Source organism: Leucoraja erinacea, chromosome 19, assembly GCF_028641065.1.
Source record: "Leucoraja erinacea ecotype New England chromosome 19, Leri_hhj_1, whole genome shotgun sequence".
Lineage (NCBI taxonomy): Eukaryota > Metazoa > Chordata > Chondrichthyes > Rajiformes > Rajidae > Leucoraja > Leucoraja erinaceus.
Window position 1 is genome coordinate 28,778,199 of NC_073395.1, and position 70,794 is coordinate 28,848,992.

General features: G+C 43.0%; 2 protein-coding genes across 2 annotated transcripts in view; one reads left to right on the forward strand and one right to left on the reverse strand.

Annotated features, from left to right (window-relative positions):
• Nucleotides 1-11,055, reverse strand: part of LOC129706565 (zinc finger C3H1 domain-containing protein-like) — a 90,472-nt gene extending 79,417 nt beyond the window's left edge. Inside the window, exons 1-4 of the mRNA XM_055650927.1 lie at nt 9,864-11,055; nt 2,510-2,914; nt 2,361-2,425; nt 2,027-2,255 (exon numbers count right to left, since the gene is read on the reverse strand). Coding sequence (XP_055506902.1) covers nt 2,027-2,255; nt 2,361-2,425; nt 2,510-2,914; nt 9,864-10,386 — 1,222 coding nt within the window. The 5' untranslated portion in view covers nt 10,387-11,055. The remainder of the gene's footprint in view (nt 1-2,026; nt 2,256-2,360; nt 2,426-2,509; nt 2,915-9,863) is intronic.
• A 17,083-nt stretch (nt 11,056-28,138) lies between these two features.
• tmem19 (transmembrane protein 19) lies at nt 28,139-44,060 on the forward strand. Its single transcript, XM_055650740.1, has 7 exons — nt 28,139-28,288; nt 28,474-28,617; nt 29,083-29,196; nt 35,300-35,437; nt 38,618-38,872; nt 40,813-41,022; nt 41,602-44,060. Exons 2-7 carry the CDS (start codon nt 28,530-28,532, stop codon nt 41,772-41,774), a joined length of 978 nt encoding a protein of 325 aa, XP_055506715.1. The 5' UTR covers nt 28,139-28,288; nt 28,474-28,529; the 3' UTR covers nt 41,775-44,060.
• The last annotated feature ends 26,734 nt before the right edge of the window (nt 44,061-70,794 follow it).

Sequence of the window (70,794 nt, forward strand, 5' to 3'; positions counted from 1 at the left end):
ACTGCTTCAGTTTCCAATTAATCCTTTCAAAGAAAATGTAATCAGGATATCTTCTGTGGATTATTATTGCGTTTGTTTGCTGACACCGCCACTTGTCAAGCCTGCCCACATCCTTCTCCCAAACCATGCCCTTGTCATGTCCAACTTTTCCAATGCCCATCAATCGCATTGGAATTATTCTAACGATCCTATTCTTTACCCTATAGCACCCAGCATCTTGGATATAATTTATAATTTTTATTCAGCTCAAAGTTCTGCATAGCTTGATGCTAATATCACTAGCCCCATCTAAAACACACGCACCTCATTTTTTTCCAACTGTGGTTTCATATACATCAGTCTGCAGCCATGCCTTTAAACGTCCACATCCTGAAATGCACTTCACGACTGCGTTTCAGTTATTTCCTCCCTTCCGAGCGTTTTCAAATACAATCTATTTTACCCAATATTTTTACATCCCTCACCTATTATCTCAACTAGTGATCAACGAGTTTAAATTGTATAAATATCAAAATAAACTTTCTGCTATGATAACAACTTGTGCGCTCAACACTGACAATCCATTTTTTTCCATCTCAAACAGCAACTTTAGAGTTAATAAGACCATAAGATATAGGAGCTGAATTGGGCCATTCAGCTCATCGATTTTACTCCACCATTCAATCATGGCTAATCTATCTCTCCCTCCTAACCCCCATTTTCTCCTGCCTTCTCCCAATAACCTCTGACACTTGTACTAATCAAGATATCTATCTCTACCTTAAATATATCCACTGACATTGCCTCGACAGCCTTCCGTGGCAACGAATTCCACAGATTCACCACACTCTGACCAAAGAAATTCCTCATCTCTTTCCCAAAAGTCAATTAATTCTGAGGCTACCTTTAATCCTCGACTCTCCCACTAGTGGAAATATCCTTTCTACATCCACTCTATGTAAGCCAATCATGGTTGATCTATTTTTCACTCTCAACCCCATACTCCTGTCTTATTCCTGCAACTTTTGACACCCCCATTAATCAATAATCTATCAATCTCTGCTTTAAAAATACCCAATAACTTGGCCTCCACAGCAGTTTGGGCAATAAATTCCAGATTCATCACCCACTGGCGAATAAAATTCCTCATCTCTGTTCGGAACATCCTTTTATTCTGATGCTGTGCCCGCTGGTTCTAGACTCTCCCATTACTGGAAAAATCCTTTCCACGTCCACTCCATCTTGGCCTTTCATTATGCAGTAGGTTTCTCTTGACTTGGCTCAATGAGATCCCCCACTCATCCTTCTGAACTCCAGCGAGTACAGGCCCAGAGCTGTCAAACGCTCATTCACCCAATCATGCCCAGGATCATTCTCGTAAATCTCTGAATCTTGGAACCTCTCCCAAGCCAGCACATCCTTCCTCGGGTATGGGGCTATACTACCTGTGCTGGTAACTTGCCTCCAAAACCATGGACTATCTGGTTTAGCAACCTCACGTCTGGCATCTTATCAAAGGTTTTCAAAATATTGTAGTAAACAACATCTACTGACCATCTATCCTGATTGTTACCTCTTGTAAACTCCACCAGATTTGTCAGGAAAATCCACTCTCCCCTAACAAGGCCATGCAGACTTTGGCCTATTTCAGCATTTGCTTCCAAGTACCCTGAAACATAATCCTCAACAATGGACTCTAAATGTTACCAATCACAGAAGTCAGGCTAACTGGCCTATAATTTCCTTCCTTTTGCCTTGCTCCCTTCTTCCAGTGGAGTCACATTTGAGTTCTCAAGACCTCTGGACACATTGCTGACTTTAGTGATTCTTGAAAGATTACTACTAATGCCTTTACAATCTCCCACCTCTTTTAGAACCCTGGGATGCAGTCCATCTGGTCCAGGTGACTTATCCACCTTCAGACCTTTCAGCTTCCCAAGCTCCTTCTCCTCAGTAATAGCGACTGCATTCACTTCTGCTCCCGGACTCTCTTGAATTTCTGGCACATTGCTGGTGTCTTCCACGATTTTGAAAATTTGTATGCTACCTGTATTAAGAGTTTTCTTGACTGCATGTGTTTTTGGGCTGCTCCTAATCTTCTGCTGAGAGATTCTTGGTTTAGTAAGCTTCTCCTTGCTCTCCTTCATTACACATTGTTCCTTTTGTTGCCACTTTTTACTTGCAGACTGCAATGCAAGTAGCCGCAACTGAAGCTCTGACAGCTCTTCTTCCTCCTTCCCCTCCCGTTCCTCATCATCTTCCTCCATTTTGGCATCCTGTGGAAATTATACTCAGTTTCCTTAGAACATATTATATCTCGTCTGCAAAATTATTTAATAATAGTTACAATTATAATTATTTTAATATAAATATATTGTTACCTTAAAGGTAGATTCTATTGACAACGTATTATTTGAAGAATGACCTGAATCTTTACAATTAGCACCTGAAAGAAAATGTCAAAAAAACATTCTTCAATTATAATGCTTATCTTACAGAACTCATTTCAAAATATTGATATCCTATGTACCTTGTTTTCCTGTTACGGGCTCAAAAGGCTCCACGTTATTGTCTTTAATCATGTTGATTTGATCCATTTCAGCTGGAGTAGGTAGTTTATTTCTAATGGGTTTTATTTCAAATGATTGAAAAGCTTTCACCTGAGATTTCTCTGTGGAAGATTCCAAGTTCTCATTGTTCTTGTCAATACTGTTTGCATCAATACTGGCATCCCCAGATACAACTCCCGCTTCCTCTTCCAACAAGTTTTCCCCCTTATTATTTTGAGACATCTTCTCTTCTCTATTAAGGCATTCCAGTTCCAGCTGAATCTCCTTGTACTTCCTAAGCAGATCTTCAAATGTTTCTTCCATGTCTTCTTCATTTCTGTGGTAATAAACTGGTCGTCTTGACAGTGAACGGCCAAAAGGTTTTGCTGATTTAAACATTAAGGAAAGTTAACTTGTTCAGTGTACTCCCAGTTGACTCCATACTTGGGCCATGTTTAACCAGAATTCTACGTTGCACACAAAATGGTAAAATGCACGTACTGTAAAAGTGAAGCATATTTTCATCATCATCTAAACCTTCTAAAGAAGATCTAAAGGAGCGACTGAAAGCAAGCTGGGTGCCAGGGCTCTGGTCCTGTGAATGACAATGATTAAGATTCCTTGGTGTTATTTTTGCAGGGTGGAAAACATTTGCTTTGCTCAAATGTTTGGCTGCATAGGCAGAAAACTTAAATTAATGAATAAGTTTATTGACCAGTATATTCACATACAAGGAATTTGCCACCCACGTGATAACACGACACAATGACAGTTAGGAATGACACATAAAACATTAATAATAAAACATTATCGATTAAACATGTGAAAAGGCCCACTTTTTACTGTTTATATATTGAGATGGCAATTTTAAAACTGTTGGAAGAGTGAAATAAATTACAATGTGAAGCCTAATTGGACTAACCTTTACTTTGAGACTAGTTCTTGACTCCTCAGTTAAAAATGTTTTGGCATTGCCAACCTGGATTTTGTATGTTGCCATGAGGTCACTACTTGTTCCTCTGAATTCATAGAAACATAGAAAATAGGGGCAGGAGTAGGCCATTCGGCCCTTTGAACCAGCACTTCCATTCAATATGTTCATGGCTGATCATCCAGTATCAGTACCCCGTTCCTGCTTTCTCCCCATATCCCTTGATTCCATTAGCCCCAAGAGCTATATCCAACTCTCTCTTGAACACATCCAGTGAATTGGCCACCACTGCCTCTGTGGCAGAGAATTCCAGAGATTCAAAGCTCTCTGAGTGAAAACGTTTTTCCTCATCTCAGTCCTAAATGGCCTACCCCTTATTCTTAAACTGTGATCCCTGGTTCTGGATTCCCCCAACATCAGGAAAAATAATCCCTACATCTAGCCTGTCCACTCCTTTGAGAATTGTGTACGTTTCTATAAGAATCCCTATTATCCTTCTAATTTTCAGTGAATATAAGCCAGTCAATCCATTCTTTCATCACATGACAGTCCCGCCATCCTGGTAATTAACCTGGTGAACCTACGCTGCACTCCCTCAATAGCAAGAATGTCCTTCCTCAAATTAGGACACCAAAACTGCACACAATACTCCAGGTGTGGGCTCACCAGGGCCCTGTACAACTGCAGTAGGACCTCCTTGCTACGATACTCAAATCCTCTCGCTATGAAGGCCAACATGCCATTTTCAAAGAATAAAGGCTCAGCCTACTTGCATGACAACTAGAAAAGCTACAAGAATCAATGCTGGGCCCAAATGCTTATGTAAAAAAGCTCAACAATCAGTATCGATTGAAAGATAAACGGAGTGAACATTTCAGGTCAAAAACTCTCCATAAGAACTAGAAAAAAGTCAGTATCAGATTGAGAAACCATTTTGTTGCTTTCCTAGTTCTCATGAAGGACCATGCCAGAGCTGCTACCAGACTAGAGGGTTTCCAGCATTTACTGTTTTGATTTCAGATTCCCAGCATTTTTTAAACTTTTCATTCCCCGACTTTAGATCTATACAACTAACTTACATGAAGAGACGAAGTGTACTCCATTTAAGTTGCAAATCATAGACAGGTGGATTGACATATTGTGAGACATCCAGAGAACCTATAGAAGGACATTGGCAGGAAAGATAAGAAAACCTGAAATCATCCACATTGAGGCCAGCACCGCAACTAGAGTTCAATAGTGACGTGCAAAACTGCCTGAGGGAGTTCGCATATTTTCCACATAAATTTGTGGGTTGCTCTCACATCTCAGACATGTGGATGGAATCTGGGGAAGTGGATAGAATGAAGAGGTAATAAAATGGGATTTATGGTGGTCGTCTGTAGAGGCTTAGTCCACCCAATGGTTTGGTTCCATGCTGTGCGACACTAAGAAATAAACTTTTTTTTAAAACATGGAATCAGAATTATGAATGGTGCTGTACAAAAGGATTGGGAGTCCTAGTACATCAAAGACAATGCTAGCATGCAAAAATAGTAACTAATACGATGGTACATTGAATTGGCTCGTCTTGTAAGGGAATACAGAATAAAAGTAGGGATTTTCTTATTGCCTACACTTTCAGTCTCCATATTTAACCAAATACATTCTTGGATTCATTGACAATGAAGTAAATGCAGAGAAAGTTCACTGGTTTAATTTCTGGGAAGAAAGTTGATATGAAGAAAGGTTGGTCTTCACCTTTTTTTAATTTTAAGTCCCGTCAAAAAATGTTAGTAGGTCTTTTATGTGGTGGGTGGGGGTGGGAAAGGGGGAAACTTTATTTCTTAGTCCCCTACCTGGTCGGAGAGGCAGCATCCCTCCGAACTGCTTCTTCGCCTCTTCCTCGCGGCCTACCATTGAGAATGGAGCGGCGTTTCCTGTCGGGACCGACCGGGACTACAGCTGCGGCGGCGCAGCACTGGGACACCATCATGGAGCGGGCGATGCCTTACCGGGTCGCCGTGCAGTAAGCTCTGGAGCGCTGTGTCCGCCGACTCCCAACATCGCGGAGCTGTGGGCGTCGCTGGATTTGGAGCGCCGCGGAGCCTGGGATCGAGTTCGACAGGGTCAGAGCTCCAACCGGCGCGGCCCAAGGACTACGAGTGCCCCGGTCTCCGGTGAGGAGGCAGCCGCTCCAGACTTTCCAAGCCGCTGAGGAATGTTTCACCCGACGCCGGAGTTCCATCTTCACGGCAAGAGGGCCCTGAAAATTATCGGACTGGCTGCAAGGCCATAAATGGGCCCTGACCGGGAAATTACAGACCAGTTAGTCTAACATCGGTAGTGGGGAAACTGCTAGAGTCAGTTATTAAAGATGGGATAGCAGCACATTTGGAAAGTGGTGAAATCATTGGACAAAGTCAGCATGGATATACAAAAGGTAAATCATGTCTGACGAATCTGATAGAATTTTTCGAGGATGTAACTAGTAGCGTGGATAGGGGAGAACCAGTGGATGTGGATTCTGGACTTCCAGAAGGCTTTCGACAAGGTCCCACATAAGAGATTAGTATACAAACTTAAAGCACACGGCATTGGGGGTTCAGTATTGATGTGGATAGAGAACTGGCTGGCAAAAAGGAAGCAAAGAGTAGGAGTAAACGGGTCCTTTTCACAATGGCAGGCAGTGACTAGTGGGGTTCCGCAAGGCTCAGTGCTGGGACCCCAGCTATTTACAATATATATTCATGATCTGGATGAGGGAATTGAAGGCAATATCTCCAAGTTTGCGGATGGCACTAAGCTGGGGGGCAGTGTTAGCTGTGAGGAGGATGCTAGGAGACTGCAAGGTGACTTGGATAGGCTGGGTGAGTGGGCAAATGTTTGGCAGATGCAGTATAATGTGGATAAATGTGAGGTTATCCATTTTGGTGGCAAAAACAGGAAAGCGGACTTATCTAAATGGTGGCCGACTAGGAAAAGGGGAGATGCAGCGAGACCTGGGTGTCATGGTACACCAGTCATTGAAAGTAGGCATGCAGGTGCAGCAGGCAGTGAAGAAAGCGAATGGTATGTTAGCTTTCATAGCAAAAGGATTTGAGTATAGGATCAGGGAGGTTCTACTGCAGTTGTACAGGGTCTTGGTGAGACCACACCTGGAGTATTGCGTACAGTTTTGGTCTCCAAATCTGAGGAAGGACGTTATTGCCAAAGAGGGAGTGCAGAGAAGGTTCACCAGACTGATTCCTGGGATGTCAGGACTGTCTTATGAAGAAAGACTGGATAGACTTGGTTTATACTCTCTAGAATTTAGGAGATTGAGAGGGGATCTTATAGAAACTTACAAAATTCTTAAGGGGTTGGACAGGCTAGATGCAGGAAGATTGCTCCCGATGTTGGGGAAGTCCAGGACAAGGGGTCACAGCTTAAGGATAAGGGGGAAATCCTTTAAAACCGAGATGAGAAGAACTTTTTTTCACACAGAGTGTGGTGAATCTCTGGAACTCTCTGCCACAGAGGGTAGTCGAGGCCAGTTCATTGGCTATATTTAAGAGGGAGTAAGATGTGGCCCTTGTGGCTAAGGGGATCAGAGGGTATGGAGAGAAGGCAGGTACGGGATACTGAGTTGGATGATCAGCCATGATCATATTGAATGGCGGTGCAGGCTCGAAGGGCCGAATGGCCTACTCCTGCACCTAATTTCTATGTTTCTATGACCTCGGGTGTTTCACAGAGGAAGAGGACTTAACTTTCTGGTGCCTTTCCCCAAGGTGGAAATTTTTGATTCTGCTGTGGTGGGACGTTTGTGTTGAACTCTATAATGTGTTGTGTCCATTTTTATTTATTTTTAACCTTTTTCTATGGTTTGTATGGAAACTTATTATTTATTTTATGTAAAGCACTTTGGTGTCAATGCGAGTTGACTTAAAACGTGCTATATTAATAAAACGTACTTACTTACTAACTATAGTCTATGCAGTGTGGCAGAATGAAAGCTCATCAAATAGAAATAAAATTTGAGGAATGCAGTGGATGATTCTCCTAGTGAGAGTTCTAGAACCAAGGGGGGGGGGGAAACGACTATACAACCAAAAGTCTGAGTGTCTACTGAACTGTGAGTACCCTTTATGTGCTTTTATGTCGTCTGGAAACCAGTCCCTTCGGCCCACACACTAGCGACCCAGATTATCAATTAAGAGAGTTATAGAGCCAATGTTTCAAGTTGACCTGCTCAGTATCTTACTTTTAAGCAATTGTCCGTGAATTTTAAATTAGCCTCCTTCAATCTACGACACGGTGGATTTAATTACTTGGGATTGAATATTTAAGAATGATGCAAACAGAAAGAAACCATTTGGCTGGAAATATCATTAAAAAAAATGTCAAATATTCAACACAGTGGTATTTAAACGCCATTAAAAAATGGAGGAAATAGCTTGCACAGCATTTGGGGGGATTGCTGATGCTTCAGGTCAAAACGCTGCATCAGTACAGAGTGGAGAGGATAGATAAACAACATAAAGAGGAGAGGGGCAGTGGTGAGATTAGAGATTGAAAGATTGGAGAGTGGCAAAAGATGACAGTGTGGCAGTTCCTGGGGAGTAGGCCACTCCCTGGACATGGGCATCGTCGTGAGACGGTCTCCAGTGCGCGGCTGAAGCCGGCACACGTGGACATCAGCCAGCCGGCGCTACTTGCGCGGCCTAGCCCTCTGGGCCGCCCTTCGTTCCGGCCCTTTCCCCAAGCGCCCGCGCCGCCACATTCGCTTGGCAGTGTCTCCCCGGTTCCTGCGCCCACCGTGGTGCGCACACAGGCTTGTCGTCTCGTACGTCCCCATGTCCGTTTCGTGCCTCTTCAGTTTTCGGTCTCTCACTGAAGCGAAGAGTAGTGTGCCGTGCTCATTAAAGGGCCTGTCCCACTGTACGAGGTAAATCAAGAGTTCTCCCGAGTTTTCCCCTGATTCGAACTCTGAGAATGTCCATAGCGGGTCCGCAGGAGTTCGTGAATGTCCCGTGGCGGCTCATAAGAGTAACGGTAGGTACTCGGGAAATCCGGTAAACTCACGACATCTTTTCAACACCGTGAAAAATGTTCACGAGTAAAAAAACTTGTGATGAAAAAAAATTGTTACTTTTTACTCGCACGAGCTACTACGAGACATCCACGAACTCCTACGGACATTATCTGAGTTCGAATCAGGGCAGAACTCTTGAATTACCTCGTACAGTGGGACAGGCCCTTTAAGCCTCTACAGAATTTGCCTGGTTTCTCGCCTTCATTCCGGGCTCTCATGCACCCACTGCAACAGGCAGATTGAGCTAGGCGGAGCTGGAGTTGGAAGATAGGGCCAGGCAGATGATAAAGGCAGACAAAGAAAAGATGGCAGATAAGAGCTAAGAGTACTTACAATTGGAAAATTCAATGATCATAATATTGGGTTGTAGACTACCAAGATGGAATACAAGGTGGCATTCCAATAATTCATATTTGGTCTCTCCCTGATACTGGAGAAGATAGAGATAGACAAGTCGGCGTGGGAATAGAAAAATAAATATAAATAATATGCAACAGGGAGCTCTGAGCGGCCATTGCGGACAGAGTGCAGGTTCTCTACCAATCAGTCGCCTGGTCTACACTTGTCTTGCTGATGTAAAAGACAGTACTTTGAGAGCACCGAATAAATACCACAACAATACTACATGCAGATATTTCCGCTCTTGTCCATTGTAAAGTGTCTTTAAAAGAATTCAGGTTACAATCCAACACTGAATTATTCGTTGCGCCTGGAGCCGTAACATGAAGATATTTAGTGACAATTTTGAAACCAGATAGTGAGTCATGAAATAATATGACATAGATTATTTGACCAGTCAAAATGTTATGCAATGGCATGCAAATTAAATTCGTGGTTACAAGGTGTGGTGCCCTAAATATTATAGGGAATAATCTGTTAACTATGAATGGGAAAATTAGAGAGCCGAGATGCATGTTCAGCCAACTGGTTCCAATCTCAAGTCATTTGCCAATAATTCCCAATCCAGTTATTCTAAAACGTAATAATTGAAGTTGTAAATTTACCTTCAGTTTCCGGGAAATCATGGGTCTACATAATATTGAAAGTGAATTGGGTAATGCTGGGAAACTATGTAACATCATGACATGTTTTATCATTAAGAATGATAATAAATGATCATCAAAAATTAAAGATTACTATATCCATTGCTTATTCAAAGAAAGAATCGAGGGACTTACGTAACTATACATCCGATATTTTCCTTATCTAGTACAGCAGTTGAATGCTCCTGTTACCGCAATAGGTATTCCCCCCTCGTGATATTTAGCTGAATGAGTCACTTGCAATATGGGTAAGTGCAGCCAACCGCCCACATAGAGCAGGGTAAATGCGAGATAAGTAAGGATACGTTTCCTAGGCGGGGAATCCCTGCGGATATTGCCGCCGCCGAAGTTGGGCCCTGGACCCGGCCCAGGCCTCCCTCCTCTCTTGCAGCCCCGGGGCCCGGGGCATCCTCTGCCCCAGCGACCACGGTTCGAGCCTTCCCGAGAACGGAAGCGGCCGAAGGTGCCGTGACTTCTCTCCCAGAAGTTGGAGCGGGGCGAGTCGCCGAGCAGGGCGGGCGGCGGCAGCAGGGGCTGCTGCTTCTGTCCGAAGCCGCGGTACTGCTCTTTCAGCCGGTAAGCCAGGCCGTTGCTGGACGCCGGCGGCTGGCCGCTGTGGCGAGAGCCGGGAGGCCGGTGCGGCTTCGGGCCCAAGCCGCCGCCGCCGCCGCCGCTGCCGCTGCTTCCGGGCCTGGGCCGCTGTGGGGAGAAGGAGACGAGCCGCGATTCCTGGTACGGGCTGTCGTCGTCGTCGTTGTCATCGTCTATCTCGCCGTCCTCCAGTTCGCCCTCCTCCTTGGGCGACGGCTGCTCGCCCGCCAGCTCCATGGCGTCGCCTCTCGCAAGCGGTGAGGGCTGGGGATACTCGCTCGGGGCCTTGCTACGTCACACACGGCGGAAGCGGAACTGACGACAACGCGTAGCGGGTGTGGAGAGAGACCCTGCGCGCAACCGTCACTCGCTCGGGGATGCGCGTGCGCAGGAGAAGACCGAATGATCTTTGCACATGGGTGCATTGCAGCAAGGGGTTCGGCTGCTGAGCTAGCATTGGTCGGTGCACCCGCTCTGGGTTCTCCTTGCCTCTGCCAAAATAAATCCTGCAATGGACCTATGCAAAACTGGTTTATTTCAGCAACTTTACCACTAACTTCCACCCAGCCCTCAAATTCACTTTGACTGTCTCTGACACTTCCCTTTTTCTCAAACTCTCTCCATCACAGGGGCCAGAATGTACTACAAACCCATTGACACCAAATCCTGGTGACTTGTATACTGTATCAGTGTACTATTCCTATATGTACTTCATCTAAGATTGTGCTTATGTGTAGTAATACTTTTACGGAACTGTCTACAAAATCCAAATTTAACTATACCTCAGTACATTTGACAATAAAGTACAGTTGAACAACATCTGACCTCCTCTCCCCCTACCAACCCTCACGGTCCCTCAGATCCACATCAGCGGTCTCCTTTCCATCCACAAGTCCAACCTCCACAGTTTTGGGGACAGAGACTTCTCCAGGGCGGCTCCCAGGCTCTGGAACTCCCTCCCCCAACTGATCCGCAATTTCGTGTCCCTCACCATCTTCCAGTCCCGCCTCAAGACCCATCTCTTCACCTCTGCCTATCCTTAGCCCCACGTCCCCCTCCCTTTTCATCTGTGCATTAATTGCCTCATATTGTGTTTTGTATTGAATTCTGTCTTTACTTTGTGTACTAGTCATGTCTCTACTATTTATTTCATTCCCCTTACATGTTTTTCCTCTACCTGCTAAATTTTTGTAAGGTGTCCTTGAGACTCTTGAAAGGCGGCCATAAATAAAATGTATTATTATTATTATTATTATCTCGCATCCTGCCACTTACAAGGATGTCTTCCCTTACTCTCAAATCTGTATCTGCCACTTCCAAGATCTGCCACATCTGCTTTCCAGTTTAGGACAACTGAGGTGATCTCTTTCTTCAATAAATGTGGGCTTCCCCCTGTTGTTCTGCTCTCGTTCCTCCCAACAGAATGACCAAGGATGGAATTACCCTAGACCCCATCTTTCACCCCACTTTTGCATAATTCTCCGACTTGTGTTTAAGAAGGAACTGCAGATGCTGGAAAAGCGAAGGTAAACAAAAGTGCTGGAGAAACTCAGCGGGTGCAGCAGAATCTATGGAGCGAAGGAAATAGGCAACATTTCGGGCCACATTGACTGAAGAAGGGTTTCGGCCCGAAACGTTCCCTATTTCATTCGATCCAAATCTCTGACATTCCTTCATTTTCAAAGTGATCCCACCATCAGTCACATCTTCCTGTTCCCATTCCTTTCCATTTTCCATAGAAACCACTTCCAATGCAACTCCTTGGTTCACTCATCCCTTCTCATCCAACCCACCCCTATAAAGGTGCTGGAGTAACTCAGTACGTCTGACAGCATTTCTGGAGAAAATGGATAGGTGACGTTTCTGGCTGAGACACTTCTTCAGTCTGATTGGAGGGGGGGAGAAGAAGGAGGGAAGAGGCAGGACAAAGTGTAGCAGGTAATAGTGGACACGGGTGAGGTGGTGGAGAGACAGGATTGAAGAGTTGTGAGTTGTGAAACTGGAGGAAGGAAAGTAGCAGGAGGGGAGAGAGGAAGGGGAGAAATAGTTAGCATTCCAAGTGGGGCACAATCTGTCCCCTGTGATAGAGGCACATTTATGCTGTCCAACCCACTGATTTCCTCCAGTACTGTGTGATTATACAGAAAGGTTGGTATGAGAATGAGATGGGGAATTAAAACGGTTTGCAATCAAGAGCCAAAGCAGCACTTGGCGAGTGTTCATCAAAATGGTTGCCCAGTCTAGCTGATGTAAAGGGGGCCAAATCAGGAGCAACTAATGCAGTTGATGAGGTTGGAAGAGGTGCGTGTAGACATTTGTCTCACTTTGAAGGGCTCCTGGGTCCCTGGATGGAAGTGAGAGAGGAGGTGGAGAGACAGGTTTTACATCTCCTGGGATTGCTGGGGAAGGGGCTTGAGGAGTGGGCAAGTTGGGTCGTGATATTATTGGTGATATTTTCACCCAGGAAATGGAAGCACTCTTCTATCTCCACTCCAGTACCATTGTGGCAGACTGTGGTGTGCACGCCGCCCATTTCCAGAAATCAGTGACCAGCTCCTTCGTTTGGCTGACATTGAGGGAAAGGTTGCTGTCTTGACATCATGTTACAAGGCACCATACCTCCTTCCTGGATGTTTATATACTACATTGAGCATGCTTTATTTTGAGATTCCTATGATTCTTTGGGGCACCTATAATAAGTTGCTTTCTGAAGCGTACAATAGAACAGAGATCATTGTGTCTCAGAAGCAAGTGCTATCTCAGAGCACCTTTTGAGGTCTCCTGAGAGAATAGTCTTTAGATAATTTCAGCTCCAACCACATGCAAGAAGCTCAACATCATCTAAGGCACAGCCGCCTGAAGGATTGGCACCCTATCCAATACACTGAACATTTTGCTGAACACCTATGCTCAGTCTGCCAAGACCTACTAAATGTGTAGGAAGGAAAGCAGGTGCTGGTTTACACCGAAGATAGACACAAAATGGTGGAGTAACTCACCGTCAAAAGGCATCTCTGGAGAAAAGGAATGGGCGATGTTTTGGGTCTAGACCCTTCTTCAGACTGAGAGTCAGGACAGAGGGAGACAGAGATATGAAAAGGTAAGGTGTGAAAATGAGACTAATGTGATTAAGGGGCCAAAGAACTCGGAAAATGTAGAATGGATCATTGTTAGCTAGGGGGAGATGACAACAAAGCATACAAAGATAACATTTAATCAGGAAAGTCAGACTGGTCTGAGAACTAGGATGGGGGAGGGATGGAGTGCAGGCTCAGCAATCGTTTTGCTGAACACTTCTACTCTGTCTGCCAAATCCTGATCTCACGGTTACTGAACTCCCCCTCCCATTCCCACACTGGCCTTTCTGTTCTGGGCCTCCTCTACTTTCATTGTGAGGCAAAATGCAAATTAGAAGAACAGCACCTCATATTTTGCTTGGGCAGCTTACTACCCAGTGGTATGAACGTTGACTTCTCTAACCCAGTAACCCTTGCTTTCCCTCTCTCTTCATTCCTCCCTTTGTCCCCTTTGATGTATCATTTTCACACCTCACCCTCCCATATCTCTGTGTCTCCCCTGACTCGCAGTCTGAAGAAGGATCTCCACCCGAAACGTCACCCATTCCTTCTATCTTGAGATGCTGCCTGTCCCGCTGAGTTACTCCAGCATTTTGTGTGTAAGACCTACTGGATCTTCCAGTTGCTAACCGTTTGAACTCCTCTTCCCATTCTCATACTGATCTTTCTGTTCTGAGCCTCCTCCACTGCCAGTGAGGCCACATGGAAACTGGAGGAACAACGTCTCATATTCCGCTTGGGTAGCTAACAAGCCAACGGTATCAACACTGAAATCTCCTATTTTGGGTAACTATAAAACCCTCCCCCTTTTCCTTTTTTCCCCCAACTTTCCCCCTTCCACTTCCCTGTGGCCCCCACCTGGACCGGTTTCTCTCTCCCCCCCCCCTTTCCTCTCCACTCCCCCCCCCCCCATCCCTCCCCCCTCCTCCCCCCCCCCCCCCCCCCCCCCTCCCCCCCCCCCCCCCCCCCCCCTCCTCCCTCCCCAATCTCCTCTCCCCCCCTCCCCCCTCCCCCCCTCCCCCGTCCCCCCTCCCCCTCCCCCCTCCCCTCCCTCCCCCCTCCTCCCCCCCCCCCCCCTCCCCCCCCCCCCCCTCCCCCCCCCCCCCCTCCCCCCCACCATCCCCTCCCCACCCCCTCCCCCCTCCCTAAACCCCCCTCCCCACACCCCTAACCCCTTCCCTCCACCCTCCCTCCCCCTCCCTGCTCCCCACCTCTCCCTCGCCCCTCATCTCACCCCCCTCTCAGCACTCCCTCTCTCCTCCCCCCTCTCCCTCCCCCCTCTCTCTCCCCTCCATTAGCGTGAGTGCGGGGGGGTAGTTAGTGTGTGACGCTGCATGCCGCCTCCTCCCCTCCCCCCCCCCCCCCCCCCCCCCCCGTCACAACCGCACGTTGGGGGAACAGACCCAACGGGTCTGCACTTGGTCTAGTTTAACATAGATTTTCATGAAGGGTGGAATAAAAATACATTGTCTCCTCTAGAGGGCATCAAAGATCTGAATAGTCTCAGCAAGAAACTATTTCTTCTTACCCATTCAGATCGAATAACTGAAATTAGCAGCAATAAATGAGTAAGGGGTGTGAATCAACTGTCAAATCAGGAATACAAGAACCAAAGAAAGAGACAGGAAAATTGGAAAGATACTGAGAAAAGTACAGAACTGAAAGAAAAAAAACTATCAAGTATTTAAAACATTTTAACGTAAAACCTGAAGGATTTAGGGCCAAAGAAAACTACTGGGAGAACTCAGTGGATAAAGCAGTATTTGTGGAAGCAAAGGGATGATCAGTGTTTTAGTTCAAGACCCTGCATCAGAATGGAGACTTACCACTTCTGGAATCAATTATCACAGCCAGAATTGTGAATAATTAATTGTTTAAGAAGGAACTGCAGATGCTGGAAAATCGAAGGTACACAAAAATACTGGGGAAACTCAGCGAGTGCAGCAGCATCTAGGGAGCGAAGGAAATAGGCAATGTTTCGGGCCGAAACCCTTCTTCAGACCGAGGCGGTCTGAGGGCAGCCTGAAGAAAGGTTTCGGCCTGAAACGTTGCCTATTTCCTTCGCTCCATAGATGCTGCTGCACTCGCTGAGTTTCTCCAGCATTTTTGTGTACATTGTGAATAATTATGATCGGATACTCTACAAAAGCAAATAACTTGACAACCTCTGTAGCATGTTTACACCACATCACTTCTAATTTAGAAGTGTTTTTCCTTACCATGCATTTCAGGGCATACAGCAGGTACTTGTTCAGAATTGATTGAAAAATACAGCATGGAAATAGGCCTTTCAGACCACCGAACCCATGCCGACCTTGCTCACGAATACCCATTCACACTAATTTAATGTTATCCCGCTGTCTCATTCACTCTCGACACACTAGCAGCAATTTACAAAGGCCAATTAACCCACAAATGGGATGTGGGGTGGAAACCAAATTCAAGTCAAGTTCAAGTTACATTTATTGTCACATGCACCAATTGGTACAGTGAGATTTGAGTTACCATACAGCCATACAAACAAAAGAACACAATACAATAGGATTTAAGACCAACATGCACATACAGCGGAATCAATGTTTTCCACTGTGAGGGAAGGCAATGAAGTTCAGTCATCTTCCTCATTGTTCACCCGTGGTCGGGGCCTTTGAGCCCTCCACAGTCGCCGCTACGGCGGCCCGATGTTCAGGCCCTCTGGCCTGGATGATGGGAGCTCCGATGTCGGAACGGAAGAACACTCTCAGTGGCTTGGAGTTTCCGAATCGGCCACTTCTTAACGGAGACCGCGGCTCCCGAAGTCCACAGACCGAGTTAGGCGGAGATTCAACACTGGTGACCCTCGGCAAAAGATCCCAGGACTCCGCGATGTTAAGGTCAGCGCCGCCCGCAGCTGGAAGCTCCGCAAACCACAGCTCCACAGTGTTAATCAGCAGGCCCAACACTCAAGAGCTCTAACACGGCAATTCCCGGTAAAGTATCGCCCGCTCCATGATGAGATTCAGTGCTGCGTCACTGCTGAAGCTCTGGCCGGTCTCCGGCAGGAAAGGCCGCACCAATCCAGATGGTAGGCTGAGAGGGGGGGGGGGGGGGGGGGGGGGCAAAGATGTGACTGAGAAAAGACACATCACTGACCAGGAAATGACTGGGAAACGATTCCCCTCTTCCCCCCACCCCACATAAAAAAGACTAAGAAACCTTTTAAAACATACTTTTGACACACTAAAAAATAACAAAGGGGTGAAATGACGGACAAACTGCTGGCGAGGCTGCCCTACGCGGCGGCGCCCGATGACATACCTGAGCACCTGGAGTAAATCTACGTGGTCACAGGGAGAACAAGCAAACTTGGCACAAACTGCCCTCAAGGGCAGAATCTAACCTGGGTCTCTGGTGCTGTGAGGCAGCAGCTCTACCAAGCTGCTCCACTGTGCGACTCAGCAGACCTTATGTGTCCTGGATTCTAGAGGAGTTGCCAGAGTGACGGTCCGACAGTGCACTTTGGGAGCCCCACTACTCGAAGGTTTGACAGCCACCATTGTTCTGCTAATAGTTTAGTAGTTAAAGACTTTGTATGGAATTGAATGACTTTGATAATATACAAACCATTAAAATGAAGTAAATATCAAAACATTTTTTTTTTTTTAAATCAAAATCTTTTTATTTAGTTTAAGACAAGGTGCAAAGTTGTCCATTTGTTACAGACAGAGTGTACGAAAAGAATAAATAAAAAACAACATGCCAACATATAACAAAAAACGACAATAAAAGAAAAATAAGATACCAAAAATAATCCCTCCCCAGTCACTGCCAGTGAGCATTTGCAAATATCAGCCGGTCACAGCAATAATCCTGATAAATGAATGGGTGGACTGTTAATGTTAAACTGTACTTGATGATCAAGCATTTACAAAGTCTGGAATGCATTTAAAAAAGGTCCCCACGCTTTCTGAAACCTTCCATTTGAATGTTGAAGTGAGTACCTAATTTTCTCGAGCTTTAGGCAGGACATAATATCTGTCAGCCATTGTGTATGAGTGGGCGGGGTAGGTTCCGTCCACCTGAGCAGGATTGTTCGCCGAGCCAGAAGAGAAGCAAAATATATAGTGCGGCGTTTATCTGCAGTTAATCTAACCTCCTCACCAGTGACCACAAAAAGAGCGATTAGAGGCTTTGGTTCCAATTTGATGTTTAACACCTGAGATAATGTATGAAAGACCTCTAGCCAGAACTTGTTAAGGCTGGAGCATGACCAATACATATGGATAAGAGAGGCTTCATAAATTTTACATTTAACAAAGAATGGACTAACCTCAGGGTGAAAAGTAGATAATTTGGCTTTTGAAATATGGCCCCTATGTACCTCTTTGAATTGAATCAGACAGTGACGAGCACATAGAGAGGTGGAATTAACCAGTTTAAGAATGGAACTCCATGTATCTTCTGAAAGAGAGGAGCCCAAGTCTTCCTCCCATGCTGCCTTAAGCTTGTCCATGGGGGCACGCCTTAGGTCTAACATCCTGCCATATAAAGCTGAGCCAAGTCTATTCTGAGATGGGTTTAAAGGAAGAACTGTATCAACAAGGGTTGTGTCTGTTGGTGAGCAATTTAAGAGCTGGGCAATTTATGGAACACATAAAGTCTTGTTTGCAAGTATCGGAAAAAATCTGACTTTGGAAGATTGAATTTGTTGCTTAATTGTTCAAATGATGCTACAGTGTTACCCATAAGCACGTCCTTGAAGCGCACAATACCCTTCCTGTGCCATTCTTTAAAGACAGGGTCCTGAGTTGATGGTTTAAAAAGGTGATTTGATGCAGTAGAGAAAAGTTATGCAACCCAAAACATTTCCTGAATTGAACCCATATCCTCAAAGAGTGTTTAACCACTGTTTTTTTTTACAGATTTAATTGAGGGAACCAAGTAGTGTAGGTATGGACATATTATCATTTGTGTGTAATTCCATGGCTACCCAGTCAGGGCAATTGGGCTGGCTGTGAAAGAAAGACCAAAATGCAAGGCAGCGCAGGTTAGCAGCCCAATAATAAAAACGAAAGTTTGGGAGAGCCAGGCCAGCAGCAGCCTTGGTTTTTTGAAGGTGGGTCTTATTAAGACGAGGCCTCTTAGCTCTCCATATATAGGAGGAAAGAACTGAGTCAAGATGGTTCAAAGAAGGACCTGGGGATAAAAACTGGTACAAATGGTACTGGAGCCTGAAAAAGGTACAAAAAGGTACAAATATTTTGGTAAGATGGTCATTTTGATTGCATTTATCCGGCCGACAAGTGACATTGACAAGGGTGACCACTGTGTTAGCGTCTGTTTAATCTGGTTTAACAGAATGATAAAATTCTCTTTGAAAAGATCCTTGTATTTCCTCGTTACTGAAATGCCCAAATATGAGAGCTTGTTTTTTACAATTTTGAATGGCAAGTTGGTAAGATTCAAGGGTTGTACTTCATTTTTAAGTAATGGATGAATGAATAAGTTTATAGGCCAAGTATGTACACACACAAGCAATTTGGCTTGTTGCTCCGCTCACAAGTAACAACACAACATACAGTAAACCATTAAGAATAAAACATAAAATACTAAAACATTAAGAATAAAACATTATAGTTTAAACATGTTAATGAAATAAAATACCTGAGCAAAAGGAGGCTACAGAGTTTTGGTTATTGAGTAGAGCTACTGCTCGTGGGGAAAAAAACTGTTTTTATATCTGGCTGTGGCAGATTTGATGGTCCGGAGTCGCCTTACCGAGGGAAGTGATTCAAAGAGTTCGTGGCCAGGGTGAGAGGGGTCAGAGATGATCTTACCTGCTTACTTCCTGGCCCCTGCAGTGTAAAGTTCGTCAATGGTGGGGGGGGTTGCAGTCAACAACATTCTCAGCTGATCAAACGATTCGCTGCAGCCTCCAGAGGTCACGCTTGGTGGCTGAGCCAAACCAGACCATGATGGAGAACGTGAGGACAGAGTCTACGATGACAGTATAGCATTGGACCATCATTGCCTGTGGCAGATTGCGTTTCCTCAGCTGCCGCTGGAAGTACATCCTCTGTTGGGCCTTTTTGACTGTGGAGTCGATTGTGTCCCCCCCCCATTTAAGGTCCTTGGAGATTATGGTTCCAAGGAACTTAAAGGAATCCACAGATGTGACTGTGGTGTTGTTGATGGCGAGTGGGGAGAGAGTAGGGGGAACTCTCCAAAGGTCTACTATCAATTCCGTTGTCTTAAGAGCATTGAGCTCCAGGTTATTACGAAGGTACAGGACTCCAGTTGTATCCCTTCCTGTCTGTAGGCTGATTCCTCCAGAACCAGGATCAGTCCAATCAGGGTTGTGTCGTCCGCAAACTTGAGACATTTGACAGAGAAGTCTGTAGAGGTGCAGTCGTTGGTGTAGAGAGTGTAAAAAGAGAGTGGAGAGTATGCAGCCTTGTGGTGCTCCTATGCTGAGGGTCTGAGGGTCCGAGATGTGCTTTCCCAGCCTCACATGCTGCTTCCTGTCTGTCAGGAAGTTGGTGATCTACTGACAGAGAGGTTCAGGCACAGTCAACTGGGAGAGTTTGGAGTGTAGTAGGTCTGACACAATAGTGTTGAATGCAAGCTAAAATCCACAAACAAAATCCTTGCATAGGTCCCCTGGCAGTCTAGGTGCTGAAGGATGAAGTGCAGGCCTAGGTTGACTGCGTCATCCACTGATCTAAGACCCGGTATACAAACTGCAGAGTGGTTTGTGATATTCTTCAGCTGGGCCAGCACAAGTCTTTCAAGGGTCTTCATGGCTACAGAGGTTGGCGTGATAGACCTGTACTCATTGAGACAAGTAATCCTTGTTTTTTTGGATAGAAGGACATAGTGGAGACTTTGAAGCAGGCAGGGACAGTACAGGTTTGCAGGGATTGGTTAAAAATGTCTGTGTAGACCGGTGCCAGTTGTTCGGCACAGAGCACGAGGGGGAAACATTGTCCGGTCCTGGAAATATCCGGCTTTTCTGTCTTCTGAATAGCCTCTCCACCTCCTCAATTTCTATTGTTAGCAATGGAGAAGAGGCCAGACTGAAGATGGGCAGCAAGGAGGGGGTGGGTACTGGACGTCGGCCCAGGGGCGGATCTACTATGAAATTAATGAAGCTTAAGCTTTAGGGCCCCTACTCCCAGAGGGGTCCCATAAGCGACTTTAGTCCAGATATTCTACCGTTTTAAATCGGAATGCTGATTTTTTTCTTTGCCGAGAAATTAATCTGATTTTTCACCTCGACTAAACCCTCGCTACAACTAAACTTCACCTCGCACTTAAACCTCAACTCACTAAACCTCGCCTCAACTAAACCTCCCACCTCACACATAATCCCCGCCTTGACTAATCGCCGCCTCTCTCCCATGGGGAGGGGCTGCAGACGCTGCAGGCGGGGAGCGGGGCTCGGGCTCGATGTTAACGTTAGCGCGCATGCGCATCTTCCCCTTCCACCAGCCCCAACGGGCTATGCGCCTGTGACGCTCTCCGCCTCCCTGGTTGGAGCCGCTCCACTCACATGAGATGCCGCAAACAGCTGGATGGGGGACTATAAATAGTGGGAGTGGGAGGGCGATTAGTCGAGGCGGATTAGGTGTGAGGTGGAGTTTAGTCGTGAGGTGGGATGTTTAGTTAAGTTGAGGTGGGGTTAAGGGGCGAGGTGAGGTGTGAGGTTTATTTGAGGGGCGAGGTTTAGTGAGGTATGGTTTACTCGAGGCTAGGATTAGGTGTGAGGAGAAGTTTGGTAGTGAGGTATCGTCGAAGTGAGGGGTTTAGTGAGGTGAAGGATTTACTCAATGTGTAGGTGAGGGGAAGAGGGGAAGTGAGCGTAGGTGAGGAGAAGTGGGTGTCTGAGCTCAGGAAGGGAGACCGAGATGCTGCTGAAGGAGACGAGACCACTGCCTTCTGTGGCAGAGAATTCCACAAATTCACAACTGGATGGAAAAAAAAATTCTCATCTCAGTGCTAGGCAAAGAAACATTTCAGCTAACATATATTTTGTAAAGATTTTTTTAGCTGTATGAGGCCATTTATTGAAACATATAAGATTATTAAGGATTTGGACGCGCTAGAGGCAGGAAACATCTCCAATGTTGGGAGAGTCCAGAACCAAGGGTCACAGTTTAAGAATAAGGGGCAAGCCATTTAGAACTAAGATGAGGAAGTACTTTTTCCACACAGAGTTGTGAATCTGTGGAATTCTCTGCCTCAGAAGACAGTGGAAGCTAATTCTCTGGAGACTTTTCAAGAGAAAGTTATAGACAGAGCTCTTAAAGATAGCGAAGTCAAGGGATATGGGGAGAAGGCAAGAACGGGGTACTGATTGTGGATGATCAGCCATGATCTCAGTGAATGTCGGTGCTGGCTCAAAGGGCCGAATGGCCTACTCCTGTATTTATTGTCTAGTTCAAGAAATATATATATCTTATTTTACTGCTTATGTGTTAGAAACATTCTAAGCTTCTGTTATGTAAACTACCAGCAGAACGTTTGAGAATCACTTTCAATTTATTGAAAATGCAAGAGAGAGAGGAGAAGAGAAGAGAGGTGAAGCCAAGAGAGGTGAGGCCCCCTGAACCCCCACCAGGGCTGCCCCTGAACCCCGCGGGGGCCCTAGCCATCCTCCTGAACCCCCGGCCAATACTTCCTACTTTTTTTCTGGAGCTTCTGCTATCATGCTATCATGTTATTTCTGGACTTTCAGAAGGCTTTCGACAAGAGATTAGTATACAAACGGAAGGCTTCCCACATAAGAGATTAGTATACACACTTAAAGCACACGGTGTTGGGGGTTCAGTATTGATGTGGATAGAGAACTGGCTGGCAAACAGGAAGCAAAGAGTAGGAGTAAACGGGTCCTTTTCAGAATGGCAGGCAGTGACTAGTGGGGTACCACAAGGCTGATTGCTGGGACCCCAGCTATTTGCAATATATATTAATGATTTGGACGAGGGAATTGAATGCAACATCTCCAAGTTTGCGGATTACACGAAGCTGGGGGGCAGTGTTAGCTGTGAGGACGATGTCAGGAGGCTGCAAGGTGACTTGGATAGGCTGGGTGAGTGGGCAAATGCATGGCAGATGCAGTATAATGTGGATAAATGTGAGGTTATCCACTTTGGTGGCAAAAACAGGAAAGTTGACTATTATCTAAATGGTGGCCGATTAGGAAAAGGGGAGATGCAACAAGACCTGGGTGTCATGGTACACCAGTCATTGAAAGTAGGCATGCAGGTACAGCAGGCAGTGAAGAAAGCGAATGGTATGTAAGCATTCATAGCAAAAGGATTTGAGTATAGGAGCAGGGAGGTTCTACTGCAGTTGTACAGGGTATTGGTGAGACCACACCTGGAGTATTGTGTACAGTTTTGGTCCCCAAATCTGAGGAAAGACATTCTTGCCATAGAGGGAGTACAGAGAAGGTTCACCAGACTGATTCCTGGGATGTCAGGACTTTCATATGAAGAAAGACTGGATAGACTCGGCTTGTACTCGCTAGAATGTAGAAGATTGAGGGGGGGAATCTTATAGAAACTTACAAAATTCTTAAGGGGTTTGACAGGCTAGATGCAGGAAGATTTTTCCTGATGTTGGGGAAGTCCAGGACAGGAGGTCACAGTTTAAGGATAAAGGGGAAATCCCTTAAGGACCGAGATGAGAAAAACATTTTTCACAGAGAGTGGTGAATCTCTGGAGCTCTCTGCCACAGAAGGTAGTTGAGGCCAGTTCATTGGCTATATTTAAGAGGGAAGTTAGATGTGGCCCTTGTGGCTAAAGGGATCAGGGGGTATGGAGAGAAGGCAGGTACAGGATACCGAGTTGGATGATCAGACATAATCATATTGAATGGCAGTGCAGGCTCGAAGGGCCGAATGGCCTACTCCTGCACCTATTTTCTATGTTTCTATGCTTCATCCACATTGCTTAAAAATGATAGGTCTACTGAATGAGAAGGGGTCTTTTAAAAATAATATTATTAATAATGTAGTGCAATTCAAAATAATAGTTAAAATAAAAATTAAAAGGTTATTGAAGTATCATGTAGGTTACCGTAAACGTAAAAACGCTCAAATTAAGGATTTCATTCTAAATATATTTAATACTAGACTAAGTGGGTCCCATTGGGTCCCAGCCTCACACGGGAGGGTTGGTCCCCCAACGCAATATTCCACCTCTCCACCAATTCCAATATTGGTGGCGGGGATGGGTGGGGAGGGGGGGCTTTCTGGAGCGCTAGTATGGGTGTTGTGGGCTGAAGGGATTCTTGGGTTGGCGGCTCAGTCACTCAAGCCTGTTGTGCTGGCTGCTCACTCACTCTCAGCTGGTGGGCTGGCAGTTGACTCACGGCTATTCCTTGAAATTCCATTTCAAACAGGGTGCAAGGCCACCAAATTCAAGTGCAGTTTCATACCATTTCAAGCAGGGTGCAAGGCCACTAAAGACAGCGAGTCGTGACTTCTCCCTCCTCCATCTTGCAGAGACTGAGCCACGCCCACACTTCTGGGTTTTATAGTCCCTCCTCCCTCCCACCAGTAGGGGCATGGCCTTCATGGCATGATTGACAGGAGAGAGAACCTCAACATTTTTTAAACACTAATAACTTATTTTTCATCAATGGGAAAAATCCTCGGCACCTGATGAGCGGAGGGGGACTCTATGATGGCCAAAAATCACAGCCGTACGTGGTAGCGGTTTTTTCTAAAATCAATATAATGCGCAAACAGGAAGTGGTCAAGATTAGACTTTTAAATATATAGAAGGCAAGGCAACTTTAATTAGGCAAGGCAACTTTAATTAGGCAAGGCAACTTTAATTAGGCAAGGCCACTTTAATTAGGCAAGGGCAAGGCTTTAATTAGGCAAGGCAACTTTAATTAGGCAAGGCAACTTTAATTAGGCAAGGCAACTTTAATTAGGCAAGGCAACTTTAATTAGGCAAGGCAACTTTAATTAGGCAAGGCAACACAAATAAGCAAGGCAACACAGCTTCACCATTCCCAAACCAAAGGCAACACAACTTTCGCATTTCCAAACCAAAGGCAACACAGCTTCAGCATTTCCAAACCAAAGGCAACACAGCTTTCTCATTTCCAAACCAAAGGCAACGCAGTTTTAGCATTTCCAAACCAAAGGCAACACAGCTTTAGCATTTCCAAACTATATTTTCAAACCACATTAAGAACACTGACAGATCAGTAAAACCACTCACAGTTCAGTAGACATGTGTTCAGTGTTATTCACAGCTCAGACTGAGAGACGTGACCCTCTCGCTTCCCCTATCTTGCAGAGACTGACTGAGGCACTCAACACTTCCGGGTTTTATAGTCCCTCTGGAAAGGCCATGGCCTTCAGGAGAGAGATCTCAACATTTTTAAAACATTAATAACTCTTTTATTTTTCATCGACGGGAAAAATTATCTTGTCCTGCGCAGCGGAGGGGGACTCTGAGTAAGATTGCCAAAGATCCCAGCCGTAATTGGTCAAGTTCAGACTTTTAGTAATATAGATAAAATAATTATAAATAATTTAAAACACTATTGACATTTATGACAGAAATTAAAATTTGTGGTGATCTGTTGTGGAACTACCCCATTGAAAAAGATAACAGTGGGTACCCAGACCTCGTTGCTGGTTGCGAAGGGGCCCTCATAACAGTTCAAGCTTCAGGGCCCCAAAAATGTAGGTCCGCCACTGAGTAGGCCCAGTCTTTGCAGACTGGGGTCAGGTTGTGAGTAGGTGTGAAGTGGTGATTGGGGGGGGAGGGAGCGGGTACCAGCGTTAAGTTTCTGTTTATCGGACCTGCAGTAGAAGTCGTTCAGGTCGTTGGTCAGCTGATGATTTATTTGGAAAAAATAAAGGAAAATAAATCCTCATATTTACATACTTTATTTTTAAACGAAAGCCATTTAACTTCCTCTTCACTTATATCCAAAGGCTGCAGTCTGAAGAATGGTTCTGACCCAAAACGTCATCTATTATTTTTGATGCCTGACACACTGAGTTATTCCAGCATTTTGTGTCTATCTTCAGGATACAAACCTTACTTTGTTAGAAAATATGATAGTAACTTTAAATATCAGCCAAAATATTCATAACCTCGCGAAAACCTAAGCAGTCGCATTTAAAAAAATTGTTAATTGATTTCTGATTGGCAGCCTCAAACAAAATTAAACTTATCCTACCATAATCATATTAATTCCTTATTTTTATTAACTTTTATTAACTTCAAATTACAGGAAGTACCCAGCCTGTGACAGGGTCCATTTCTAAGAACTGTTCATTACTCAAACTGTTTGTAAATCGGAATTGAACAAAAGCGATGTGTGGGAGAAGATCGAGAAACGGCTGTGGCAGGAGAGTGAGCAGACGTGGGAGCTGCACCCACCAGCTGGTCTCACTGACAAAGTAAGGGAGTGATGGATTCTATACAACGCTCCCTGCTCTGCCTGGCTCAACCCACCTTCTGTTTGTTGCAGTTCATGGGGAAGAGTGTGGGGGTAGAGGTGGGGGGAGAAAGCACACAAAAATGCCCCATCCTCACGGCAGCAGATTCTTACATCTCTTTATCCTTTTCAGGCTCACAACTGTCCACTGACTCGCTGAGTTACTGCAGCATTTTGTGTCTATCTTTTTCATCTCTGGCCTTTGTCCAACAATCTACCCATCGAAAAAAACCCTTGCCTTTGTTCATCTATTACTGACCCGCCTCTCCTCTTTTCCCAGCCTTCTTTCCCACCACTGGATAAGAGTCCCAACCAAAAACATCATGATCCATGGTGTCCAGAGATAATCTCCAGCCAAGCCTTGCAATTGGGATCTTTTAAACGCCTAGACCACATCTACTGCTCTGTCCTAATTAATCCTGTTTCTTCAATCTTCAAAATACTCAAATAAAATTGTGAGACATAATTTTCCACACATAAAGCCATGCTGACTTCCCCTAATCACTCCTTGTATTTCCAAATGTAGGTAGATCCTGTTTCTCAGAATCCCTCAAGTAACTTTTCCAGAACATGGATCGGCAGGTTATTTTGGGTTGGGACTCTGCTTCACTTCTTGGGCAGGGGGAGCGGGATATTCTGGAACTGAGGAAAGGCCGGACAAACGGCACGTAATAGGTTGATACAGGTGAGGGGGATTTGATAGTCAGATGGTTTGACCAAAGCCAGAAATGAAAAGACAGAAGGTCCAAGGCAAAATGATTGAAGAGTTGCAAATTGGGAAGCTACAGGAAGAAATTGTGGTGGAAGGGGAGGAGAGAAATGGGTGCAGTCCAGAAGGGCAGAAGAGGGGGGGGGGGATTGGGGGTTTGAAAGGAGGGGGGTTTTTAAATGGGGGGGGGGGGGAAGAGGAGGGTTGGGGAGAAAGGGGAAGGGACGGTTGAAGGGAAGGAGAGTAAAAATGGGTGGATTTATGAAATGAGCGGGTCAAACAGCATCTCAGTCAGAGACTCTTACAGCTTAGAAACAGGCCCTTCGGCCCAACTTGTCCACACCGGCTAACGCGTCCCAGGTACATTAGTCCCACCTGTCTGCGTTTGGCCCATATCCCTCTAAAGCTGTCCTATCCATGTACCTGTCTAATTGTTTTTTAAATGTTGTGATAGTCCCTGCCTCAACTACCTCATCTGGTATCTCATGCCATACACCCACCACCTTTTGTATGAAAAAGTTACCCTTCAGCTTTCTATGAAATCTTTTCCCGCTCACCTTAAACCTATATCCTCTGGTCCTCAATTCCCCTACTCTGGGCAAGAAACACTGTGCATTTACCTGATCTATTCCTCTCATAATTTTATAATACCACTCTGGAGAACATGGATAGGCGACTTTTGTGCTGGGGGCCCTCCTGTCTGCCTGAACCACTGACTTCCCCAGCAGTTTTTGTTTGGCTTTACCATCGTGCTTACCTTTCTTTACACCACTGGGCCTAAGGCCATTAGGAAGGAGATGAGAAGGAATTTATTTTGTCAGAGGGTGGTGAATCTGGGGAATTCTTTGCCACAGAAGGCCATGGAGGCCGATTCAATGGATATTTTTAAGGCAGAGACAGATTCTTGATTAGTATGGGTGCCAGAGGTTATGGGGAGCAGACAGGAGATTGGGGTTAGGAGCGATAAATAAGCCATGATAGATACAAAATGCTGGAGTAACTCAACGGGACAGGGTCTCCGGATAGAATGAGTGACGATTTGGGTCGAGACCTTTTTTCAGACTCATGGGAGAGGGAGACACAGAGATAAGGAAGGGTAAAATATGTGAAAATGAAACATCAACAGAGAGGAGGCTCAAGGAAAATGTAGAATAGATCATTGTTAGCTGGTAGGAGAAGGTGACAACAAAGAGTTGGAGAGCTGGAGGAATCGCCGAGGTGGATCAGCCATGATTGAATGATGGGGCAGACTTGCTGGGCCGAATGTCCTAATGCTGCTCTTTATGAACTCACATGATTTTCGCGGTGGCGCAGCGGTAGAGTTTGCTGCCTTTCAACAAAATGCAGCATTGTAGACCGGGTTCGATCCCAACTACGGGCGCTGTCTGTACCGAGTTTGTCGTTCTCCCCTTGACCGAGATCTTCGGTTTCCTTCCACAGTGCAAAGACGCACAGGTTTGTAGGTTCACAAAAATGCTGGAGAAACTCAGCGGGTGCAGCAGCATCTATGGAGCGAAGGAAATAGGCAACGTTTCGGGTCGAAACCCTTCTTCAGACTGTAGGTTAATTGGTTTGAAAAATGTAAACATTGTCCAGTATAAAATTGTCCGAAATCCAAGTACAATCCTTGTTGGACACCAAAGATCTTATAGCGGTGTGGTGGACACTTCGCAAGGAACAAGGAGGGGACTCCGTCGGTCCTCCCAGCTGCTGCTGTTCCCCGCTCCGCTGGGCGGCGCTGCTTCGGGAGCCGCGGATACCGGAGGCGGGGACTGAGCGGAGCCGGAGCAATGAGGAGATGAAATCTACAGTGATTTACAGCTGAAGAACGGGGGCTGGACCCACTAGACATCAGATGCATATATATCCCGCACACCGAAACTTTTTTGGGCACTGACGGTGAGAAAAATGTTAATAATGTTCCCTCGATCTGGGACGCGCCGAGGTATTGCTCGCAGGGCCGAGCCGGCTCACCTCACCTCCCCATGTCTCGTACATTCTAGTACACTCTGATCTCTGTTTGATTCATCCTTGCTGCTTGGCGGCAACGTTACACGATGTTTTGTTTCTCTTTCTGACTTTAGGCATCGTGCAAGGCGCAACTATCAGCGGGGTAGCTTTGTATGAAGAATTAGAAAACATGATGGCAAATATTCTGATTCTGATTGGGATAATAACCATGTCGTTGACGTTTTGGGTTGTGTCCATGACAGCAAGTAGCTATTATGGTAAGTTGTTCGTTCCGAATGTGTGTGTCTGAGAGCATCAGTGAGTGTGTGTCTGTGAGAGTGTGTGCCTGTGTCTGAGTGTGTCTTGCCATACATTTTAACCCCTTCAGTGTGATGCATTCTTATTGTCCAAATGTTCTACATTATGAACGTAATTAAAATATATTTTCAATCCAGTGTGATTAAACATTATACAGTCATAGAGCTATACAGTATACAAACAGCCCTTTGGTCTAACTTGTCCATGCTGACCGAATTAACATTGTAAGCTGGTACCATTTGTCTGCATTTGGCCCATCTCCCCCTAAACCCTTCCTATCCACATATCAGTCCAATTGTCATAGTACCAATTGACCTATTAATATTATTAGCCTATAAATAAACCTATTAATCATGTTGATTTTAAAAACGTTGGTACAGTTTCATATCTATTTGAATTGAAACAGTTGGCTTTGCTTTCCACAGATAATCTACGACCTGTGTCACCCTGGCGATGGATGTTTTCGGTGATAGTTCCACTGATTATTACTTCACACGCACTAAAGAACAAGAGTCTTGACTACAGTGGAGCAATTGGAGGTGAAGTTTGATCCATAAAATGTTTGCTAAATGATTTTAGAGTTTGTCACAATTACATTGTCCCAAACTGGTTCTTGAAATGTTTAACAGTATGACATTAATTTTTAATCCCTAATTTAGTTTATGGTATTACTTTAGATTTGGGCATTATCATTATCATATAATTAATGATTTTTTAAAATCTTTAATTGTGTTAATCTGAACAACAATAACCATATCAACAAAACTATAGTTACACAGAATAAGGGGAACGTTTTGTGTTAGTGATAGTTTTGCCTGAAAATGCTTCAGTATATTTCCATTGAATTTACACTATGATTCCTCGTTCCAATAACGTCTAATATTTTTGTGTTAAAAGACAACTTAAAACATGATTTGTTGTGCTTTTGGGGAGAAGGGAGGGGGTAGGTAGAACTAATGAACTCGGGGCGCAACCATTGATAAAACGTGCTGTACAATTCTATGAATTTCATTTGATTATTTCACTAACCTGTATACAGCCAATGGTTCTGTTTGATAAACTTATTTTCACAAAATTCGGAAATTTTGTGGTTGTTTCCTTGGAGCACAAATTGCCAATATTTTTGTAATGTGAACAATTATATAGGGAGGTTTTACAGCAGTCGGGTCACGACCCATGACCCGTACTGTTGCTACGCTACCCCAAATGGAGTACACGCGATGAACTGCAGGTAAGCACTTACGATTGTTTCCAGCGTAGCGGGCCCATTAAAACCCGCCAAAATTGTCAATTTTTGCGCTGTAAATAATTATGGAAATTGGGATATGTGTGTGAGACATTTAGCCTACTTCAGAATTCCAAAAGTGAGGAGAAATGACGGTAGATAGAAGTAAGAGCTGAAGGGACAACAACAGACAGAGTACTTAGCGAACATTGGCCGTTTGCTCACTGCATTTAGAAACATAGAAACATAGAAATTAGGTGCAGGAGTAGGCCATTCGGCCCTTTCGAGCCTGCACCGCCATTCAATATGATCATGGCTGATCATCCAACTCAGTATCCCGTACCTGCCTTCTCTCCATACCCCCTGATCCCCTTGGCCACAAGGGCCACATCTAACTCACTCTTAAATATAGCAATTTCATCAACTAAGGCATTATTCATGTTTTTTCTTGATTCCTTTGGCATCTAAAAAGTTTCAGAAGTGATAAATCTGGCTGTAAATTTTTTAAATCGCCCATGGTTCTCATGGGTTTTTACATACAAAAAGAAAACGCACCTGAAGAAAAATTTACAGCCAGATTTATCACTTCTGCAACTTTTTAGATGTGGATGAAATGCAGTGAGCAAACGCGATAATTCCCAATATTTTCAATTCCGATATGATCGCCAAGCACTTTAGCTGCTGTTCTCCCTTCAGCTCTCGCTTCTCTCTAACTTTATTTCGCTTCACTTTTGGAATTCTAAAGTTGGGTACATGTCTCTCACGCTTACCTCGACTTCCACAAATTTTTTTCAGCGCAAAAATTCAAAATCTTGGCTGTTTTTAACAGGTAGGAAAGTACGCGTTTCTTGCATTGATAACATATACCGGAAGTTACGGATGTCCTCCAGATGGATTGAGCGGCTCCGTGCGTCAAGCCCTATGACCCAGTGGCCTTACGTGCAACCCCCCCCCCTATATCCAGTGTTGGAGCCTGATATATTTTTCAACCCGAGTGAGAAAATAAGTATGTGCACAAGGAGTCCATAAGAACCTGTTCTTCTGTTCAATAATATCTTGACCTCTTTCTTGCATGTTCTCAAACTTAATCTTATCATTGAATATATTAAATACATTTTTGCTTCAAAACTTTATTGGGAAGAATATAACAAAGATTCATGATCTACCCGAGGGAAGAAAAATTCTTTATTTCCATCTAAAAATGGATGAGTACTTATTCTGAAACAACAACCCAAGGTCTAGATTCCTACAAACACTTTTTCAGCCTCTATCCCACTCAAACGCTTTTATTTCAATATTACCTTGTTATTACCTAAAAATTCCAAAAGCCTTTCCTTTTGTTGACCATATCATCCCAGGATTCAGCCGAGTGAGCATTCTTTAAATTGCCATCGTAGTAAAATTATCTTTCTTTAAATAGAGACCAAAGTTATATGCAGAACTAGTGATGGAGCCTCACTAGTTTTTTAGCTTCAGTACAGTTGAAACAAGACTACCCTTTCTTACTCCATCCCTTTCTCAATAAAGGCCAATGTTCCTTCTGCCTTACTAATTACCAACGTTGGAGTATTCAATGACATCATCAACCCTTATCATCTGCGATCTGAAGTTTCCACCCGCTTTAAATGGACATCTAATATACCCAAGGAGTGCATGGTGATCTCCCTCAATGATTACCATCCAGTAGCATGTCCATACACTGTAATGAGGTTCATTTTGACATGAATAAAGTCCTGCTCAGAAATGACCGGGATCTGTTTGAATTTGCCTATTGCCACAACAGGTCAACAGCAGATCCTATCACCGCTCTGTTCTGGGCCATTTGGATAACAGGAATATACGTTATTGACTACAGCTCGGCGTTCAACACAATCATGTCCTCAGTCATGCAACTGGATGCTTAACTTCCTTATCGGCAGACTTCAGTCAGTGAGGATCTGTAACAATATTTCCTTGTTGATCATCATCACGGGTGCACCCCAAGGATGCATGCTTGGCCCCCAACTCTACTTTTTTTACAACCATGACTGTACAGTCAAGCATAGATCCAATGCCATCTAGAAATATTGGTGGTTGATCCATGGTGATGAGTCCGCATATAGGAGAGGGATAGAATAACGTGTGGGGTGTCGCAAAAACAATCTTTCATCAGCAACACAAACCAAGGAACTAATTGTTGAATATCGAATGGGGAAGTTGGATGACCCATGTGCCATACTTCACTGGTGGGTCGGCAGTGGAGATTGTGGATGATGTACCCTGGGTCCAGCACATAGATGTAATCAAGAAGAAGGTGAGCCAGTGCCTCTGCTATTTCAAAAGTGATTGGACAGGTCACTGAACACTGTAACAAGCTTCTGCAGATCCACTGTAGAAAGCATCAGGACAAGTTGCATCATGTCCTGACATGCTAATTCCAATGCACAGGAAAGCAAGAGTCTGCAGAGAGTGATGGTCCCAGCTTGGTCCATTACGGGCATGGCCTTCCCCTATTTCCAAAAGCATCCACATAAGGTGCTGCCTCAAGAAGACGGCATCTATTATTAAGGATCCCCATCATCTGTGCCATGCCCTCTTCTCACTGCCACCATTGGACAGGAGGTACAGGTCTCAAGCTCCACACCACTTTCCTATAACTATCAGGTTATTGAGCAAACCCGCACAACTCCACAATGGGACATTCCGGACCACTTCTTGCACTACTGTGGACTTGTTTTCTGCTTTTACACTAATGTCTTATTTTTGCACTTTTTAAATTTTAATTGTAGAATTAATGTGTAATTCATGTTTTTGCGTGACATCCGAGTGTATGCCTTTGGTGCTGTTAGCATGATTTTCATTATGCGTGTTACTCGCCGCATTTGTGAATATAATTATAAACTAATTTGGCTTCCTGTGTGCTGACTATTTGTGCTAAAGAACACCCATGTCCTGTTGTGTAGCATTATCCAATAGTTTCCAATTAACCAATATTTTGTTTTTTCTATTCTCGCTGCTAAAATGCATAGTCTCACATCTTCACCCTTTATATTTCACTTGCCTTTTTGCTGATTCACATAATCTACATCTTTAAAATACTCTTTTTGTCCTTCTCATCAGTTATTTTCCTTCCTATTTTGTTTCGTCAACAATATTGTTTTTTTAACTGTCCGTAGACACGGCTGATATGCGGAGCATTTCTAGTCATCCTTTTGGATTCAGATCTCCAACATATCTGGCCATAATTTTTACTCTTTATTATGAACCTCTTTTTTTCTGTTTGCTCTCGTTCTCTCTATCTTATTAATCTATCAAACATGCAGCTCTAAACCACAGAGTTGTCTTTATCAACCATGGCCTTATCTTTAGTTCTTTCCATCCCTTAATCATCCTATTTGCAATTTAAAAACTATTTTCTCACTTTTGTAGTTCTGATGACTCAAAATATTCTTTGCACAGTCTTGTTGAGTGTTTCCCTGCATTTTAAGCTACAGTGCAATTGGTTCCTTTGCCTATCTTTAATAATTGATTCATAAACACATTGAGTTCTCAACAATGATCTCTATGGCGCCTGGCTAATTATATCTTTCCATCCTAAAATTAATCCATTAATCCCAATTTGTTTTCTGTGAATTAACATGTCCTCCAGCCATGTGATCATTTTGGAGATACAAATGCACTGTATTCACAAATTGCACGTTACCCTTTGTACTCATTGCATACACATAAACACTTCTTGACAAAGGTTTTTTAAACCTTATCGGTTGTTTTCAGATACCAAATACTCGGTGTATGAAAAATTTACATTACAGATTGAACTACCTCCTTCTCATCGTAAACCTGTGTCCTGTTGTTTTAGATACTCTTCCATGGGAACAGTGCCTGACTACCCCATTTGTGCCTCTCGTAATTTTATACAGCTTGGTCTTGTCATCTCTCAACCTTTTTTTTTCTCCAAGGAAAATTGACCCATCTTATGCAATCTCTCATTCAATAACTCAAGCCGTTCCATCCAAACAACCTTAATGTTTGTTAGCTTAATTGTATCTTTTATTTGAGTGCATGACCTAGAATTACGCAGCATACTCCAAGTGCAGCCTAACCAATGATGAGTACAGCTGGAACGATTCTTCCAATGAAGGCAAGCATGCTATCTGCTTTCTGTGCCATATGCCTTTCAGGGATATGTAATTGTACCCCTAAGACTCCTTTTGGTTTCCTCTTCCATCGTAAAAAATGCATGGTTCTGTAAGTTAATTGGCATTGTTGCTCCCTGTGCAGAGGTGTGTGCACAAAGTAGATTGAAATGTTGGTTTAAACTGCTGGAGGAACTCAGCGGATCAGCAAGCATTTTTGAAAGGATATGGACAGGCAACTTTCAGGGTTTGAATTCATATACGAGTAATCGGTGCAAAATTGGTGGACTGAAAGGCCTGTTTTTATGAATACAATGTTTTGTAACTCTGATGTAGCATGCAGAAATCATTTTTTTAAATCATATTTGCAAATTAACCTTTGTAACGAAATCTAATCAGTGCTCGCTTCAAACATAAATTGATCTGAAGCAGTTAAGATAACCTGAAATTGTGAAAGTTGCAGTATTAATGAATTAATGTATTTGTTAAACTTAGCTTAGTAGTCTCCCATGATTTCATCGTGGCCTGAGGGAATGGATGTACTATTCCTGTCATCTGCTTCATTGAGAAATTGAAGACTGTGACATTTGTGTAAAGCATAACAGGACACCGTTTTGTCTTGCATGTTGTTTTTTTTAAATATAATTGCAGACTTTATTACTTGCCCTACTTCGTTAACGTCTCATCTATTCAATAACCTATGAGTATTTTTGATAAGGTATCTCCAAATAGCTCATTCTTCTGTATTAATCTTAAATTTGAGAACAAGAATCGTCAAACTAACAATTCTTCACTCATTATTTCCTCAAAGCAACAATGTTAGCACATGTTTTAATTTTTCAGAATAAAAGGTTTTCATGGTGTAAATTTTATCCAAATATTTTGAATGCTCAAGAATGAACAGTGCATCTCTTTCATAATGAAATAAGTAGGTTAGGGTCAATTTTTCGGCATTTCGGTGTGTGTGAGCAATGGATGCAATAACAAGGAAAAATGTTGTTGGATATTAATTTAGATGTTTTGTACGATGACCAAATTTGACAGTGGAGTATTGTGCATTGTATGGATGAAAGAATATTGAAATTGACATGTTCAGAAGAGCAATTAGTTACAGAGGCAATGCTTCAATGAACAGTTACAAGACTTAAATTTTCCAAGATTATTTATCTTTTAGCCATAAACCTTCTTGATAATTATGGGTCTGTCAGGATTTGTCCTAGACATTTTACTGTAGTGTTCCTTGGAGAAAGTAAACTTGTTTGTATGGGGAATAATACTGCTTCTTTACACATTTTGTTGCAGCTCTGCTTGTTGGAATCATCCTCACAGTTGCCAACTTCAGTTTCTTTTCTGCATTGCTAACTTTTTTTGTTAGCTCATCCAAACTTACAAAATGGAAAGCAGAAGCAAAGAAGCGTTTGGATGCAGAATATCAGGAAGGTAATGCTGCTAAATCGTCCATTTTATGCTTCAAATGTGACGTAAATTGTAAATAAAGCAAGTACATTTCAAACCTGAACCTCTGTCTGTAGCACTCTGAGTTTAAAATGAAAATGAGGAGTAATTGACCATTGTTCTTTTTTCTATCCATGGAATGCCTGACTAGCTGCAAATTTCCTGCATCTACATCCTTTCAACTTCTGTGTATATATTGAAATTACATTATCATAAACTCTTTGCAAACATTAACCTCTTGCATTTTTCTTTTTATAACTACAAGGCTTTGTGCAATTTACTGGACATTGATTTTTACTATTACCTAATTTAAATATTTACGTAAGTCCAGAAAATAGTAAAATGTGTGATAATTGTTACCTGCCCTGTATTTCAACCATCTCACCTTTCCTGTTTTCAATATCATCAGCTGGGCTGACCACCTTTGCTCACCACTCATAACTCTCCCTAAATCACTCCATCTTGCACCTTTTGGTGTTATCTTAAGAGGTGTCAAGACTTATCTTCATCTATGCTATTGGTAATTTCAAACTGTACTTGTGTTTCATTTCTGATTTGCCCTGATAAATGTTACAGTATTAAAAGCTTTGAGTTACTAAGTTGTGGAAGGACAAACAAACTAATGTCCGTGTCTCTCCCGGGTCAACATTGTTAGTGTTGAGACTGTCATTACACTCTGTTGGCTATATAGGGCAGCCACATTGTTCAAATGTCTGACACCAGATTCCTCAAAATAGTACTTGACTCTGAGCACTCTGGAGGAAGAGGTTACCAGGTGGACAAAAAAATGATTTGAACATTGAATAAAAGCCTTGAGAAATTCTATCTCTTTAACAAGACGGGTCTTGACCCGAAACATCACCCATTCCTTCTCTGCAGAGATGCTGCCTGTCCCGCTGAATTACTCCAGCTTTTTGTGTCTATCTTCAGTTTAAATCAACATCAGCAGTTCCTTCCGACATACTAAACTAAACTTAATTGCACTTCCCCATTGATACCTGGAAATTTTGGCCTCTGATTGATAAGTGCAGAGGAGTATTTGAGATTGTGTTGAGAATCATGAATCCATACACATGCTTTGCGTACCAGAAAGAGTAGACCACCTCACAACCTGCCTTGTCAAACAAAGAATCTGCAGTTCCCACTTTGGCCTCATTAGTCACCGAATCCACAATACTACAGTGGAAGCAAGTCCCCAGAAGCCTGTTAAAGAAGAACTTTCATAACTTTAACAAATGTTTATGCCATGTCCGTGATGATTAAGGAGAGTTGTTCATAGGACACCTACAACTAACCAAATACTTAGTACATTATGCAGGAGGATGATTTAACTTCCTAACTATGTGGCATGAGTTACAGAACTGGTAAATTTAGTTTTTGTTTTGTCAAAAAAAAAAACGTGGAATTTGGCAGTGTTACTCATTCTTCACAAGAGATTAGAATGATAATTGGATTATAAAAGCTCCTGTTATTAGATAAATTACACATGCTCTCATCAGACACCTGTACTTAATTTCAGTAAGTGCCATTGGGTAATGCTCGAAACTTCTTGTTTTCATGCAAAGGTTTAGCAGAATAAAGCTGTTATTTTCTTATCGTTCAAGCCAGTTTACATTTCTGCCAGCATTTGACCTTTTAAATTTCTTCAAATCTCACGCCATAATCTCCAAGAGAACAAAAAGTAAAACAACTTGGTGCAGAAATAAGAGGAGCAGTGTCTAAATGCCTACGAGAATGCAATGCAAATGTATAAGCTGAAGCTGTAAAATGCAGAGCTGCGGTAAATGCCCTGAGAGTCACTGGCATTTGCGCTGGTGTTAGCTTTATAACATTGCAGGAGACCACTGACAGAATAGCTGGGGTAGAGTAGGATGGAGAATTAAATTAACAGCCCACCAGAAGCTGTGAGTTACCACTGCAGACTGAACACCTTTGCTTTGTTTTGTAGTCACCCAAACTGCACTTGGTTTCACCAACGTAGATGGAGATTATATTGATAGCACTGGATTTGGTGCACTGGATTGGAGGGAGAGCACGTGAATCTCTATTTTAACTGGAAGGCTTATTTGGGTTCCTTAATGGTGGGATGAGAAAGATAAAAGGAGAGTTATTGAATCTCCTGTGGTTGTGTGGGAAATTGCCTTGAGAAGGGTAATGGTTGATAGAGGTGGAAGAATGGAACAGGGAGCTGCGAAGGGAACAGCCCCTGAAATGCTGAAAGACGAGGAGTAGTTGCTGAACAGTGATATCTCTTTGAACATGCTTGAAATTGAAGCAAAGTCTGGTGAGATGGAATTTGTGGACAGTGGTAGGGTGTCGGAGGTTAAAGGAAGAAGGTAGGAGAATGGGGTTGAGTGGCAAAGATAGATTAGCCATGAATGAATGGCAGAGTAGACTCAATGGGCCGAATGGCCTAATTCTGCTGTTATGAATTTATGAACTCTGTTCTTGTCTGTCCAGCAGGAGAAGGGTTGAGATTGGAGGTGCAGGAAATATGAGACACTACCTTGCCAATTGCCAATTATGGTAAAGGGAAAGTCATGGTTAAGGAAGCCAGAAAGATTAGGTAGCTTGCCATCAGCCAAATGAGTTTCACCTGATTCCTTTATAGCTGTAACGAATTGCAACTATAATTTCAATGTTGGATTTGTTTTTGTTAGGAGGTGGAAAATGGAAGCCTATTACCACAACTAAGAATTACCAAGCATGTGTTTGAGTGACTTCAGGGGGAAATAAAAGATACTTTTGGAGTTTCTAGGAGATTCAAGTATGTATATTTACTGTTATGACTTGTAATCAGCTGAAAGTAGATTCATATTTTGGGAGAAAGTGCAGTGGCATAGAATGAAGAGGCAAAAAAAAGAAAGTAAGAAAATTCATAGCAGATTGTGATCTTAAACTATAACAATAAAGTAGGTGCATATTAGTTTTCTTCAAAATTAAAATGTTAAGGAGGACGTTACTAAAGAAGCCGAACTCTATCTAATCCAGGTTTGAGAGCCATTTGGACCCGATGTTATTATAAATTTGAATGCAAATCAATCTGAATGTTATTTCTAAAATGAGATGTGCAGTATATGTGACAGTGGCATGCAAGTGCATGTAAGTGCATTTTGAGGTTGTTTTACCTGTATTTCCATCTATGATTATGCTTTTTGTATACAGGGGGCCAGAGGAACTGGTTACAAGTATTCTGTAATGGCGGTATTCCTACAGAAATCGCCTTGCTTTATATGATTGAAAATGGGCCCGGAGAAATCGCAATTAATTTTTCAAAACAGTACACTGCTTCTTGGATGTGTCTGTCCCTCCTGGGTGCTCTGGCTTGCAGCTCAGGAGATACATGGGCATCAGAGGTAGGAAGTGTGGCTAGCAAGAGGCAACCAAGGCTGATAACCACTTGGGAAAAGGTACCCATTGGTAAGAATATGCATTTCCATTTAGCTTTCCATGATGGTTCAATACTGATAATTCCAAAGAAGTTAAATTGTAATTATTTGGACGAATGTATATTTATGAAAATTGAAGAAAATCATATACTGTACTAAAACAGACTTTTTGCAAAGATTGTGAAGTCTTGCATTATAAACCTTTAACCACTACATTTTAGTTTTGGTGCAAAGTGTACTATTTTCCAAGCAGCACCCACCGCTGATAAACATCTATTCATAGAGTGCTCCTTCCCATCGAGGTATACTTTCTCGGGTACTTGTGAGACGCTCTCGGAACCCACCTCCGTGTGCCTGCCCCTTGCGAGTGCCAGTAGAGGCTCCAGCCAGTTCTGGGAACATGCAATTGCCCCTGCTTGTCTATCCTAGCTGAGCCCACCACCTTCCTGCACACCAGCTGCCTGATGTGGCCCTCTACTCCCTTGCACGTGCCCCAGCACCCAGCATCCCCACATGAGCAACACTCATCTAAGCCTGTTGAGTGCCCACCCATATCTTCGCTGATCCTTCTGCCTGCACGTACCTGCCCTGTCCCTTGTCCGACCATCCTGCCTGTTCACATACACCACAACCACATCTTCCACTGTCTGTGTGCATTCTTGTTCCTTCCAGAATGTCCACGCTCCTGTGGGTGTACCTCTTCCTCGAGCCTGCATGAGCACCCATCTACCGTTCCCAATCCAACTGTCCCCTTTCCAGATCATTGTCCCAGACCTCCAGTCGTTTCTCAGTGCACCCTGCCCACATGTGTCCCTGTGCCTTCCTGAACCATCCGCAACATTCTCCCCAAGCAACTCTATGCACACGTCCCTTTATGGAGTCTGCACAAGGAGCCTGTCCCTTCCCAGACCACCTTCATCATCTGCACGAGTGCCATCCTGCTTATGTCATTCCCAGATCTCACCGTCAATGTCATTACACATTCCCTTTCAAAAAACCCTTCCCTGTGTGCTGCCCCATCCAATATCCTCATCTCTGTGCGCCTCCGCTTAATCTCCTTCCCAATCATTGGGGTTTTAATATATGCCAGCAGGATTGACTGGACATTGTTTATTGTGTGGATATAGTTGTATAAGATTTTATCCAATACTGTATTGGATACGTTTATTTTCTATCACTATATCATGCAAAACCTTAGAAAATATACATTGCTTTTGATGTATTTATTCCATTTCCTCTAATGGTTTTTATTTAAATGATTTTCATTAAAATCATTATATGTAGAAAAAATTGAGTGAATTGGATGCTATTTAATGTATGTACCATTCCATGCAGTCGTTTGTGCATTAAAAAAAAAAGTCAATAGCTCTGGATATTTTGTTTTAAACATGCATATGCAATATAATTTCACTTGTCTAAACCAAATGAATTGTAGAACCTTATATCGTAAACATAAGGGTCACTTGAATTTGAAGTCAAAGAATAAAAGATTCATTAGAAGTTTCAAAAAAATGTAGAGGCCATTTAGTCTACTGTGTCTGACGGCTATGATAGTTTTGTTAACTTGAATCTTATTATTTCCTTCCATTTGTAATAGTTGCCTATGTTTTATTTGTTCTATTATATACATCTCAATTGTCATGGAGTCTTGCAATGTGGAAACGGGCCCTTCGGCCCAACTTGCCCACACCGGCCAACATGTTACATCTAAACTAGACCCACCTGCTTGTATTTGGCCTATATCCTTCTAAACCTATCCTATCCATGTACCTGTCTAAATGTTTCATAAACGTTACGATAGTACCTGCAATGTACCTCATGTTGAAAATATACTACAACAAAACTAGCATTTAAAAATTCAGTTGTAATGAATAGGTAGAATCAATGTTAAACCAGTGTAAATATTCCAAGGAAAAGAAATTAAAGATTATTAGTTTTTTTAAAGTACTAAAGTGAGTTAATTTCTTTCAGGTACAAATGGAGGAGTCACTGTTGTGGGTCTTGTAGCAAGTATACTTGGTGGAACAGTTGTTGGCTTAGCTTACCTACTAACTCAGTTTATGTTTGTGGAGGATCTGGGTCTTTCACCACCTCAGTGGCCAATTGTTTTATATGGTGCCGTGGCAGGTTTCCTCGGTTCCATTTTGGACTCCTATCTCGGTGCCACAATGCAGTATTCAGGTTTGTGTTGATTATTGTTATTATTATTAATAATTGTGAAATAAAAGTTATATCTCAAGTCCTGATGAACAGTAATTTTGTTGTTGAATGGTTGAGGTGAATTTGAAATTGAACAATTGGAAACTGAACGATTGATGATGCTATTAATAAATATGAAACTGAATTCTTCCATGTGATTGCACTATTCCCTAGTTTGGAAGAATCTATGCCAATTAGATTGTACTTGGGACAGAAAACAACATCAATAATCAACTGCAGCATAGAATGCTTTGGAATGTTATATCTAATTTAAAGTGCAGGCAAATTGATGAAACTTTGCAAACTAATGTTGCAAATTCATAGCATTCCTACATTAAGTAAAATTTACATCTGCTAAACAATGCTTAATTCTGAACTATTGAGATTCAAAGTATGCTTACATACTACAGTAGAAATAAAAGTTTGTGCCAAATGCAAAGAGAGCTTGTTTATAATAAATCGCTAAATAGTGTCAAAATGGAGTAGGACTGCTTGCTTTATACGTGATGGGATGACAACTATAGGTCTATTAATTTGTTTACAATTTGTTTGACCTTGCAGGTTTTGATGAAGACAGTGGAATGGTTATTAATCACATTACTCCAAATGCAAAGCACATATCAGGGAAACCTATCCTGGATAACAATGCTGTGAATCTCTTCTCTACCATCCTTATTGCTCTGCTATTGCCAGGAATAACCTGGCCTATGTGGCCAAGAAAACTAACAATATAGAAAGGTGTGAGATGAGCATCTATTAATGCAGTATTCCCATAACAGTTCATGCTACTTTGAATAATGAACATGCACTAATATACTTTTTAAGAGCTGAATTTAGTTGTTGAAATGAATTCTTGGGATCATAACGTGAAGGTTTAGTTATTGCAACCTTGGACAAATTACATGATTCACTCAAATCTTTTGTGTATTACTTCTCAGTGATCTATGCTTATTATTATTTTAGAAAGGTTTGTAAGTGGGTCATAGATGGGGTAGAAAGAATGCTTTTCCCCAGGAAAAGGGAATCCAAAACTAGAGGGCAGAGGTTTATGGTTAGAGGAAGAAATTTAAAAGATCTAAGCGGCAGGTTTTTCAGAGGTTGGTGGTTATATCAGCTGCCAGATGAAGAGGTACAGGTAGATACAAGTATGTTTAAGACCATTTGGACAAGTACTTGGATAGGAAAGAAGTAGACTATTATGGACCTAAAGCAGACAAATTAGATTTGTGCACATAGGCATCATGGTCGATGTGGACAGGTTGGTCCATAGAGCTGTTACAGCTCCAAGACTATTATTAAACATAGTCTCATCATTCCTGAGGCATAGAAGCACAAAGCTCCCACGGGAAAACAAAATGATGGACACCACTAAAAATCTTTCTTTTGTAAAAGCATTGACATTAACATGAGTGGCCTTGACCTGTTCCACAACCACAGTTCAGAAAGCTTTTAAAAATAAGCTTGGTAAGAGGCGGTGGAGGAGAGGTGGATTCTGAGCAAGGTAGACAAGCTGGGATTATCACTTGCTTCCACACTAACTTTCATACTAATGATTATGTAAATTGAAGGCCTTCCAAATCTCACTTGCCCAATTGTGTATGTAATAGAATCACAAGAGACTGCTGGAATCTGAAGCAAAAACAAACTGTTGGAGGGACTTCGTGGATCGAGCAACATCTATGAGGGGAGAGAAATTGTTGGCCTTTCGGGTCAAAACCTGCATCAAGACCTGGAATGTGGACCCAAGTCCTAATGCAGGATCTCGACCCGAAACGGCGATAGTTTTCCTCCTGTCCCACTGAGACGCTGCTAGACTAACGGAGTTGGTTTTTGGTGTATAATAAATTGACACGGTTCTTTTGCTATTAGAGTCATTGCTGCTGAAATTGGTGAGATTGAGAGAATTTCTGAGGTTTTGCACTTATCACCCAGAGTTCAGTGCTGCTCTCATTCCATATCATTAAGCCTGCCCTAATTAGAGAGAGAGAATATACGGGACTGTTTCCTGAAGTTTTAGGCAGAAGTTTCCCTCGCACATAGACACTACCGGAGAGGGCTGTGGAGAAATATGCAATGTTTACTAATGCCTGCAGTGAATGAGCTCATGAGTATGTGGATCAGTAGATAACAAATCCCACAGATAAAGAGGACTGTGCTTTTTTTTAAATGTATATTGACATTCCTTTTGAAGATGCTTCTGTTAAAACAGAAATGCTTTGCATTTTGTAATAATTCTTACTTTATAAAAGTATTTTATTTGCACATAAGATTTGTCTGTATAGAGTTTGTACTTTCTCCCTGTGACCGCATGGGTTTTCTCCGGGTGTTTCAGTTTCTCCTTGCACTCCAAAAGGTTTGTAGGTAGTTACAGGTTTGTAGGTTAATTGACTTTGATAAAATTGTAAATTCTCCCCAAGTGTAGAATAGTGTTAATGTAGAGGGTGATTGTTGGTCAGCGCTGACTCGGAGGGCCTGTTTCATTCTGTATCTATAAAGTCTAAAAGGCTTAAAGCTGGTTGAGAGGGCCAGCAGCATCTCAATGTATTATTTCTTTCCAAAAACTAACATCCATCAACACATCACTCCCTCAATAAGATTCTCAATTGTCAAAAAATATTTTCTCCAATTTCTTAATTCAAAATGTTCTGAATCCAAAACTTCCCAATTGAAATGGCTAATCCAATTTAATTTAAATAAACCAAGGATGAAGAAAAATTAACATGAAATATCCTGATAAATTGCTATTTTTATTGAACTATGTTCAAAAACGATTGTTGTCATTAGATTTCTATGTTCTATGATGTGTTCATAACTAGTTTCTGTAACCTTTTATTTAGCTAAATTGATATAAGTACAAATTTTGTTCATGACAATTGCTGTAAACTGTAAAATATGTTTGAATACTTAATGTATATCTTCAGATGTGTGCAATTTTCCTAATTTTTAGTTATAGCTATTATGTTTTATTTGTGCAATCACAGATATAATTTTGCTTATCTGAAATAATACAGATCAACACGTACCTATGTCCCTTGGTTTTATGTGGCTGAAATTGTAGCACTTAATGTACCACTTAAGATGCCATTCACCCCTTGTGTCTGCAAAGCTTAATTTTCCACCGCAGCTGAACCCTGTCCATGACTTGTATCTTGATATTTCTTCCTTTCATATAATTCTTCAATTTCTATTTCTTATAAAATACATCGGAACAATTATTTTTATCTTTTATGTGAATACTGATCTTTCAAACTTTTTTTGTAGTAATCTGGAGAATATTAATGTATAAAGTAATAATTCACCAACCATCGTTGACCTACCACAGTGCACAGATTTCTTGACTGCTTTTCATCTCTTTCCTGCACTTCTGTTCTCACCCTATCTCCAGCCACACAAGGCAAGAACCAAGTTCCTCTGGTTCTTGCCTTCCATGTCACCAGACTCAATGTTGAACAGATCATCTTTTGCAATTTCTGCCAGTTCCAACTTGATTGCAATTTCTACCAGTGCAAAATAACCTAGATTTCCAACTAGGTTCATGAATAGGCAAGATTTAGAGCCAAATGAAGAGAGATTTAGGCCAAATGAAGGGGAATGGAACCAGCTCAGCTGGTTGGCATCAATAAGGAAACTTTTCATAAGTCGAACAGAGAGCATGTTATCTCCTTGTTCACAAAGACTGATGAAACCGAAGCACATGAATCCTGTAGAGTAAGTTCTATTATCTGGCGGGATATGGGGAGAAGGCAGGAACGGGATACTGATTGGGGATGATCAGCCATGAATGGCGGTGCTGGCTCGAAGGGCCGAATGGCCTACTCGTGCACCTATTGTCTATCTATTTTATAATCTTGTTCAAATGCACTACCGTTGTAAATGACAGACACATATTTACCTACACCACATTTTAATTTAATATAATATGAATGTTTATTATAAACCAGATTTCTACAGACGCCAAATAATGAACCTGGAGCAAAATGTCTGAAACAACTGTTTGAGTTAGCCTTTTTGATTTTGTAATTAAGGGCATAATTAAAACACATCTGTATTAATTTTCAGTACCTGACATCTCATCACTGTCAAACTACAAAGCAATACGAAAGATGTATTTTGCTTGAGCGGTATAAATATTGGTTTCTCTAACTTCAAATACCCCTTGCTTTCCCTCTCCCTCCCCTCCCTCACCCTAGTTTCAATATCCTCCTGATTAATTTTGATTGCATGCCTCGTTGTCACTTTCCCCTCAACCAGCAATGAACCATTCTACATTTTGTTGAGCATTGTCTGTCTTGATCTATCATTTTCACACCTTACCCTTCCATATCTCTAATCTCCCTCTCCCCTGACTCTCAGACTGAAGAAGGGTCTCGACCCAAAATGTCACCCAATCCTTCTCTCCAGAGATGCTGCCGGTTCCGCTGAGTTATGGTGGCGCAGCGGTAGAGTTGCTGTCTTACAGCGACTGCAGTGCCAGAGACCGGGGTTCAATCCCGACTAAAGGTGCTGTTTGTACGGAGTTTGTACGTTCTCCCCATGACCTGCGTGGGGTTTCTCCCAGATCTTCGGTTTCGTCCCACACTCCAAACAGGTTTGTAGGTTAATTGGCTTGGTAAATATAAAAATTGTCTCTAGTGGGTATCGGATAGTGTTAATGTGCGGAGATCGCTGGTCGGCATGGACTGAAGGGCCTCTTTCAACGATGTATATTGAAGCTAAACTAAACAAAGGGTTTGTTTACATGCCATGTAACTGGTACTTTATGCATCAAATCCTCCAACTAGAGGAACAGCACCATATATTTTGTTTGGGCAGCAGAGTCGGAGACTTGGACAACAGTGCTGGAAACCCAGGTTCGATCCAATGGAATTATCTTTTGGAATATTTTATGGAATTGCATGTTCTCCCTGGGACAACTTCATAAGAATAGTGTAGAAAGGAACTGCAGATGCTGGTTTACACCAAAGATACTTACAAAATGCTGGAGTAATTCAGCGAGACACACAGCATCCCTGGAGAAAAGGAATGGGTTACATTCTGGGTGGATACCCTTCAGATTGAGAGTCCGGTGAGAGAGTGACTAGAGATATGTAAGGATAAGGTGTGAAAACAACAGATCAAACAAATGATCAAGGAAATTTAAATGAGTTCATTGTTAGGTGAGGGGAAGGTGACAACGAGGCATACAATCAGTAAAATTAATCAGGAGGATAGTGAAACTAGTTGGCGAACTAGAGTGGGGGACGGACGGGGGGTAGAGCGAAAAAGCAAGGGTCATTTGAAGTTGGAGAAATCAAAATAGTTAGAGAAATCAAGCGAAATACGAGGCGCTGTTCCTTCAATTTACTTTGGACCCGATTCTAAAATAAAACAAATAAAAAATATGAAAATTGAATACATCTGAATATGAAACCCGACCTGTCCCACTTGGCCGTCACGCAAATGGCGCGCAAAGATTTTGTGCACAAAATCCTGCGACGCCGCGTGCGGCCGCGCTTCACTGCCTATGCAATCGCGCACCATGCGCGCATCGCGACACGTAAATGATGTCGCGTAAATTACGCGCAAATGACGGTCAAGTGGGACAGGTCCTTTTGACACTCCAGAGTGACTACAGAGTTACATCAGTCTGAAGAAGGGTCTCGACCCGAAACGTCGCCTATTCCTTTGCTCCGTAGATGCTGCCTAGCCCACTGAGTTTCTCCAGCATTTTTGTCTTCCACAGAGTTACTCCAGCACTTTGTGCCTGTCTTGGTCAGGGAGGTTGGATCCGCCCCACACGCTCCGCCCCCCGCATAGACGCCCGCCCGCCGCATATACCCCATCCCCGCATATACCCCTTACCCCGCATATAGGGTGATTTCACCAAAGGTCAAATGAGCGTAGATCCCCCCCTCACGTGACCGAAAATTCTGACTGGAGGACATCTCTCAGTTTGGTACATGTAAGTGAATGGGGAAACACGCACTTTCCCACCCGTTAAAAACATGGAAAACGGCCGATTTATGAGCTGAAATTTTCTGTGCTAGTCGGGGTGACCCTGAAGCACAGCGACCTAATTTTTCAGGCAAAACAAAAGATAGAAAGTGAGGTAATTACAAGAGGGAACTGAAGGTAGAAAGCCGCGGAAATGAACAGCTGACAATTGCCGTGGTGATTTTAAGATCCAAAATATCGGGAATTATCGCGTTTGCTCGCTGAATTTCATCAAAAGTAAGTTAATAATGCCTTAGTTTTGATGAAATTCAGCGAACAAATGCGATAATTCCCGATATTTTGGATCTTAAAATCACCACGGCAATTGTCAGCTGTTCATTTCCGCGGCTTTCTACCTTCAGTTCCCTCTTGTAATTACCTCACTTTCTATCTTTTGTTTTGCCTGAAATTTTAGGTCGCTGTGCTTCACGGTCACCCCGACTAGCACAGAAAATTTCAGCTCAAAAATCGGCCGTTTTCCATCTTGTTAACGGGTGGGAAAGTGCGTGTTTCCCCATTCACTTACATGTACCAAACTGAGAGATGTCCTCCAGTCAGAATTTTCGGTCACGTGAGGGGGGATCTACGCTCATTTGACCTTTGGTGAAATCACCCTATACCCCTTCCCCTGCATATACGCCCGCCCCCACACACATTGTGATACCTGCCCCGTCCCGGGCACCACGCCCCGCCCCGCCCCTACCTCCGGCCCTCGCTCTCTTGTCCCGCCCCTCACCCCGCACATACACACAGCCCCGCCCCCACACGCCCCGCCCACTGGCAGTTGGGTCTTCCCGCGCGCTTGTTGTGATCGTTTGAAAGGAACGGGGCGGGAGCCGGAGGCGGGCTGAACGGCCGCAGAATTAAAGCGGTGGCGAGGGAGCGGGTACTGCACGGAGATCAGCGCCGACACAGCCGAACTGAAGCAACACCGCTTTCAGTTAATTCCTACCGGTGAGTCTCTGCCCAGTGGCCGCGGCGTCTTTCTGTTAAAAGACAATCCTTAGTTAATTCGGTCCTGATTTTTATTTCAATGTGAAGTGACTCGTGATGCCGAAGTCAAAGTGCTGGTGTCGTGCAGCATCAAGTGCTGGAACTCGGGCAGCATCTGTGGAGGGAATGAACAAGCGACATTTCATGTTGGGGTCTGTCTTCAGACTGGAAGTGTTTTCCACCCAGGCCCGGCGGTGTGAGGAAGGGTCGCTTGTCCATTCCTTCCACAGACGCTGCCTGACCCGCCGGGTTACACCAACGCTCCCCCAATAAGCTTCTCATTTGGCGTCAACATTATTTTCCCCAATCTCTGAAATCGAAACCGTCTGAATCCAAAACTTCCCGATTTAAATGGCTAATCCAGTATAATTTAGATAAACCAATGATGAAAAATAAAGTGAAATATTCTGAATTGGGGTAAATTACATTTTTATTGAACTACATGTTGGAAGAAGGTTATGTTGTGCTATCTTCATTAGAGTACTATATCATGCTTTCTAATAGTTTGTGTGACCTTTTATTTAACTAAATTGATATAAAGCACAATTTTTGTACATGACAATCGCTGTAAATCTGTAAAATATGTTTGTATACAATATATATATTCAGATGTATTCAATTTTCATAATTTTTATTTGTTTTATTTAATATTCCCTCTGTTCTTGTGTTGACAAGTTGCTCCAAATAGTTTCTTGGTAAACTGCTACGTACAAATAATCAAAGCTGCAAAGTTGGCAGCCTTCCAAATCCGCTTCTCACACCAGCAAACAATTCCAATGTTTTTACATTTGGGGACACAAGAAACTGCAGTCGTGGAATCTTGAGTGAAGCACAAAGTATGGAATAACTAAGTGGGTTAGGCAGTTGTACTTCAGAGATGCTGCCTGACCCGCTGAGTTCCTCCAACACTTCGTATTTTTGTAAATATGCTGAAGGGTCCTGACCGAGAACGTTTCTATTAATTTCCCATTCACAGATGCTGCCTGGTTCGCCGAGTTCCTTCAGTACTTTTTGCTTTATACATAACACCTTAATTTGCATGCCAATTAAAATAAGTTTGTCATGTACATAATGTGAATGTTTTTTTTTTAAATGTTAATGACGTGCCTTAACGACATGAAGTGGCTGAATGGGACGTGTACAACATTCTTGGTGTTTGTTTATGAACGGCTATCAATTCTCAGCATTGTGGAAGCCGTTCAGAAACAAACACCAAGAGTGTTATACACGTCTCATTCAGCCACTTCATGTCGTTTATTCTCAAGTCAGAAAGAACAACAGTAACGAAGGAAAGAGCAAATTTGGGATTCAATTTGCATGGGATAGAAACAAATTGCTAGAATCACTCAACGGGTTAGGCACAATGTGTGGAAGGAAAAAGTTTTTTTATCTGAAATGTTAACTGATTCTCTTTCCAGCCATTTTGCTTGACCTACTGAACGTTGCCAGCAACCTTGGTTTTTATTTCAACTTTCTGTCATCTGCAGTTTTGTACTTTTTTGTTGAGATGGGGAGGTACAATGGTGTGGCCAGTATAACTAACCCCTGCTGGATCGGGGAGGGGCGGCAAGCGAAGGGGGAAAAGTCTCAGAAATCAGGGGCTGGGGCTACTAATTTCACCAAATTTTGTTTGAACTTCAATGAGGTTCAAATGACAACAAATAAATTGTATTGTATTGTAATGGATGATAAAAAAATAGCCAAACAACTGGATACTGCATTATTGGAGTTTTCTTTCATGACCTTTCAATCCTCCAGCTGCAGGAAGAGTAATAGAAAATTGGAGGACTGCTAATATTGTATCTTTTTGGTTAACTCACTGGCATATATTCCCAAGGATGGTATACATTTTCATTTGGAAAGGCAATGATTAATTGGGGAGAGTCAGCAGGGATTTGCTCAGGAATTGGTGGGTTTGACAACTTAGTCATGCAGCGTGGAAACTGGTCCTTTGGCCCAAATATGGCTAAAATTGGTACAAACATCTATGGATAAATATGTTATTATATTTGTATCGATGTATATATGCAACAGTTATATTTATCTGTAGATGCTTTTTCTAATTTATTTTTCTCTCTCTTCATTCCTCCTAAGATTTTGAAATGAATACGAACAAAGCCTTAACAAAACATAGCGACCCAAACCTGAAACCCCCAACTCCAAGTTTAACAAAAAGAAAACGAGCACAAGAAAAGTAAGTATTTTCGAAAGGAAGAAAACTTGAATACCCATATCTTGTAATATTTTGGTTTACTGAAACAATTTTCATTTGTAGGAAACTTTTCAGGAGTCCAACAGACAGCATGTTATCTCCTTGTTCGCAAAGACTAATGAAACCGAAGCACGTGAATCCTACAGAGTAAGTTCTATTATCTGTATTTTATACTCTTGTTCAAATACACTACTGTTGTAAATGACAGACACTTATTTATCTATACCACATTTTAATTTGATATAATATAAATGTTTATTATAAATCAGATTTCAACAGGCTCAATAAAATGAATTTGGAGCAAAATGTCTGAAGCAACTGCTTGGCCTTTTTTGATTTTATAATTAAGGGCATAATTAAAACACTGTATTAATTGTCAGTACCTGACATCTCATCATAGTATCAAACTGTACACAGTAATATGAAAGGTATTTTGCTTGGGTGGCTTTCAACCCAGTGGTATGAATATTGATTTCTCTAACTTCAAATACCCCTTGCTTTCCCTCTCTCTCCGTCCCTCCCTCACCCTGGTTTCACTGTCCTCTTGATTAATTTTATTGATTGCATGTCTCCTTGCCACTTTCCCCTCAACTAACAATGCACCATTTTACATTTTGTTGAGCATTGTCTGCCTTGATCTGTCATTTTCACACCTTACCCGTCCATATCTCTAGTCTCCCTCTCCCCGACTCTCAGACTGAAGAAGGATCTTGACCCAAAATGTCACCCAATCTTTTTCTCCAGAGATGTTGCCTGAGTTACTCCAGCATTTTGTGTCTATCTTTGGTGTAAGGATAGTGTTAATGTGCGGGGATCGCTGGTCGACGCAGGCTCAGTGGGCCGAAGGGCCTATTTCTGCGTGGTATCTCTAAACTAAACCAACATCTCCAGTTCTTTCCTACACAAATAGAAAGGTGTGTCTGCTTTGCAAATGTCAGCAATAATACCTTTTGTAGATTGCAAGACCCTAACCATTGCTGCCTCGTTCTGTCATAATGGGGGATTGGGCTACTTAGCAATAGCTCTGGTTGATGTTGCTGTTCAAAGTATCAATTTCACTCAAGTCAAGTTGAGTTGATTGTCATAATGCATTAGTGTAGTGAGGTACAGGTACTGTTGAAGTCTTGCTTGTGGGAGCATCACATGCACAAACCCAGATGAAACCTAAATTATACAAGTCAGTGAAAAAAGAAAAAAACTGCAGAAACACAATTGGGGAAAACCAGTCCATGGTTGTGAAAGGGTAGTCTGTAGTGTTCCCTTGATGCGGTAAGATTAGGATTGCACAAGTTGGTTCAAGTTCCTGACGGTTGTAGGAAAACTATTGTTTCTGAAGTTAGTGGTGTGGGGCTTCATGCTTCTGTAACTCCTGCCCAATGGTCACAGTAAGGCGATCCCCTTGATGGTGCAGAGATCAATACTGGTGATGGGCAGGAAAATGACCACCACTTTCTGCAGCCTCCTTTGTCTCTGCGTGTTCTTGATGTCTATGCGATAGGAACATTTGTTTTTATTAATCAAATGATTTAAAAGTATAAACTTTTTTTGGGGGGGTGGGGGAATGCAAAACACTCAGATGTTAGGAATCTGAAGAAGAAAAAAATGTTGGATATATTTGGGTTGGTCAACAGTTTTGGAGAGATGGTGCTGATGTTTAGGTCTTTGACCTTTCAGAACTGGAGACGTGAATCTTCTTCAGAGATGCTGCTGAATTTTTGAGTGTTTCCAAAATGTCACTTGAATGATTTACTAGATCTATTTCCACCTTTGTTACCAGAAAAAGGCACTTAATATCATAGAACAGTCAAATATGTAGACAATATTATTTATTCAAAGAACAGCAGGCAGGCAAGCACTTGTATCCTGTACCAGTGTTGGCATGGTCATACGTTCCCTGACCGGTTCCTTCTCTTGCGTGTTAGTGTAAGGAATGAACTATCAAACAAGGTCAAAGTCTGTGTTTGTACACTTTTTTACTTTGTTTCATCATACTTGCATATCTGGTATTACTTCGGGCCATAACCATCATTTTTAATTTTTATTCTATGTGCAAATTTCTCAGACGTCACTTTAAGCCCGAATTGTGGAACACCATGTCACGTCCTAGTCCACATTTTTATCATGTTTGCTAATTTGAATTGCTTTGTCTAACCCAAGCTTCTAATGATATTAACATACCTGCCTGTGGTTTTGGGTTTTTTTCCTTTATCTTGGACTTGAAGATAATTACCAATGTCCTTGCCTCATTTAGTTATTTGTGGTTCTGTTCAAGCTACCATCTATCTATACTTGCCTTGTTTGTTCGTGCTAAAACTTGTTTTGCTTCATTTTTGAGCAAGGTGGAAGAGGTAGATATGTAGGCAAGTAACAATATACACAGTTCAGCAATCCTAAGTACTACTAACTGTGCTGGCCTTAATTTACTAAGTAAACCACCATCAGAAATATGTATGAGGAGAACTCTGAAGAAGGGTCTCGTTCTGAAACGTCACCCATTCCTTCTCTCCAGAGATGCTGCCTGTCCCGCTGAGTTACTCCAGCATTTTGTGTCCACTTTCAGAAATATTTGAATCATTCTTAATTCGGGTGAATAACACTCTTCATAAATGTTTTAAATGCGGGAAGTGCTCTATCTTTTTGGAAGTCTCTAGGTTCCTTGAGGAATTTTAGATCTTATTCCCTTTTTTACTAATTTGACGGGCTCAATGAGGAGTTGAAACAGTCAAGTGTCTCAAATTATTTCTCATTGAGGATGAAGTCCTCAGTACCCCCAATAGAGCAGAACTTTTTTTATAGAGATTGCATGCTTCTGGAATGAACACTTTGCCAATGTGATTTTGTTTTGGTTTTAAAATGTTATTATAATGTCAAGTGGCACTGTGACTTGTGAATGTAAATCTGGTTGCACAAGTTACAACCTGTGATTTAATTGTCTGCAGCCTGCAAAATGGAAAGATTACTGCCCAACAAGTTCATGAATTGGCACGTGACGACAAAGAGAATAACTTCAATACTCAGGAGCAGCCACTTTCTGTTGGAAGAAATGTCAATTAGTTATGTTTAGGGTGGTTGAGAGAGTAGAATAAAATGTAGCGCTTTTAGTGCTATTTGCGGAGAATGAATGCATAATCTTCGCTCTATTAATTTAGATTTGCTGATGTACCTCTTTGGGACTATATACACTACACTGGATATTTTTATTTAAGTAAAAAAAAAATCAAGATTGTGGGATAAGAAGAAATGTTGCACTTTCACTTTGTCATTTAATGTACAGCAGTTTTATTGATCAAAACTAAATGCTTTATATCTGGTTGCATTCGATTTAAGAGCTTGAATAAAATGTTCAATATCATTATGGTATCGTTAAATTTGAATTTATTTTAGTCCTGTTATAAGAGACTAAATGTGTATTTTCAATTTTCTATTAATACTTGAATTCATAAAACATCCAAAGATGCTTTACGGAGTAAATATGGGTGCCAAAACAATTAATTCTTGTGCCAAAAAGCTTCCATGTCCCATGGGAATTTGATTCCTGATAATACATTAGGATATGTTAGCATTGGTAAAGGGTACAGAGAAGATTTACAAGGATGTTGCCAGAGCTAGAGGGTCTGAGCTACAGGGAGAGATTGAGTAAACTGGGACTATTCCTCGGTGCGCACAAGGATGAGGGGTGGTCTTATTGAGGTGTATAAAATTATGAGAGGAATAGATCGAGTAGATACACAGTCCCTTGCCCAGAGTCGGTGAATCGAGGACCAGAGGACATGGGTTTAAGGTGAAGGGGGAAAGATTTACTAGGAATCTCAGGGGTGACATTTTCACACAAAGGGTAGTGGGTGTGTGGAACAAGCTGTCAGAGGAGGTAGTTGAGGCAGGGACTATCCCAACATTTAAGAAACAATTAAAAAGGGACATGGATAGGACAGGTTTGGAAGGATATGGACCAAACGTGGGATTAGTGTACACAAAAATGCTGGAGAAACTCAGCGGGTGCAGCAGAGATTAGTGTAGCTGGGACAAGTTGGCCGGTGTGGGCAAGTTGGGCCGAAGGGCCTGGTAAAACACTGTATCACTCTAGTAGAATGGTTATGTTTTCTTCGTGTGAAAACCATTTTATGTTGTCGCACAGACCTGACCACTTAGTCTTTATGGGAGACACAGGGAACGACAGATGCTGCCTGATCCATTGAGTTGCTTCAGTACTTTATTTTTTCACTTGGTGCTTAATATGGAATGCAAGCAGCTGAGGTTTGGATAACAATTTTATGAAGGTAGTTGTGGAAATGTTATTCCAGGAGATAATTAAAAACCTGAGTATTTAGAGCTGCAGATCTAAAGTTAATGGAACATTGCCTGGCAAGAGAGGCTAGGCTTCGAGTTGATAAGGTCCACTGCACCTAGTTCACTTCACTTGTCAAGAACAAGATGGAGTTGGAGATGATAGGAGTTGATGGAAATAGATGAGTCTTTTGAAGGAAATGTCTGAAAAAGGGTCTCGACACAAAACGTCCCCAGCATTTTGTGACTACCTTCGATTTAAACCAGCATCTGAAGTTCTTTCCTACACATCTACTATTGATGTGTTGATCAAGTGGCAGATCTGAGAGTGTGGGGATCATAAAGTGGATCAGGGCGCACTGATGGTTAGCAAAGCAAGAAAACAAACCATTATTGCTAACACTTACTTTTTTCACCACTAGGCCAGATCATGCCAGACTGGTAGCTATTCAAATTTTTGCCTTGCTGTTTGTATCCCTTCATGGCTTTGTTTAAAGTGCGCTTATTTCCTTAAATAAGTGTTTTTGTAATTAACTGCTGTATTTTGGAGAAAGATTTTCATTTAATCTATTCGATAGTTAGACTTGAAATTTACCATTTTCCCCACCTGCATATTAAAAATAATCAATAATCTCTTGTTTCAGGAGGTGAATGTGAGTTTGTGATGCTATGTGAGGTTGGCAGTTTGGTCATTTGATATTTGAAGATATGATGAAACAAATATGATCTTTAGCCATCGTGAATAATGGTAAGGCAAAGTGTAGTTTAAAGTTACCATTTTTTAAAATAGTTTTAAGGTCTTGTACAAATCAGTTCTGTTTTTTTACATCTCTCACATTTTTTTTACTATTACAGACCTTTGTACAAATGTCTGCATCATGATACGATAGAACTTTATCCCAGGAGGGAAATTGATCTTCCAACAGTCTTAAAGACACAAAATACATGAAACATGAAATTATAGTGACGAGTGGAAAGGATAGGGAATGTGCAAACATTGGGGAGGGCGGGGGAGGGCGGAGTCAGTCTCAGTCTACCTCAGGGACAGAAGGGGGAGGAGTTGTACAGTTTGATAGTTACAGGGAAGGCAAGTATTACAATATTACATTTTTTTTGTGTTGTCATAACAAAATTCTTTCCTACCACCTTGCAAATGTGAACTCTTGACTTTCCATGTAATTCAAGTCTGTCATCCTTTATACCATTGAACTAAATCATTCTGCATCTCATCAAAGCTTTGATGTTCTCTTTCATTAAGCAGAGAGCTTGATGAATAAAACACAGTACCTCAGCTGGGATCTCATTGTTATTGAGTGCCACCATTGTCATGCAAATGCTATATTCCTCCTCAAGTCTGCAGTTACATTACACTATGAATCAAAGATACTATAGCTCTAGTATCTTTGCTATGAACAACACCAAAAGGGAAGCTAGTAACTTCCCATGTGTACTGGAAGAAAGAAACAGCAACAGTCTTGAACTTTTATTTATGAATATATAGTTTTGATTTGAATGTACTTGGGTACTCAAGTGTGTAATGTAAGTTTTTTGATGATACAAAGCAGAGTGGCTGTTTGAATTGCAAAGTGCCATTTGTGATGGAAAATTTACCAGTTTCATTCTTGGCATGGGGAAGTTTTCATATGAGGAGTTGTGAAGTGCACTCTCCAACAGTTTAGTATAGGAAAGCTGACCTTGTAGAAATATATAAAACTAGACTAAGTGGGACCCGTTGGGTCCCAGCATCACACGGGAGGGCTGGTCACCAACGCAATAGTCCACCTCTCCACCAATTCCAATACTGCTCGCTAGTGGGGGGGGGTCGCTAGTATGGGTGTTGCGGGCTGAAGGTACTGGTTTCCAGAGGGCTAGTATAGATATTGTGGGCCGTATGGATGCTTGGGCAGGCATCCAACTGTTGCAACGATTTTAAAAGCCAAGCCAAGGCAAACAATTGGGCTGCAGACACCCGACAACCAAAATTCATCTTGTTAACACAAACTTGTTAAAAAGGCGAGGCAAACAATTGGGCTGCAGACACCCGACAACCAAAATTCATCTTGTGAACACAAACTTGTTAAAAAGGGCTGCTGCCACTTTACAGCCGCATCGAGGGGACTCGCCATGGAGTAGATGTGCGCTCAGTGTTATTCGCAGCTCAGAGAGCTGTGACCTCGCTTCCTGGTCTGGCAGAAACTGAGTGAGGCATGACACTTCCTGGTTTTATAGTCCCTCCCCCTGCCGCCAGCGGGGGCAGCAGAGAGAATGGGGAATTTTGTAAAAACATTAATATCTCTCATTTTTCATCGACGGAAAAAATCCTCCGCACTCATACGGCGGAGGGGGGCTCCGAGCGAGGTGGCCAAAAATGACAGCTGTAGGTGGCGGCATTGTCTCGGAAATCGCAGCACAGTCGGCCAAAAGCGGTCAAGATCAGAGATTTAGTAATATACTAGATCAAGTGCAGACCCGTTGGGTCTGTTCCCCCAACGTGCGGGGGGTGGGGGGGGGGGGGGAGGGGAGGGAAAGAGGCGGCATGCAGCGTCACACACACTAACTACCCCCGCACTCACGCTAATTACCCCCCCTTGATATTATATTAATATTATTAATTTGCTCCTTTTACCCCATAACCACCCTATCTACTAACGCATAGCCCCCAACGTGCAGTCACATCTAGAGGGGGAGGGGGGGTAGAGAGTGATGGCCGAGTAGAGAAGGGGCAGAGAGAGAGACAGAGACAGAGACACTGAGAGAGGGGCAAGAGGGATGGGGGTGGAGAGGAGGAGAAGAGGGAGGGTGGGTGAGGGGGGGAAAGGTGGGGCAGGGGGGAGAGAGAGAGAGGGGGAGTGGTAGGGAGGGTGGAGGCAAGGGGGTAGGGGTGTGTGGAGGGAGAGAGGAGTTTAATAATAATAATAATACATTTTATTTAATGGGTGCCTTTCAGAAATCTCAAGGACACCTTACATAGATTAATAGGAATAAAAACATATAATCAGAATAAAATAAGTAATAAAGACATCACAGAGACACAAATTAAAAACAAAATTCAATCCAAAAACAGAAAATCAAAAACACAGTGTGAAGAGAGAGCAGCAGCAGCCAAAGCGCACCAGCGTCCACTCTCTCTTCACGGCAGCCATCTTGGACACAGACTTACAGGATTACATTAGACAAAAAAATCATCCCCCCAAAGTGGATAGCACTGTGGGGGAAGGCACAATGTCCAGTCCCCACCCCAAGTTCAACCCAAAGTAAGGCCTGTTGAGGCTACCGCAATTGCCTCTACGGAGGCCCGATGTTCCTGGCCGTTCTCACCGGGTGATCTTGCCCCGGCATCGGGAGAGTCCTCTCGGCGGCTGGGCCACCTGGAACTGCCGCTTCCTGGTTGGAGACCGCGGCTGCGGAAGCCGACAAGGCCGCACCAGCCTGGAGCTCCCAGGCTTCCGATGTTAAAGTCGGTGCCTAAAGTTTAGGGGAGGGACGGTGGGAGAGGGGATGGAGGGGAGGAGGGGGAGAAAAAGGGGGTAGAGGAGAGGGGGGGAGAGAGAGAGAGTGCCGTTTTTACTTCAACCCAAACAACCATTTGCAGGCATTGCTTACTCACAGTTGTGTAGACATATGTTCAGTCATTCAGAGCTCGGTGCCCTCCAGCATGCAGACATTGATTGAGGCACACCACTTCCTGGTTTTATCGTCCCTCCCCCTCCCTCCCTCCCTCCAGCGGGGGCAGCAGAGAGAATGGGGAATTTTTGTAAAAACATTAATATCTGTCATTTTTCAGCGACGGGAAAATCCTCGGTACACACAGCGGCGGAGGGGGGCTCTGAGCGAGGTGGCCAAAAATGACGGCCGTAGGTGGCGGCGTTCTCTCGTAAATCGCAGCACAGATGGCCAAAAGCGGTCAAGAACAGAGATTTAGTAATATAGACTAGACCAAGTGCAGACCCGTTGGGTCTGTTCCCCCAATGTGTGGTTGTGGGGGGGAGGGGGGATGGGGGAGAGGAGGGAGGGAGGGGGAGTGGAGAGGGGGGGGAGAGGGGAGGGGGGGGAGGGAGAGGAGGGGGAGGAGGGGGAGAGAGAGAAAGAGACCGGGATGGGGAGAGAGAGAGATGTGGGGAGAGAGAGAGAGAGAGTGCCTTTTTAATTCAACCCAAACAAACGTTTGCAGGCAGTGCTTTTTTACTTCAAACCATATTTTCATTTCCAAACCAAATTAAGGGTACTCACAGTGCTGTAGACATTTGTCAGTCATTCAAAGCTCTGATTGAGGCACACCACTTGCAGAGTCTGATTGAGGCACACCACTTGCAGAGGCTGATTGAGGCACACCACTTCCTGGTTTTATAGTCGCTCCCCCTCCCTCCAGCAGGGGCAGCAGAGAGAATGGGGAATGTTGTAAAAACATTAATATCTCTCAATTTTCATCGACGGGAATAATCCTCAGCACACACGCGGCGGAGGGGGGCTCTGAGCGAGGTGGCCAAAAATAACGGCCGTAGGTGGCGGCGTTCTCTCGGAAACCGCAACAAAGAAAGCCGAAACCGGTCAAGAACAGAGTTTTAGTAATATAGATAGAAGATGTGTATGGTGTGAAAGAGTATGCAAGGATTTCCCCTGACTGGGCGGCAAGTCACAAGACAAAGGGTTTGTTGTTCAGAACAGGATCAAAATTTCTAAATGTAGAGATTATGGAGTTTTGGGAATTGTCTACCAAAGAATACTGTGAATGAATATAGGCAAGACAGGTCAGATAATCAGTGTGTAAATCCAATGAAGTGAAGGCGGCAACACAATAGACAATAGGTGCGCTAGTAGGCCATTCGGCCCTTCGAGCCAGCACCGCCATTCAATGTGATCATAGCTGATTATCCCCAATCAGTACCCCATTCCTGCCTTCTCCCCATATGCCCTGACTCCGCTATATTTAAGAACCCTATCCAGCTCTCTCTCGAAAGTATCCAGAGAACTGGCCTACACCGCCCTCTGAGGCAGGGAATTCCACAGACTCACAACTCTCGGTGTGAAAAAGTGTTTCCTCATCTGTGTTCTAATTGGCTTTACCCTTATTCTTAAACTGTGGCCCCTGGTTCTGGACTCCCCCAACATCGGGAACACGTTTCCTGCCTCTAGCGTGTCCAAACCCTTAATAATCTTATGTTTCAATAAGATCCCCTCTAATCCTTCAAAATTCCAGAGTATACAAGACCAGCTGCTCCATTCCCTCAGCATATAACAGTCCTGCCATCCTGGGAATTAACCTTGTAAACCTATGCTGCACTCCCTCAATAGCAAGAATGTCCTTCCTCAAATTAGGGGACCAAAACTGCACACAGTACTCCAGGTGTGTTCTCACTGGGGCCCTGTACAACTGCAGAAGGACCTCTTTGCTCCTATATTCAAACCCTCTTGTTATGAAGGCCAACATGCCATTTGCTTTCTTTACTGCCTGCTGTACCTGCATGCTTTCATTCACTGATGAACAAGGACCCCCAGATCCTGTTGTACTTCCCTTTTTCTCCAACTTGACACCATTTAGATAATAATCTGCCATCCTGTTTTTGCTACCAAAGTGGATAACCTCACACTTATCCACATTAAACTGCATCTCTGCCCACTCACCCAACCTGTCCAAGTCGAACTGTATTCTCATAACATCCTCCTCACAGTTCACACTGTCATGCAGCTTTGTGTCATTGCAAATTTGTTAATGTTACTTTGAATCCCTTCATCTAAATCATTGATGTATAATGTAAATAGCTGTGGTCCCAGCACCGAGCCTTGCAGTACCCCACTAGTCACTGCCTGCTATTCTGAAAGGGACCTGTTAATCCCTACTCTTTGTTTCCTGTCTGCCAACCAATTTTCTATCCATGTCAGCATTCTATCCCCAATACCATGTGCCCAAATTTTGCCCACTAATCTATGTGGGACCTTATCGAATGCTTTCTGAAAGTCCAGGTACTCTACATCTACTGGCTCTCCCATGTCCATTTTCCTAGTTACGTCCTATAAAAAATCCAGAATATTAGTCAAGCATGATTTCCCCATCATAAATCCATGCTGACTTGGACCAATACTGTTACAGCTATTCAAATGTGCCGCTATTTCCAGCATCTTCCCTGCCATCTGGTCTATAATTCCCTGTTTTCTCTCTCCCGCCTTTCTTAAAAAGTGGGATAACATTTGCTACCCTCCAAGCTATAGAACATTGGAAAATGATCACCAATGCGACTATGATTTTTAGAGCCACTTCCTTAAGTACCCTGAGATGCAGACCACCAGACCCTTTGGATTTATCCCATCAATCTACCCAACACCATTTCCTGCCTAATGTGGATTTCCTTCAGTTCCTCCGTCACCTCAGATCCTCTGGCCACTAGTACATCAGGAAGATTGTTTGTGTCCTCCTTAGTGAAGATGGATACAAAGTACCTGTTCAACTCATCTGCTATTTCCTTGTTCCCCATAATAAATTCAACTTTTTCAGTCTTGAAGGGTCCAACTTTGGTCTTAACTAATTTTTGCCTCTTCACATACCTAAAGAAGCTTTTACTATCCTCCTTTATATTCTTGGCTAGCTTACCTTCGTACCTCATATTTTCTCCCCGTATTGCCTTTTTAGTTATTGTAAACAACCGAGTCACACATCTGAAATGCAAGATCATCTTTAATCAGCATTTAAATTAAAGCGGTACAGTAGATTGTTAATTGTCAGAATTTCATAACCGCTTCCCAGACTGAGCAGTACAAGAAGTAGGTGTTAATATAAATCGTACAGTAGGGTGGGGTTAGTGATGCTATTCTACTATGATTGGTTGTCATGCATAAACCAATCTACATCCTTCCCCTTAAAGAGTGAGAATAGTGAGCACACATATCATAAGAATTAAACATAATCGCCATATCTATCAGGTGGTTTATTAATATGGCCCGAACGCGTACGGACCAAGCCCTCTCCCCCTTCGCCAGAAATATTAAATGGAGGTGGTGCACCCGGAAGTGAGATGGCAGCAAGGGACACCCGTGGTGACCGACGGGGAGCATGCAGGAGAGATATTTTTGTGGTTAGTCATAGCCGCCGGTAGTGGAGGGGTATGGGACATGCTGGAGCTGGTGGAAGGTGCGGCAGCAAACGGCTGGAACTGCAGTGGTGGAGCGTAAGGACCGGCTGCTGCTGGACGTAGTTCCTTCACGGCAAGTAAGTGTTGGCGGCTCCTGCGGTATATGGCATCATCATATTTCACAAGGTATGATCGAGGTTCTACAGCCAGGCCGACAACACTACCCAAACGGGAATGTCCCACGGAAGTTTGAAAACAAACGACTTGGCCTGGTAGTAGAGGTTTTAGTGGCTTGCTAGACTTGTGCGACCGTTTCTGTATGTTGTGTTTCTCCTGGATACGTTTTGGATTGTGGCTGGCTTCAGCACCTGTGGTATCAGCTTCTGCTGGGCAATCGGAATCGGAGGTTTCGTTGTTCTGGACATCAGTCGCTGGGCCGGCGAACCCAGGGTTCCGTCTCTAGTAATGTTCTTGAGATTTAAGAGATCAAGGTACACGTCTGAATTGGCAAGGTGTGCGCGTTCCATTAGATGTTTTGCTCTTCTGACAGCTCGTCTTTATCCTTGAAGGTAGCAACCATGGTGGGGACCCAGTCAGTGGGCTCACTGATCTCTTCTAGCACGCCTAAGGAGACCATGTTTTTTAGCTCAGACTCAATCCTGTCCCCCATGGCATGAGCCAAACGATGTGGTGCACGGACGACAGGTACAACATTGGGGTCAGTGGATATCTTGTTGATCACAGGCAGCTTGCTTAGTTTGTCGTCGAACAGATCAGGGTATTCTTTTATCGGGTCCATTGATATCAGTAGCTTGTGGACCGATTGGTCAAAGGAAATCAGCCCCAACAGAGTCACAGAGTTACACAAAAATGCTGGAGAAACTCAGCGGGTGCAGCAGCATCTATGGAGCGAAGGAGATAGGCAACGTTTCGGGTCGAAACCCTTCTTCAGACACTTCTTCAGAGTCACAGAGTTAGAGTTCAAAACATAGAAGGTCAGATTCCTTGTGGTTTTCTTCAGCATGCATTTAAAAGTGGTTCTTCCCAGGGGAATAAGAACTTTCCCCCCCCGTAAGCATGCAGAGTGGAGCTGTCTTTAATCAGGGCCTCATTATTTCTTATCGTGTTGTAAAGCTTCCAAGTCTGAGCAGTACAGTAAGTAGGTGTTAATATAAATCGTACAGTAGGGAGGGGTTGGTGATGCTATTCTACTATGATTGGTTGTCATGCATAAACCAATCTACAGTTATCTTCGGAGTGGCGGCGCGGCTCTTCGGAGTGGCGGCGCGGCTCTGGCTGCAGCGGCTTACCAGTCGAGGGGCCCGTTAAATTTCTGTTGCTGTTGGTTCCATGTTGATAGATTTTGTTTTTTCACGCGGCTTTAATGGTTAGTCTAACGTTTTTTTCCGGTTTTTTAGCTTGTGTTTTTTGGGCCATGGGGGGGGGGGGGTTGAAACGGGGTTTGCAGTCTCAGGCTCTTTCTAAAATATGGTTCGCAGTAAATTTACGCAGCAAATATTAGGATCGTTTACAGATTCTGCCCTGCGGGGGAATACAACCTTTTTGTCGTATTCCCCTTCTCTGCCTCCGTCTGTGCTGAGGCCTAATGAAGAGCTGACGACCATCGAGGCTCCGGAGGCAGAGCACCGTCAGGACTCGCCCTGAGCTCGATCCCGTGAGGGTGGTCCGGCTCAGGGCTGGAAGAGGTTGGGACGCTCCCGTGAGGGCGGCCAGTCCGAGGGTGGAACGAGGCTCCCGTCGGAGCGGCCCGGGGTTTGCAGTCTCGGGGGAAGGTGCGGCGCTGGCCTAATGGAGCCGAGGGCTCCGAGGTTCGGCGCCCCAAGTCGGGGGTGGTCGGCCCGGGCCCGAGGGGACGAAGGCGACGCCCAAGTCGGGGTCAGCGGCCGATCCGGGGGCAGAAGCGACGCCCATGTCGGGGCGGCCCGGTCCGGGGGAGGTTCGGCGCCCAAGTTGGGGCGGCCTAGCCCGAGGCTAAGAGGTTGAAGACGGCGCAGTACTCACGTGAGGGTGGCTGGGACGGTGTTCTGGCGGTGGTGGCCTGAGTCCGGGGTTCGGCCGCGGGCCAGCGGCTGCGTCTGCAGGACTGGTGGGCGGCAGCTTCAACCACCCCGGGCCGCGGTGTTTGAGCCGCGGGACTGTTCTTAACATCGCCCGGGGGGGGGGGGGGTATCGCCCCAGCTCAGAGGGAGAAGAGGAGGGGAGAGAGTGCAGACCTAAGACTTTTGCCTCCATCACAGTGAGGAGATGCTGGGTGGACTCACTGGTGGATGTTAATATGTGTTTATTGTTGTTTTATTGTATTGTATTATATGTATGACTGCTGCAATTTCGTTCAGACTTCGGTCTGAATGACAATAAAAGGCTATCTATCTATCTATCTATCTATCTATCTATCTATCTATCTATCTTCTGTTGCCCTTTAAACATTACCCAATCCTCTTGCTTCCCGCTCAATTTTGCTACGTTGTACCGTTCTCTTTTATTTTTATACTGTCCCTGACTTCCCATGTCAGCCACGGTCGCCCCTTACTCCCCTTGAAATCTTTCTTCCTCTTTGGAATGAACTGATCCTGCACCGGAGCTTACTGCACGGCGACCCGGTATGGTATTGCCCGCTCCCCGCCTCTCCGACCAGGTAGGGGACTAAGAATTAAAGTTTCCCTTTCACCCCCCCCCCTCCCTTTTCACATAAAAGCCCTCCAAACTAACTGAATCACATTTAAGCAATGCTTTACAGATGTTTAAGTGTCTCCACGGTCTCCGGGGAGGAGGCAGCCGCTTCAGTAGTACAGGCCTGGGTTGACCGTGGGTCGTTTCGGGTCAAGTTTGGCGCCAAACGCGAGCTTTGGTGTGCAGACGACATCCTGGAAAAAATGTCCGGTTTTCGGAGCTTTTCGGTTTCCGGAAGTCCGGATAAAAGGTTGTGCACCTGTAGAAGGAAACAAAATGATCAATGAATAGGTCGTAGAGAATATTATAGTTGCCCACGGCTATGGCATAGGTATTGTGTAGAAGATTTGGAGGGGATTAGGTGATGGAGGAAGGTACTGTCACATCTTAAGTATCTAGCACTGCTAAAAGGGACTCGTGGTAGATGGGTACTTGATGGCCAACATGGACATGGTGAGCTGAAGGGCACGTTTCTTTGCTGTATGGCCTGATGACGCAATTATTGAATATTAAGGGAATCGGGTACGTTGAGAATACAGGAACATTGTGCTAAAGTAAATGATCAGGCATGATCTTATTAAATGGTGGAGCAGGTGGAAGGGGCTACTCCTTGTAAAATGACTTACTGCACACACAAGTCTTTTTACTGTAACTGTTTATTAACTGAGAGTTAACACTAAGCTGTAGCTGTCCGTGGTCATCACTGGAGCTAGAGAGCGTGCTAGAGGTGGGGACACTACAATTATACTGGAGACAATGGGGAGTGGTTAGTAGTGGGGAGGTCACTATGGTTAAGGGAACATGCACTGATCTACACTCCTGTTATTTTGATGTTCTGATAATGAAAAGTGGTGCTGATGAATAAATGAAAAAAAGCTTGCCTTGCCTTAGAATGCTAAAGAGTGCCTGCCTTTAAAAAGTCCTTGTCTTCTATATAATTAAAAGTTTAATCCTGTAATACAATGTGAAATTAAATTTTAATCTTTCTCTGTCATTAACAACAATTTGAATGACAATATACGTAACAATGGTTGGAAGAGGTACCCCTGGACTGAGAAGCAAGCTGCGGTACGATTTAGAAAAACCACAACCTGTTTTCAAGCAGGAACCATTGTGGGTTTACTTAATTGACTGGATGAGGAATCTATATCATATATATCTATATTACTAAAAGTCTCATCTTGACCACTTCCTGTTGCACTGTATATTGATTTTAGAAAACATGTTGCCACTTACGGCTGTGATTTTTGGCCATTTTACTCGGAGTCCCCCTCCGATCCTCAGGTGCCGAGGATTTTTCCCATCGATGAAAAATAAAAGAATTATTAGTATTTAAAAAATGTTGAGATTCTCTCTCCTGAAGGCCACGCCCCTTCCGGAGGGACTATAAAGCCGGAAGTGTGGATGTGCCTCAGCTCTCTGCAAGATGGAGAGCGAGAGGTCGCAATTCTCAGTCTGAGCTGTGAACTGAACACATGTCTACTAAACTGTGACTGGTTTTACTGACCTGTTAGTGCCCTTAATGTGGTTTGAAAATATAGTTTGGAAATGCTAAACCTGTGTTGCTTTTGGTTTTGAAATGCTAAAGCTGTGTTGCCTTTGATTTGGAAATGCTAAAGCTGTGTTGCCTTTGGTTTGGAAATGCTAAAGCTGCGTTGCCTTTGGTTTAGAAATGCTAAAGCTGCCTTGCCTAATTAAAGTTGTCTTGTCTTCTATATAATTAAAAGTTTAATCTTGACCACTTCCTGTTTGCGCTTTATACAGATGTTAGAAAAAACGCTACCGCGTACGGCTGTGATTTTTGGCCATCTTACTCAGTCACCCTCCGCTCATCAGGTGCCGAGGATTTTTCCCATCGATGAAAATAAAAGAGTTATTAGTGTTTAAAAAATGTTGAGATTCTCTCTCCTGTCAATCATGTCATGTAGGCCACACCCCTTCTGGTGGGAGGGGGGAGGGACTATAAAACCCGGAAGTGTGGGCGTGGCTCAGTCTCTGCAAGATGGAGGATGGAGATGTCACGACTCGCTATCTTTATTGGCCTTGCACCCTGCTTGAAGTGGTATGAAACTGGACTTGAATTTGGTGGCCTTGCACCCTGCTTGAAATGGAATTTCAAGGAATAGCCGTGAGTCAACTGCCAGCCTACCAGCCTTGAATGAGTGAGCTGCCTGCACAACAGGCTTGAGTGACAGCAACCAGCCCAAGAATCCATTCGGCCCACAATGTTCATACTAGCCCTCTGGAAACCAGACCCTTCAGCCCACAACACCCATACTAGCGCTCCAGAAAGCACGCCCCCCACTGGCCACCAATATTGGAATTGGTGGAGAGGTGGAATATTGGGTCGGGGACCAGCCCTCCCGTGTGATGCCGGGACCCAACGGGTCCCAATAGTCTGGTACTTATTAAAACTTTGATCTTGCTCGTGTGTATATGTGGTTGTCTTGAAATCTTCGCAAAAACACTACGCGATAACGATAACATTTTTACATATTCCGATCGACGTATTTCTCGTCGAGGCCGGGTTCACCTTATCTGAACATTTTATGCTTTATTTCTCAACTTATTGTCGACTCGTTACTGATTAAAAGTCTAAAAACGCCAAAAGACTGAAATTAAAACCACCAGCGTCAAATGATGACGTAACAATGGCTCAGTGCTGAGCCTGAATGAAGATTTCATCCTATATTTGACACGTTATTCGCGATTAATGCTTTAAAAACTTTCATAAGATTTTTACATATTCTGGTTCACAATTTTCCCCTCGGCAGAGATCACTTTCACTGAACATTTTAAGCTTTATTTCTCGACATTACTCATTAAAGTTTAAAAGGGCAATCCTATTAAAAGATCCAGGATTTTCAGTCACCTGAAACGGCTTAACTCTGGTATTTTTGCAGGAGACTCGTCTTAGACTTAAAGATCATCATAGGTTACAGTCCCCTTGGATAGGTCAGGTCTACCACTCCAATTTTAATTCTAAAGCTAGAGGGGTTGCTGTTTTAATTAATAAAATAATTCAGTTATTATCTACTGATGTTATTGCTGATAAAAATGGTCGATATCTTATAGTTGCAGGTACATTAATGCAAACAAAGGTGTTGTTAGTAAATGTCTATGCACCTAACTTTGATGATGCTCAATTCTCTAATAGATTAATTAGTAATATACCTCATTTAAATACCCATTTGTTAATTTTTAGAGGTGATCTGAATTGTGTGTTTGACCCAAAGCTAGATCGTTCTCGTCCCCGCACTTTATCCCAATCAGCTATGTCTAAATCTTTTTCTGATTTTATGACCATGAATGGTTTGGTTGACCCTTGGAGACGTCGTAACCCCTCAACCAAAAAGTTATCTTTCTTTTCTCAGGTACATCAATCATATTCAAGAATAGATTATTTCTTTATATATAATAGTCTCAACTCGTGTGTTGTTTCCTCGGATTATTCAAGAATTCTAATATCGGATCATGGACCATTATTCCTAGATATTCAGTTATCCATACAGAAATCTACTACCCTCCCCCCCCCCCCCCCCCCCCTGGAGATTCAACTCATTATTGTTGGCTGATAAAACATTTTGTGAATTTGTTTCAAACTCAATTAATGAGTTTCTCTTCTTTAACCAGAGTGAATCTACATCGTTTTCATTAATTTGGGAGTCGCTGAAAGCTTTTCTTAGAGGGCAGATTATTTCATATTCCTCCTATTCTAATAAAAAAAACGCAATACCCAGCTTACTGAGTTTACATCTGCTATTAATAGCCTCGATCAAGAATGTTCATCCGATCTTTCTCCAGAACTATTTAAGAAGCATCTTAATCTTTAGGCGGAGTTCGATCTTATTTCTACCAGAAGTGCTGAGCGACTGTTGTTCCAAACTCGTGGTACTTTTTATGAACATGGTGATAAAGCTAATCGATTACTAGCACACCAATTAAAACGTCAGTTCACCTCGCATCTTATACCTCAAATTAATAATGTTTCTAACACGACTGTTATGGATCCTGTGGAAATTAATGCCACATTTAAATCGTTTTATTCTTCCCTATACAAATCAGCTTTCCCTGCTGATACTACGAAAATAAATCAGTTCCTGGCCAATCTTGAGAATCCTACCATTGATTCTGACCGTGCAAAAGGATTGGATGCTCCACTTTCCCTTGAACTACGTTTTGCAATTACAGCAATGCAATTTAACATAGCCCCAGTTCCTGATGGATTTCCAATAGAGTTTCTAAAGGAATTTATTGATAAATTGGCACCTCTACTTTTGTTGATGTTCAATGAATCTTTGGAAAATGGTTTGTTACCTCCCACACTGACTCAAGCTTCGATAGTTCTTCTTTTAAAGAAAGATAAAGACCCCACTTCCTGTGGTTCCTCTGTCTTTACTGAATGCTGATGTCAAAGGTTTGGCCAAAATTATTGCTCTCCGTCGAGGGAGGGTTTTGTTTAGTATTATTTCTGAGGAACATTTCTTTTTTATTTTTTTTATTTTTTCTTGTATGTATGACTGCAGAAACAACATTTCACTTGAGCCTCTATGAGGTTCAAGTGACAAATAAATTGTATTGTGTATTGTGAATGGCTTTATTTAGGGACGCCATTTATTTTTCAACACTCGTACTCTTTTAAATATTATTCATTCAACACATTCTGATAATTTACCTGAGATTTTAATCTCATTAGATGCTGAGAAGGCATTCGATAGGGTTGAGTGGGGAGTACCTATTCGCGGTTTTGAAGAAATTTGGTTTTGGAGATAAATTTATCAGTTGGGTAAGATTACTGTATGCATTGCCACAAGCTAGTGTTCAAGCAAATTATATTTGTTCTGAATACTTTGCACTAGAACGTGGGAAACATCAGGGCTGCCCTTTATCTCCATATCTCTTTGCTTTGGCTATTGAACCACAGGCCATTTCTTTAAGGTCCTCCACTTCCTTTAAAGGCGTTATTCGTAACGGTGTTGAATATCATTTATCTCTGTATGCGGATGATTTGTTGCTGTATGTAACTGATCCTGCATCTTGTCTTCTGGGTATCCTATCAATTCTGGATATTTTTCGTTTTCTTTTTCAGGATATAAACTAAATCTTCAAAAGAGTGACTGTTACCCATTTAACGCAGCAGGTTTGCAACTTCAGGAAGCTGATTTGCCCTTTAAAATCTCTCGTTCTGGATTCAAGTATCTTGGCATCAATGTGACGTGTACATTGCATTGCATTTCATAATGTCCTTTTGTCTGCCAACTTTACCCTGCTCATGATGACTAAAGTGAAATCTGATTTTCAGAGATGGAATTATCTGCCTCTCTCTTTAATTGGGAAGATTAATGTTGTTCAAATGAATGCTTATTAGTTTCAATCTATTCCCTTATTATTACCAAAACATTTTTTTGACTCCTTAGACAAAATGATTAGCTCTTTTATTTGGGGTGCGAAGCCCCCTAGGGTTCGTAAATCATTACTCCAACGATGTAAGTTCAGTGAGTGGTGGTCTCGCTTTACCAAACTTTCAATTCTACTACTGGGCTACTCACATTTATAAAATACGTTGTTGGGTTGATATTCCTTATTTAGCTTGGTGCAAACTGGAAGCCCACTCTTGCCCTCCTTCATCCTCTATATCTGCTCTTATATATTCCTCTCTTCCAACCAAGATGTCATTGTTTATCAAAAATCCTGTTGTGCTTAATATTTTAAAGATCTGGTATCAACTCAGGAAACATTTCAAATTTGTAGCTGCATCTCCCTTGGGTCCATTATGTAATAATCACCTGTTTTCTCCCTCACATTAGGATTCTGTTTTTTCGGTATGGCATAAAGGTATACAATGTTTTCTTGATCTGTTTTCAGATGGGTTTTTTTTACAGCTTTACCAATTTCTCATCATTGTATGGATTACCAGCAAATCATTTTTTAGGTACTTCTAAGTTAAACACTTAGTTTCTAAATGTTTTTCTAAATTTCCCTCCACCTCCACGACAAATATGGGATAGTTTGATTAATTTCAAGACACCACAAAGAGGGATTGTTTCAGAGATGTATAACCGCATTCTGGATCTTTGCGATCAGTCCAACCCTAAAACAAGGGCTGCTTGGGAGGAAGAGCTGGGACTTCAACTTACTGCGGAGTGGTGGGATAAGGATATGGGTGGGCTATGTACTGTTACATCTTGCGCTCACCTTGCACTCATTCAGTTTAAGGTTATACATAGGGTCCATTTTTCTAAATCAAGACTGCCTGGGATTTATCCAAAGGTGGAGGATGTATGTGATAGATGTTCGGGCCCACACTGTCATCTGAGCCATATGTCCACGATTACATAATTTTTGGTCCGGCTACTTTAATATAATGTGTTTTTTTTTAAAAAAAATTAAAATATTTTTTAATAAGAAGCAAGGTACAAAAATATAACCAGTGGCATATGACAAAATACAGTTATTGTACAGCTTCAATTTTAACTTTTAGCTCTAGTTAAGAGAAAAGAAGAGAGAGAAAGCAAGAGAGAGAAAAAGTGGAATGTG

Excerpts from the sequence above, each read along its gene's own strand:
- tmem19 (XM_055650740.1), top strand. The coding sequence starts at position 28,530 with ATGATGGCAAATATTCTGATTCTGATTGGGATAATAACCATGTCGTTG. Across the intron at positions 29,197-35,299 it reads CTACAGTGGAGCAATTGGAG|CTCTGCTTGTTGGAATCATC; the intron begins GTGAAGTTTGAT and ends ATTTTGTTGCAG. Across the intron at positions 35,438-38,617 it reads GGATGCAGAATATCAGGAAG|GGGGCCAGAGGAACTGGTTA; the intron begins GTAATGCTGCTA and ends TTTTGTATACAG.